Source organism: Dipodomys spectabilis, unplaced genomic scaffold, assembly GCF_019054845.1.
Source record: "Dipodomys spectabilis isolate Male_0828 unplaced genomic scaffold, ASM1905484v1 ptg000145l, whole genome shotgun sequence".
NCBI classification, from domain to species: Eukaryota; Metazoa; Chordata; class Mammalia; order Rodentia; family Heteromyidae; genus Dipodomys; species Dipodomys spectabilis.
Genome location: NW_024870822.1, coordinates 24,324,745 through 24,395,246, shown reverse-complemented (window position 1 = coordinate 24,395,246; position 70,502 = coordinate 24,324,745). Strand labels below are relative to the sequence as shown.

At 42.2% G+C, this 70,502-nt stretch overlaps 4 protein-coding genes across 7 annotated transcripts; 1 reads left to right on the top strand and 3 right to left on the bottom strand.

The window, feature by feature from the left end:
* Positions 1-17,131: 17,131 nt before the first annotated feature.
* Akip1 (A-kinase interacting protein 1) lies at positions 17,132-24,871 on the top strand. Of its 3 annotated transcripts, XR_006149243.1 has the most exons (6): positions 17,132-17,473; positions 17,849-17,929; positions 20,325-20,429; positions 22,595-22,675; positions 23,550-23,757; positions 24,469-24,556. XR_006149243.1 is itself a non-coding variant. In XM_042691726.1 (5 exons), exons 1-5 carry the CDS (start codon positions 17,261-17,263, stop codon positions 24,610-24,612), a joined length of 624 nt encoding a protein of 207 aa, XP_042547660.1. In that variant the 5' UTR covers positions 17,136-17,260; the 3' UTR covers positions 24,613-24,871. The 3 variants fall into 3 exon arrangements, 2 of the variants coding, with proteins under 2 accessions (XP_042547660.1, XP_042547661.1); XM_042691726.1 differs by lacking the exon at positions 23,550-23,757 and having other exon boundaries at positions 17,136-17,473; positions 24,469-24,871; XM_042691727.1 differs by lacking the exons at positions 22,595-22,675; positions 23,550-23,757 and having other exon boundaries at positions 17,136-17,473; positions 24,469-24,871.
* Positions 24,872-27,216: 2,345 nt separating this feature from the next.
* CUNH11orf16 (chromosome unknown C11orf16 homolog) lies at positions 27,217-37,657 on the bottom strand. The gene is given in 7 exon segments (XM_042691759.1): positions 27,217-27,338; positions 27,340-27,379; positions 31,513-31,795; positions 31,798-32,159; positions 32,986-33,223; positions 35,309-35,465; positions 37,491-37,657. Coding segments are annotated over 7 exon segments (1,311 nt in total). The 3' UTR covers positions 27,217-27,274.
* A 4,572-nt stretch (positions 37,658-42,229) lies between these two features.
* Positions 42,230-42,772, bottom strand: Ascl3 (achaete-scute family bHLH transcription factor 3). Its single transcript, XM_042691527.1, has one exon. The coding sequence runs from the start codon at positions 42,770-42,772 to the stop codon at positions 42,230-42,232; it is 543 nt and encodes a 180-aa protein (XP_042547461.1).
* Positions 42,773-50,832: 8,060 nt separating this feature from the next.
* Positions 50,833-67,678, bottom strand: Tmem9b (TMEM9 domain family member B). 2 transcript variants are annotated; one of them, XM_042691526.1, is made up of 5 exons: positions 67,599-67,678; positions 64,729-64,820; positions 59,337-59,445; positions 55,470-55,604; positions 50,833-51,022 (listed from the first exon to the last, which is right to left on the bottom strand). In XM_042691526.1, the coding sequence occupies exons 3-5, from the start codon at positions 59,418-59,420 to the stop codon at positions 50,867-50,869; spliced, it is 375 nt and encodes a 124-aa protein (XP_042547460.1). In that variant the 5' UTR covers positions 59,421-59,445; positions 64,729-64,820; positions 67,599-67,678; the 3' UTR covers positions 50,833-50,866. The 2 variants fall into 2 exon arrangements, with proteins under 2 accessions (XP_042547460.1, XP_042547459.1); XM_042691525.1 differs by lacking the exon at positions 67,599-67,678 and adding an exon at positions 66,917-67,194.
* Between the last annotated feature and the right edge of the window lie 2,824 nt (positions 67,679-70,502).

Sequence of the window (70,502 nt, the reverse complement as noted above, 5' to 3'; positions counted from 1 at the left end):
TAATCCTGGAACCTCTAAGAGAAGGAAAGGAGATTAAAAAGTGAGAGACCTCACTAAGGTTGTTGTTCAAAAGTACTAAGGAAGAAATGTACTCATTACCTGACTTATGAAACTGCAACTCCTCGTACATCACTTTTACAATAACAATTTTTAAAAAGTTAAAATTCTAAAAAAGTAACTAAAAGGACTTACATTTCTTTTTTTTTTTTTTGGGTCTGGTCGTGGGGCCTGAACTCTGGGCCTGGGCGCTGTCCCTCAGCTCTTCAGCTCAAGGCTAGCGCTCTACCACTTGAGCCACAGCGCCACTTCCGGCTTTTTTTCTTTTTGCTTATGTGGTGCTGAGGAACCGAACCCAGGGCCTCATGCATGCAAGGCAAGCGCTCTACCACTGAGCCACCTTCCCAGCAGGACTTACATTTCTTGCAGAATCAGTTAGATCATTAAATGAATTAATTAATGATTAGTTTACCTAACAATATAATGCAGAGAGGATACAAAGCTGCTTACAACCAACTATAGTATATACATCAAGTTTCTGTACTTTTATGTCAGTTTTCTTGTCTTTAAATTAATAGATCTGCTTCCACATTCTCTCAAAGATATATTTATACCTAATTAAAATAACATGCCTGTGGGATAACAATGAAGCTATAACACACTTCTACATTCCTAACTTACAAAGAACACATAGAAACAAATTGATTCCATAAAAGGATTATACATTTTCAATAATTCAGTTTTCAAATTTAGTATCTATACCACTTCACAACATATTCCAGAAATGGTATATCAGAAGAAAAATACTGTAAATAAATTAAGTAAAGAATACTCTTCTGAAGAAACTCAATGATAGTTTCTTTTCTTTCATAGCAAAGGATATTAGAAAAGTGGATGATATTCTGTGTTAGTTTTATACATTCAGATACAATTGTATTGAGTTTTTAAAAGAGATTTATCTGAACCACTTTACAAAAAAGGAATATTCTTCTCAGTAAATTTTCTTAAATTAATCCACTTTAAGGCTATGATTTTTTTTGTCTAGCAAATTATTAAAACAGATGTATTAGCTTTTTTTTTTTTTTTTTATTTTTATTGTAAAGCTACTATACAGAGGGTCACAGTTACATGAGTGAGGTTATGAGTACACTTCCTCTTGAACATTGTTACCCCCTCCATTGTTTTCCCCCTACCATCCCCTCCCTCCCTCCCTTCCCCGAGGTTCTTTTTTTTTTTTTTTTTTTTTTTTGATTGTGATTAAATGATTACATAATTTCAAAGTCACAAGTTCATTCTAACTTCCCTGGAGCAAATTGTCTACCACAGTCTGTAATATGTAACAGTGTTCACATGTTATATACCATATTTGTGATCAGCAGCATGAGGATATTTAGTAGTGGTTCAACCAGATGAGCGGGAGTTCTTTGTTTCTTAAGTCCTGTTAGTTTTGTCGTATCACTAACCTTTTGGATTTAGCATCCACTTATGAGGGAGACCATGTACCGTTTGTCTCTTCGTTCTTGGCTTACCTCGCTCAACATGATTCCTTCTAGCTCCATCCATTTCCCTGCAAATGCCATTATTTTGTCATTTCTAATGGCTGCATAATATTCCATTGTGTATAGATACCACAATTTTTGGATCCATTCATCTGTGGTGGGGCACCTAGGTTGTTTCCATATCCTAGCTATTGCGAACAGTGCTGCAATAAACATGGAGGTGCACGTGTCCTTGTATATTGGTTCCTGTTGTTCAGGGTAGATGCCTAGAAGTGGTATGACTGGGTCGTAAGGGAGGTCAATCTTTAGCTTTCTAAGGACCCTCCAGACTGCTTTCCAAAGTGGTTGTATAAGTGTACATTCCCACCAGCAGTGTAATAGGGTTCCTCTTTCTCCACATCCCCTCCAGCATTTGTCGTTGGCTGATTTGTGGATGTGGGACATTCTGACTGGGGTAAGGTGGTATCTCAGGGTTGTCTTTATTTGCATTTCCTTCACCACCAGGGATGATGAACATTTCCTCATGTGTTTCTTTGCCATTTTTATTTCTTCATTTGAGAAGTCCCTCTTTAGTTCCCTTGCCCATTTAGTAATTGGTTTGTTAGGTTTGGGAGGGATTAGTTTCTTGAGTTCCCTGTATATACAGGATGTTAACCCCTTGTCTGATATATTGCTGGTAAATATTTTCTCCCAATTAGTTGGTTGTCTTTCTAGCTTAGTTGCGATAGATTTAGCTGTGCAGAAGCTTTTTATTTTAAGGTAGTCCCATTTGTCGAGTCTCTCTCCAACTTGTTGTGACCCTGGGACTCTGTTCAGGAAGTTCCTTCCTGTGCCTATTAGTTCAAGTGTCTCTCCTACTCTGTCCTGCAGTAGTTTCAGAGATTCAGGTTTAATGTTAAGGTCTTTAATCCATTTTGAGTTGATGTTGGTGCATGGTGATAGGCTGGGGTCCACTTTTAGTTTTCTGCATGTGGCTGCCCAGTTTTCCCAGCACCAGCGGTTGAAGAGGCTGTGTTTCTTCCATTGTATGTCTTTGGCTCCTTTGTCGAATATCAGCTGGCTGTAGGCCTGTGGATTTATATCTGGATCTTCTATTCTGTTCCATTGGTCTTCGGGTCTGTTTTTGTGCCAGTACCATGCTGTCTTTGTGATTATAGCTCTGTAGTAGAGTTTGAAGTTCGGCATGGATAGCCCTCCCATATTGTCTTTATCCCCTAGAATTGTTTTGGCTATTCTAGGTCTTTTGTTGTTCCATATAAATTTTTGGACTGTTTTCTGTATTTCAGTGATGTACGTCATTGGGATTTTAATAGGAATTGCATTGAATTTGTATATTAATTTTGGAAGTATCACCATCTTTACTATATTAAGTCGGCCTATCCAGGAGCATGGGAGGTCTTTCCATTTCCTAGTGTCTTCTGCAATTTCTTTCTTTAACTTTTTATAGTTCTCATTAAATAGTTCTTTTACATCTTTGGTTAGGTTAATTCCTAAATATTTTATTTTTTGGGAGGTTATTGTGAATGGGGTTGCTCCCTTTATTTCCCTCTCTTCCTGTGCGTTATCAGTGTATAGGAAGGCAACTGATTTTTGTGGGTTTATTTTGTATCCTGCTATTTTGCCGAAGTGACTTATGATTTCTAAAAGTTTGGGGATGGAGTTTTTGGGATCGTGGAGGTATAGTATCATGTCGTCTGCAAAAAGGGATAGTTTCACTTCTTCTTTCCCTATGCGGATCCCTTTAATGTCTTTTTCTTGCCTTATTGCCCTGGCTAAGGGTTCTAGGACTATGTTGAAGAGGAGTGGAGACAGTGGACATCCTTGCCTTGTTCCTGTTTTTAGGAGGATTGGTTGTAGCTTTTCCCCATTAAGTATAATATTGGCTATTGGTCTGTCATAAATGGCTTTTATTGTTTTTAGAAATGTTCCTTCTATTCCTATTTTCTCCAGAGCTTTTAGCATGAATGAATGTTGAATTTTATCAAAGGCCTTTTCTGCATCTGTGGCGATAATCATGTGATTCTTGACCTTGGCTCTGTTGATATGCTGGATTACATTTATTGACTTACGTATGTTAAACCATCCCTGTGTCTCTGGGATGAAGCCTACCTGATCATAGTGTATTATTTTTTTTATGTGTTTCTGGATTCTGTTAGCTAGAATCTTGTTAAGGATCTTTGCATCTGTGTTCATCAAGGAGATTGGCCTGTAATTCTCCTTTTTGGTTGGGTCTTTGCCTGGTTTGGGGATGAGTGTGATATTGGCTTCGTAGAATGAGTTTGGGATAGCTCCCTCCTTCTCTGTTTCTCTGAAGAGCTTGAGGAGTATGGGTATTAGTTCTTCTTTAAAGGTCTTATAGAATTCTGCTGTGAATCCATCTGGTCCTGGGCTTTTTTTTGTTGGAAGACTTTTGATAGCTTCCTGTATCTCATTATAGGATATTGGCTTATTTAATTGGTTAACTTCTTCTTTGCTCAGTTTGGGTAACTTGTATTTCTCTAAAAATGCATCCATTTCCGCCAGATTTTCTTCCTTTAGAGAGTATAGCTTTTGAAAGTAGTCTGTTAGAATTGTTTGGATATCTTGGGTACGTGTTGTGATGTTTCCCGTGGCATCCCTAATCCTATTAATATGGGTTTCCTCTCTTCTTTTTTTAATTAATCTTGCCAACGGGCCATCAATTTTGTTTATTTTTTCAAAGAACCAGCTTTTTGTTTGGTTTATTTTGGTTATGGTTTTCTGATTTTCTAATTGGTTAATCTCTGCTCTCAATTTGGTTATCTGGCTTCGTCTAGTAGCTTTAGGTCCCATTTTTTCTTGTTTTTCTAGCTGTTTTAGTTGCAACATGAGATTATTTACTTGGTCTGTCTCCATTCTCTTGATGTGGGCACTGAGGGCAATAAATTTGCCCCTCAGGACTGCTTTTGCTGTGTCCCACAAGTTTCTTTGTGAGGTGTTTTCATTTTCATTGAGTTCTAGGAAATGCTTTATTTCTTCTCTGATCTCTTCTGTTACCCAGGCCTTGTTAAGGAGTGTGCTGTTCAATTTCCATGTATTAGAGAAATTTCTGCGGTATGCTTTGTTATTGAGAGCTAGCTTGATTCCACTGTGGTCAGATAGGATACAGGGGATTATGTCGATCCCTTTGTATTTGCTTAAGTTCCTTGAATGAACTATGATATGGTCTATTTTGGAGAAAGTTCCATGAGCTGCTGAGAAGAATGTGTACTGTGTTGTTTTAGGGTGAAATACTCGGTAGATGTCAGTTAATTCCGCTTGAAGTATGGCCTCACTTAATTCGGTAGCTTCTTTGCCAATCCTCTGGTTGGTAGACCTGTCCTTTGGTGAGAGTGGCGTGTTAAAGTCTCCTAGTATTATCGTATTGGGATCTATTTTATTCTGTAAGTTTGAGAGCATTTGTTTAACATATCTGGGTGCACCGATATTTGGGGCATATAAGTTGATGATGGTTATATCCTCCTCTTGGATTGTTCCCTTTATTAATATGTAATGTCCGTCCTTGTCTTTCTGTACTGATTTTAATGAAAAGTTTATTTTGTCAGATATCAGGATAGCTACACCTGCTTTCTTATTGGGGGAATTTGATTGGTAGATCCTTTTCCACCCCTTCACTCTGAGTTTGTTTGTATGTTTGGCTGAGAGGTGGGTCTCCTGAAGGCAACAGATGGATGGGTCTTGTTTTCTGATCCAGTCCTCAGTTCGTTTTCTTTTAATTGGCGAATTCAGCCCATTTATATTAAGAGAAAGTATAGAGAGATGCATTGTTGTCCCTGCCATTCCGTTTTCCTAAGTTTTTCTTCTTTCCTTTCCTCCTGTGCTTGCTCAGTTAGACTTTGAGTAATGCCTGTTTGGGGCAGGTCCCAGTTCCTGGTTGCTTTCTTCAGGTTGTGTCCCCCCTCTTAGAATTCTTTGTAATGCTGGCTTAATGTTTATGTATTCATTTAGTTTTTCTTTGCTATTAAAAGTTTTCAGTTCTCCATCGAATGTGAATGCTAGCTTTGCCGGGTATATCAGTCTGGGTTGGCAGTTATTGGCTCTCAGGGCTCGTATGGTGCTTTCCCAGGCTTTTCTTGCATTCATTGTTTGTGTGGAGAGATCTGCAGTGATTCTAATTTTTTTCCCGTTGTAGTATAGCTCCTTCTTCATTTTTGCTGCATGCAGGATTGTTTCCTTATTATTCAGATCCATCATTGTTACTATTATGTGCCTAGAAGTGTTTCTCCTGGGATCTTGCTTGTTGGGTGTTCGATAAGCTTTTGTGATGTAGTTAAGATGGTCGTTTTTGAGGTGGGGAAAATTTTCATTGACTATCTTGTTAAATAGGTGTTGCATTCCCTTGCTCTGGAATTCCTCACCTTCGTCCACTCCGATTATGCGAAGGTTAAATTTTTTAGCATTATCTGCTTGCTCTTGAATTTCCCTTTGGTTTAATTTGAGTGATTTTTCCATATCTGTCACTTTTTGGTCCAGTTGGTGTATTCTGTCTTCTGTATCTGACACTCTACCTTCCATTTCATTCACTCTGTTGACCGTGGCTTCTATTGTGGTTTGCATGATGGAAATGGATCCCTTTATGGATTCAATGTTGGTTCTCAGAGTACTGATCTCACCTCTCAATGAGGTGAGATCAGTATGCATTACCTCTAATTTGGCGTTTATCTCACTTCTTACTGAGGTTTGTGCAGCTTCTATTTTTGCATCCAATTTTTGTTTGATATCCTGTATATCTTTTGATAGTTCATCCTTGTGCTCTTTCAATTTCTGATCCATTTCTCGCTTTATTTCTTGAGTCATTGCCTCCAGCAACCCTTGGATGTAGTTTTTGTCTTCCATTCCTGCTTTGCTCCCACTGGGGCTCTCCCCTGCGTGGCTGCTGGCTTTTGAGGTGAGCTTGCTGTCCTGGGTAGTGGTAAACCTTGTGATTTTTCTCTGTGATTTTCGCATGGGGGTTCAGGAGACTGCTCTTCAATCTTGTTTTGGTGTGTCTGTCTTTGCTTGGTTGCTGATTCTCTATTGGTAGAGAGAGTCTGTGTCTGATCTGGATTCTGTTGGGAGCCTATTTCCAGCTGCTATTCACTTAGGATTCTCAGCTCTCTGCTGTAGCAATTCCCGCCTTTGGAAGGGTTGAGCAGCCTAGACTGCTTGTGTTTGCTCCTGCGGGTGCTCTTGGGAAGATCAGATGCTCTGGATGCACTCTCCCAAATACTGGAGTCTGCTATGGGCTCCTGATGTGTTTTTGTTTGTTTTGGGCTGGTTGTGGGCTTGAACTCTAGGTTTGGGTGCTGTCCCTCAGCTCTTCAGCTCAGGGCTGGCACCCTACCATTTGAGCCACAGCCCCACTTCTGACCCTTTTTGCTTTGTTCAGGCGCCGGTCCCCTGGCCTGGTTCCGGCCCCAGCCTGGAGCGCGCTCGTTAGGCCTGTGCTAATGTGTATACCACCTTGGTTATGCAGCCTGGAGGACACAGTTCAAATTTCTTCTACTGTTGGTAGTCTTGACCCAGGGGCACTGTTCCTGGCTTGAGCATTTAAGCTCCCTTCCCGGGGCGCTCTTGCTCTGGCCTGGCCAGCAGAGTGTGCTCCACCGGCTGGTGGGGCTCTCGAACAGTTCCCAGTTTTAGTGGGTCCTGTGGTCCGGGTGTTGGGGTAGGGAATCTAGGTCAGGGTCTGGGGATTCCCTCCAGCTCTGGTCTCCCTTGATGGATTCCCTGTCCCCTGATGGGTACTCACCCTGTAGGTCGTCAGTTGTTGTTGCAGTCCGAGTTCAGTTGGGGTGGTTGCGGGCTGGGTTGGGCGGCCCCCCGCCGGGTCGTTGCGATCGCGACAGGTCCCTTTGTGGCGCTGCTGGTGCCGGGCGGCTTTGGCGGGATGGAGCCTCTCCGCTCCGGTGGAGAGTGATGGGTGGGGTGGGATCCTCCTGGAGACTCCCGGCTGGTAGGTTTCTCTGTTCCTGGCGATCCGCTGTTCTGCAATCCGGTACCTGGTGATCTGCAAGCAGCCCCCTGTGTCTCTGTGGCTCCGGCAGCCCCTGCCGGGCCGGCTGGCCGGCGGCTTGGCGCACTGCCGCGCGGCCAGTAAAGGTTGGGGGAGGGGTCTTCGCTCTTCTCTGTTCTGAAATTCTTCTTTTCCTCTCTTTCTTTTTTTGTTATTTTCCACCTCTGGTTTTTCTCTGAGTGTTCGTCTTTTTGTTGTTGTCGGTCTCTTGGGGAGATTAAAGGTTGGAACTCGAACTCTCTTTTTGGTTGGAGAGAGCTGTGGCGTTTCCCTACTGCCCCGTCGCCATCTTGGAATCAAAGCCCTGTATTAGCTTTTTAAAGACAAGCAGTTCTGTTACTCAAGTATGTCAGAGTGTCATATAAAGTCAACGTCTAAAATTTGAAAAAAGCTGAAGGAGAGCCCTCATTTCAGTTCCTAGGAGATGCTGTATCTGAAAAGGATAAACAGAAGCAAATAGTTTCCTGAAATTGTGCCAACGCTCCATGTCAACTGCCTGGCAGGAAATGCTTTTGGAGGACCTAGATAAACAGACTATCATCTTCTTTTTTGCAGGGAAAAACATTCTCTTTGGCTTCTTACAAAACAGATGTACTGAATTTAACCAGCATCATAAACCCAATAAGCAGAAAAGAGCTCTGAGAATGTTTAAATAAACGATAATACCTGAAGGGTCCATGACAATTAACTATCTGTATTTTACTTTTAACACCTAGGAACTTCACTGCTACACAAGCATGTAATAATGATTTCATGTTGAGATTTTGTGATAAAATAATCTTATTTTCACCTACTTTGAATCATGACTTTTATGAAGATTTATCTGCTGATAATTTTTCCTTCAGCAGCAACTCTTAATACTTTAGGATCAAAAAAATGTTTCTTACACATATTTAACAATAAAAATTACAAAATGTTACATTTTATCTTTGTTTTCCTATCTTCTTATAAGGATGAAATAGGATTGGCCCTTATGTGGCTGAATACTTTGATTGCAGTCTGAAATTAAGTTAGAGAATCAGGTATAGAACAAATTAATCTGAAACATTTATTTCTAATATACTTATACTTCCTCTTTCTCCGGTATGTATGAGAAAATTGATCTAAAAATGTTTACTAAATCAATCTACCTCACCTCACTCTTATTAACTGAAAAAAGATGATGATAATGTAGATGTTGACTGAGAAAGTACACTACCAACCAAAGAAATCTCTTGAGTCCTGCATAAAGTCTACTCAGCAGTTTTGTGCCTCATTTCTCTCTCCACAGGATCTGTTCAACTTTAACCCCAACCTCTCATCTTCTCTTCCTCTAATCTCCTATCAGAAAGCATCTTCTGCCTCAACTATCTCAGGTCTTATCTTGTCCAGTCACAATGGGGTACAAAATTTCCCTGAAACAAAAGATTATTAATAAAGAAAGATCTCTGTACCTGCTGTGTCTCAGATTATAGTTAAGCCTTTATTCTCTTCAAGGTTTTTTTTTTTTTTTTTTTTTTTTTTTTTTACCACAGTGCACAACCAACAGCCATTGCTTCAAATATCTACCCCAATAGGGCCCTAACTCCCAAATAGGATATCTTTGCTATAGTTGCTGTAGAAGTTTGAGAGGGAAAATAAAGACACTTTGTATGGAGACATTTATGTTTTCTCCACCAAACACGAGGAGAAAGGACTGTGGGAAGATGGGGGAGTGGGAAACACCAAGAATCTCTCTTCTACCTAGACAACAAACAATGATAAAAAGAGTCTGTCTGATGTAGCTATTTCAGAACTCTGGAGTCTACTGGAGGCTTGCAACTTTCAGGGTAAATCTTGGAAAGTAAATTCCAGTTATTTCAGTCAGTCTGAATTGTTAGCACAGAAGCTAGCCACCCTCACCCCCATGGCAGGCAGCTGTGCCTATGCTGTTGACTAGCTTAATACTGCTTCCCAAAAGTCAGTCTGGCAAAAAGATCTTGTCCCCTGAATATCAGGAACTGTGCTCTGACTACCGATGGTACTTCCAGATCGTGAAGATGCAGACAAAGACACGTTGGGGGCATAAAAACTTCCACAAGACAGTATGAATCTAGTCTCCAGTTTGGTGCTGTTGGACAATGGTAAAAACTAAGATGCAGGACCTAGTGGGATGTTTTCTGATCACTGAGAGTATGTCCTAAAAAAGAAATTGTGGAGCTAGGCACTGGTGGCTCACACCTATAATCCTAGCTTCTTAGGAGGCTGAGATCTGAGGGTCCTAGTGGAAATCCAGCATAGGCAGACAAATCCATGAGACTCTTATCTCCAATTAACCAGCAAAAAGTCAGAAATAAAGGTGTGGCTCAAGTGGTAGAGTGATATCCTTGAGCAAAAAAGCTCAGGCATAACAAGGCCTTGATTTTAAGCCCCAGAGTTCTCTCTCTCTCTCTCCCCAACCCCCACACACAGAGGAAAGTGGAATTTTGGTATCTTTTGTCCACAACTCAGCCATAAAGTGAAGAAATTTACTCCTCCATATATTCCTGGCCAAGATGTGCAAACTTGCCACAGGCCTAAAAACAATGGGTCCTAGCCATTACATAATGAAATTTTCCAACACTCTCAGTCAAAATAAGATTTTTCTTTTAATAGTTGATTGTCTCAGGTATTTTGTTACAATAATGCAAACTGACTAATACAGGACAGCTGATTAATGCAGGACAGCCACTGGTGTTCAAGAACGAAGTTGTTAGGAATGACATTGTTCAAAAAGAAATGTACCTCTTTACCTAAGTTAAGTAACAGTAATTCCTCTGTACATTGACCTTTATAATAACTATTAAAAAAGAATGAAGTTGTTGCAAGAATAAAGTTGCACCCTTGCCTAATACTATACACAAAAATTAATTCAAAATTCAGGCACTGGTGGCTCACACCTGTAATCCTACCTACTCAGGAGGCTGAGATCTGAGGGGTGCAGTTCAAAGCCAGCCTGGGCAGAAAAGTCCTTAAGACTCTTATCTTCAATTAAGAGCAGGGAAGTCTGTAAGACTCTTATCTCCAATTAACCACCAGAAAACCAAAAGTGGCCTTGTGGCTCAAGTGGTGGAGCGCTCAGGTACAGCCCCCTGGCCCAGGGTTAAAGCCCCACAATAGGCCAAAAAAAAAAAAATCAAAACTTAAATAGAAGAACAACAGCATTAAAACTCTTAGAAGAAACCATAAGGCAAAAGCTTCAAAACACCGAATTTGACAATAATTTCTTAGATGACACCAAAGGTATAGGCAACAAAAGAAAAAATAGAGTAACTGGACCTAATGCATCAAATGGTACTACCTGAAGTAAAATTTAAAGGTTTTGAAGATCCATTATATTTGTGTCACTATGTCTTTAGTTCTGATTTTATTTTCATATAAGCTCATAACTTAACAGAACAGCTTATAAAATAAATACATTGGGCTGGGAAGGTGGCTCAGTGGTAGCATGCTTGCCTTGCATGTATGCGGCCCTGGGCTCCATTCCTCAGTACCACATAAGCAGAAAAAGCCAGAAGTGGCACTGTGGCTCAAGTGGTAGAGCTCTAGCCTTGAGCTGAAGAGCTCAGGGACAGTGCCAGAGTTCAGGCCCCACCACCGAAAAAAATTTATTTTATTTAGTTTATTTCATAAAGCCATATTCTAAAATATTCTGGTTTTCCCCTAGTATTCACTCTTAACTCTAGTACATGCATTTGTAAAGGGTAATGTCATTGTGACTATTATTTAAATTGGATTTAACAATTTTAGTGTGTCCTAAATTTCAAAGCAGAGAAACTGGGCAATATGTTGTTCCTTGACTTGAGCATGTTATGCAATAAACATTCCTTGAATCTGCATAATAAAGCTTAGAAGCAAGGAAGACAAAATCTTTTCTTTTCCTTTTCTTTTGTACTTGTCAATAGGAACTGATTTGGTTTTTTGAGGTTAAATTTTTTGTTGTTGTTGTTCTTGTGCTGGTACTGAGACTTCTAACTCAGAGCCTTCAGTTCACACTTGGCATTTTCTCTAATGGGCTGGCATTCTATTACTTGAACCTAACCTCTACTTCTGTCTTTTTTGCTGGTTAATTGAAAAGTCTCTCATACTTTTCTGACTTCACTGGCTTTGAACTACAAATCTTCAGATTTCAGCCTCTTGAGTAGTTAGGATACTGGAGTGAGCCACCAGCATCTGCCCAGTATTTGAATATTATAACTCAATAATAATAATAAACACAAATGAAATTAAAAATAGGGCTGGGCACTGGTGGCTCATGCCTGTAATCCTAGGTATTCAGGAGGCCCAGATCTGAGAATCACGGTTCAAAAGCCAGCCCAGGCAGGAATGTCCATGAGACTCTTATCTTCAATAAACTACAGTACTCAGAAAAAAGCCAAAAAAGGTGCTGGGGTTCAACTGGTAACCTTGAGTAAAAGAAGCTCAGGGACAGTGCCCAGGCCGAGTTCAAGCCCCAGGATTGGTACATGTGCGCACATGCGCGCGCACGCACACACACACACACACACACACACACACACACAAAGATTTGACTAGAGGGCTGGGAAGATGGCTCAGTGATACAGTGCTTGCCTTGCATGCATGAGGCCCTGGGTTCGATTCCTCAGTACCACATAAGCAGAAAAAGCCAGAAGTCGTACTATGGCTCAAGTGGCAGAGCACTTGCCTTGAGCTGAAGAGTTGAGGAACAGCATGCAGGCCCAGAGTTCAAGCCCCAGGACTGGCAAAAAAAAAAAAAAGAATTGTGGGGCACCAGTGGCTCATGCCTGTAATCCTATCTACTCAGGAGACTGAGATCTGAAGATCAAGGTTCAAAGCCAGCCAAGGCAGGGAAGTCTGTGAAACTCTTATCTCTAATGTTCTAGTCAAAAAAAAAAAAGCCAGAAGTGGCACTGTAGCTCAAATGGTAGAGCACTAGCCTTGAGCGAAAAAATCTCAGGGACAACGCCCAGGCCCTGAGTTCAAGCCCCATAACTGACCCCCTCGACTCCCAAAGAACCCCAAAAAACAAATTAAACCACAATAAGACACTACTTCATACTCTCCAGAATGAGGATAATAATAATTTTTAGTAAGTGACAAGTATTGAGGAACATATGGAAAAAATGGAACTCTCATGTCCTTAGTGGGAATAAAAAAAATAGTACCGGGCTAGGAAGCTGGCCCAGTGGTAGAGTGCTTACCTTGCATGTATGAGGCCCTGGGTGCAATTCTTAAGCACCACATAAGCAGAAAAAGCCAGAAGTGACACTGTGGCTCAAGTGGTAGAACGCTAGCCTTGAGCTGAAGAGCTGAGGGATAGTGCCCAGGCCCATAGTTCAGGCCCCACAACCAACAACAACAACAACAACAAAATAGTACAGCCACAATGGAGAAGAATGTAACAGCAATTTCACTCTTAATTATTTACTCAAAGGAAATGAATCTAAGTATCTACATTAAGTCTTATATATTAAAATGGCCTCAAACAGGAACAAGTCAAATGGCTATCAATTGGTAAATGGATAAATAAAAGTTAGTATGAGGCCGGGCGCCAGTGGCTCATGCCTGTAATCCTAGCTTCTCAGGAGGCTGAGATCTGAGGATCACGGTTCAAAGCCAGCCGGAGCAAGGAAAGTCCATGAGACTCTTATCTCCAATAAACCACTAGAAAATCGGAAGTGGCGCTGTGGCTCAAGCGGTAGAGTGCTTGCCTTGAGCTGAAGAGCTGAGGGATAGCGCCCAAGCCCAGAGTTCAAGCCCCATGACCGACAAAAAAAAAAAAGTTGGTATAATGGAATATTATTCATCCATACAAAGGATTGAAATACTGATACTTGCTACAACATGGATAAGCCTCAAAAATGCTATATTAAGAAAAGAAGCCAGATCAAAAGGGTCACACATATCATTGGATCCCATTAATACAGATTATCCAGAAAAAGCATATTTATAGAGATGATAAACACAATAGTGGTTACTTGGCTCTAGAGATGGGAGCGGAGAACTGATCTCACGTTGTGGGCACTGGGCTCTTTTTCAGGTAATGAAAATAAACCACAGTGGGATTGTGGTGATATTGGCATGACTATTGCAAATGTACTAACAATTATTGCATTAGATACTTAAAACGGATGAATTTTATATTTACACTATACAAAAATAAGGTAGTTATTTATTTATTTATTTATTTTTAATTTAATTTTATTTGTGAACATACTGTACAGAGGGGTTACAATTACATGGGCAGGATAATGCGTACATTTCTTACCAAGCATTGCAGCCTCCTCCTTTGGTTTACCCTTCACATCCCTTCCCAGCCTCCCCCCTCCCTCCCAATCCCAATCCCTCTCCTTACCCCCCCCCCCCACCGACGTTGTAAAGCTCGTTTTGGACATGACAACTTGTACTTCTCATTGTTGCAACAGGTCCACCTGTATCCTTAAACAACTGGTTTTTCCCCATCTCCTCCACAAGTTATACTGACATCAAATATAGTGAAAGCAGGGGTTATACTGTGGGGGAGGGACATACAAAGCAACAAAGAGATAATCTTATAAATGCGTTAGAAACACATGCATGAAAGAAAAAAACATTAAAATACACATCTAAGGGTTCATTTTCCTGACATCACATTATCTGACCTTTTCCGCTTGACTCAGACATATACTAGATATTGCAAATAAGGGAAACCATGGGACCTATGCTTCTTTGGGCCTGGCTTGCTTCACTTAATATAATTTTTTCCAAGTTTTTCCATTTCCTAACAAATGGGGCAATGTCATTCTTTCTGATGGAGGCATAGAATTCCATTGTGTATATATACCACATTTTCTTGATCCATTCATCTACTGAGGGGCATCTGGGTTGGTTCCATATCTTAGCTATGGTAAATAATGCTGCAATAAACATTGTTGTGCTGGTAGCTTTAGTGTGGTCTTGTTTGTAAACATTTAAAAATAAGGTAGTTTTTAAAGGCTCTCCATTTCAGCTGCTTTTATCTATTACACTAATTTCTGATACTTTAAAAATGCAAAACTTTTTTCTAGTATTTCTGTGCTACACCAATTTTTAAGTTTGTGACCACTCATTCCCCTAAGTTTGATCCTTTTGGGAGCTTGAACACTGGGTCTGGGCTCTGTCCCTGAGCTTCTTTTGCTCAAAGGCAGTGCTCTAGCATTTGAACCATGGCGCCACTTGCAACTTTTTCTGAGTAGTTTATTGGAGATAAATGTTTCATGGACTTTCTTGCCCCAGCTAGCTTCAAATCATGATCCTCAGATATCAGCCTCCTGAGGAGCTAGGATTACAAGTGTGAGCCACTGGTGCCTGGCTCCATTTTCTTTAATCTATATGATCAAGATGACATTTTTGATAATGAGTTTCTTTCATTCCTCAATAACCCAGTGGGTTGATGCAATCAGGGAAAATAAATGACCTAATGACTCAGACTTTATACTACTTCACAAAGCTGTAATGAATCTAAATCCCCTAAGTCTGCAGAAGAAATAAAAATACCACCTGCCAAATAAAAAGATTTATACATTCTCTGGGTATGTACAGTATAAATCACTGTGTAATTCTGGCATAATACCCATTTCTGCATCCTGTGTTTTTTTTTTTAACCCTTTTTTTCACCCCACCTCCTCACACACAAAGGCTCTACACCACTCTTCCCTGGACTTGTTTTTTTTTCTTAAAAAGTCCCAAATACCAATAAATCTCTCTCCTCAGATGTCAAGAATACTTCTTCCAACTCATCTATTCCCATAAACATACCCTAAGCAAATAACTTTTCTCTGTTCTCATAGTGGAGTTATCCTTGTGATGCGAAATCATTAAAGACTCAGACAGTTCAGGTTGTTGTAGGTAGGATCACATTCCCTATTAGTTACCCTCCCTCCATTTCCAAGACTCATAGTTGTTTTCATAAGTATCTAGTCTGAGCCAAGCACTGGTGCCTCAGGCCTATAGCTACTCAGGAGGCTAAGATTTGAAGATTACCGTTCAATGCCAGCCTGGGCAGGGAAGTCCATGAGGGTCTTATCTCTAATTAATCACCAGAAAACTGAAAATGGATTGTGCTTCAAAGTGGTAGAGTGCTAGCCTCAAGTAAAAAAGCTCAGAGACAGCACCCAGGCCCTAAGTTCAAGGTCCTCTCACCCCACACCAACAATGACAACAACAACAAAAAAGAAGTATCCAGCCTAAGACTATATTTGCTCCTGATAGCAGGCCAAGTTCCATCATTATGTCCCACCAATGTTTGTTTTTTTTCTTGGTTGGACATGGGGCCTGAGTGCTGTCCCTCAACTCTTCAACTCAAGGCGAAAGTTCTACCACTAGAGCCACAGTACCACTTCCGGTTTTCTGGTGGTTTATTCGAAGATAAGAGTCTCACGAACTTTCCTGCCTGGACTGGCTTTGAACTGGGATCCTCAGATCTCAGCCTCCTAAGTAGCTAAGGATTCCAGGCCTGAGATAACAGCGGCCAGCGCCTGCTACCCAGTCAATTATTTTTTCCAATTTTTTAAAAAAGAAAAAGATTCTCAAGTTACAGGTTTAGAGGAGGAACCATGAACATTTAAACATATAAATATACTTACAAGGTTTTTGTTTTTTTTTTAAATGAATGTGAGCTGGGAATGTGGCTTACTGGTAGAGTGCTTGCTAAGTATGCATCTGAAACTCTGGGTTCAAGTCCTCAGTATCACAAGAAAAAGCTGGAAGTGGCGCTGTGGTTCAAGTGGTAGAGCGCTCGTCTTGAGCAAAAGAAGCTCAGGGACAGTGCCCAGGCCTAGAGTTTAAGCCCCAGGACTGGCAAATAAATAAAGGCAAAGATTTGATTTGGTATTAGTTTTTAGAAGTGGTTTTTATCAGAGATCCTACAACTTCCAGTACCCCTACCCTACTGGCCTGGAACACCTGCCTTCCAAATTAGGTCCATGCTTCCAGCGCCTCTCTGTCGTCTCCGTGACTCTGAGCAGCCAAACTGCTCAATGGACAGAAACCCTCGGCCTGTCCTTAATCACCCTCCATAAGCAAAATACGGACAGCAGAAAGAGGAATTGGAGGCTCCCAACTTTTTTGTGTGTGTGGGTCGTGGGGCCTGAACTCTGGGCCTGGGCACTGTCCCTCAGCTCTTCAGCTCAAGGCTAGCACTGTACCACTTGAGCCACAGTGCCACTTCTGGCTTTTTTCTTATGTGGTGCTGAGGAATCCAACCCAGAGCCTCATGCACGCAAGGCAAGCGCTCAACTACTGAGCCACCTTCCCAGCCCTCCCGACTTTTATTTATCCCAGCAGGAGACCAGCTCACTTGACTTCGAGCTCACCAAGCCAGACAAGAAAGACATCAAAGGACCAGGCCCAGCCCAGTTGGTCTTCACTGCCGCTTGCCCGGGGTCTACTCAAGCCTCAGCACACGTCAATTTGCCGCCAAAAACGCTGAGGGGCGGCGGTCGAACGCAGGAGGCGTGGCCAGGATCCTAAACCCCGCCCATCTCCGCCCTCCGCCAATGGCTTGCTCGGCGCGAGGGCACTCGCAGCGCCAGTCTCCTCTTCCTTCTCCGGGAGCACTGAGCGCATGCGCGAGTCGCCGAGTGAGGGGGTTCCCTGCCCCGGGTGGGGTGGGGGCGGAAGTGAAGGGCGGGGCGCGGGCTGGAATGCGCGTTGAGGTCAGAGGGCGCGCAGTGGGGGCCGGCGAGGTCCAGGGGAGGGCTCCCGGGCCGAGCTGAGGCTGGTCGCCGCGGCCCTGCTACGCCTCGGGTGTCTCATGTGTGTGACTGTCCTGGGAGACATGGAGAACTGTTTGGCGGCGGCGGTGCTGAACGGGGTGGACGGACGTTCCCTGCAGCGCTCCGCCAGGCTGGGTCTGGAAGTGCTGGAGAGGGCCAAGAGGAGGGCGGTGGACTGGCCTGCCCAGGAGCGCCCCGGACGCTTTTCCCGGGAGCCAGCCCCTGGTCCCCACTGCCTTCTCCCCGGGGAGGTGAGGACCCAGTCACCCGCCCCGCGGGGCCTGCTGGGAGCCCGAAGCCCTGGGAGGATGCTGCCCTGGGCGGGAAGTATCAGTAAACGGACACGGTACTGGTGACATTGTTGTTTGGGCAGCTGAAGAATAAAGATAGTTCTAGGTTCTGGTTTGCTTAAAGTCCAAAACAAGTTTGAGCACACCTGTGTTTTTAGACCCGGGATTAATTGTACATCTCTGTTCTCGTTGAAATCTTTTCCCAGTAAGATCTTTCGTACTAAAGGAAAAAAAAAAACCCAAAACTTTTCGAAAGTAAAAAGACTTTCTAAAATGCTGTCGTTCTCCAGTAGGGAATCCTATATCTCACCTGTGCTTTGCCATTTATTCAAATAGAGAGAAGAAAGGCAACCAACCCTTAGTTCTTCCTTCAGAACAATGGCTGAATTCATGGACTATGCCTCAAGTCAGTGTGGGGTAAGTTGCTGTGAACCAGAGTCCTGCCTCTGATGACCCGCATTTAGGGAAAATGGAAGTACTCCTGCATCCACTACCTGGCTGGCCTTCATGGGTGGATAGTAATAAGTAATTAAACCATATAGTGAATCCAAGTTAAAATTCATCCAACAAATATTTAGTGAATTACTAATCCTGCAGTCATTTTGTTGAGGACACAAGCAGTAAACAAGCCCAAAAAAGGTCTCTCTACTCATTTTTCAGTCTAGTGGAAAATAACTTATTTGATGAATTCCCTAGTTATTAGGCTTAAAAAAATACAAAAACTGAACTGTAAACAAATCTTTAGGACCGCTCTAAACCAGAAGTAAGCCTGTGTAGTCAAGCTATAGTGACACAAAAGTTGAAACAAAGATAGGAAACAAAAAGTTGAGATGAAGATCTAACATAGATCTTCTGATTTTTTTTTTTCCTTTGGCGGGTCATGGGGCTTGAATTCTGGGCCTAGGACCTGTCCCTGAGCTCTTCAGCTTAAGCCAAGTGCTCTACCACTTGAGCCACTGCACCACTTCCAGTTTTCTGGTGGTTAATTGGAGATAAGAGTCTCACAGACTTTCCTGCCTGTGCTGGCTTTGAACTGTTATCCTCAGATCTCAGCTTCCTGAGTAGCTAGGATTACAGGTGTGAGCCACCAGCACCCAGTAGATCTTCCAATGTATGTCTCAAGTTGTGATAACATAGTGTTTATATCCCAATGGGTCCATAAACTGTTGGTGTGACAGAAATGGTCATGTGAGACAGGTGCTGCTCACTGGTCAGAGATGTGTGGTTTACTTTTAGGAGCCACTTCCCAGCAATCCATCCTTGTTCTTTGCCACTTCCTGGCTGAAATATCTTTGGTACAGTTTATCTGTCTTACCTAAGGCAGAAAATCAATGAGAAGCAGAAAATGCACTTCAAGACATAATGCTTAATGATGCATTTTAGCTTTGTGTTGTAAAATCAAGATTTCTAAAGTCCCAGTATGTATAGCCTATTTCTTTGGTTTCCACTGAAAAATAAAGAGCAGCATAAAATTCTTTTTAGTACCATAAGGCATTGATAGGTGAAAAAGGGTTTTGAAGTTCCTCTTCTGAAATTTATACCCTTAAGTCATATTTAAGTACCTTGAGGGAAGGCTGATCAAGGCCAACCAACATTTGAAGGAAAACACTCCTTCAGTAGAAGGTAAGCTCCATTTGAAGTCACACCAGACTTAATATTTTGTGACACTTTTTTGGCTATAAGGATATATATATGGGAGGAGGGAAAGGGCTCTGTTTTTGTACTGCTTTTTCAGTTTCATATGCCAAGATCTCAAAAAATTCTAACCTTTTCTTTTATAAAAATCCCTATGATTCCAAGAAATGGCTTGGAGAATATTTTTTGTTTTTATTTGTTCCAAGGTGGTTGTAGAAAAATGTGTGACTTCAGCTCTACTGTAAAGTGATTAGCTTACCCACTTGTTTCATGGTTCAGTTAAAGGAATAATATTTGTCTTTGGTTTGAGGTTTAGCAAAATTGGTGTTCTTCAAGTTGGTTTTTGGTCATGCATCAATTCAAGTTGTTATGGGATGAGCCTCAGAACCCATTGGCTTTCTAAAGCGATAGAACAGAGTTCTGATAGAACTGAGTTTGCTTCCACAATTTTGAAGCAGTTTGTAAAATATATCATAAAATATGTGTCCTGAGTGTATTCTCTGGCTTCTCATTCTTCTAGTCACATGCCTTAGTCCTACAATACATTCAAAACAAACAGGCTTTGGATGCCTTCATCATTAGTCATACTCAGGGTAAATCCCAAGGTTAATTTGGGACAGGGGGGAAAGAGACAAGAAAAATATAACTGATCTTCTGATCCTTTATCCTTTAACTAGACCCCTCTTCTTCCATTCCCCTGCATGGGAACCCTGGGGAGAAGGCCAATATAGATAGCTTGTGGGTTTATATTTCCTGTCCTGCTGTATTTCTAGATCTTATGTACTTATCTGAGACCTGGACAGTAAACATAGAACTGTTCATCAGAATTTTTCAGGGGAGGAAATAAAAGGATATGTGTTCTGGACATTGGGGCAAAGGAGGACAGATTGTTTAATCTAGCAGAGAAAATGGGTCCTGCCAATCTTTAATTGGCCAGAGATCTTGCCCTACAGAGGCAGCAGGTGGCAGCAAATCCTTGCCAAATGCAGTTTTTTACAGCCTCTTCTCACAGGCTAAGGCTTGTTCTTTGATTTGAGAGGTCTGCTAAAAGGACAAGTAATTTGACTTTGTTTTCTGGCCTCCTTTCTTAACCACACTTTCTCAAGTATTAGAGGGTATTTTGAAAGTGTGACCTGAATATCTGGTTACTCCATTGTCTTTCTCATTACTTCTCTAGAAATATTATTCGTCTAAGCCAGAGGAAGGAGGGGCAACCCATGTCTTTCGTTATCATAGAGGAAAGTCGGAGTTGCACCTGTGTGCAGATGTAGATCATGGTCGGGTATGTATCTTCACTTGTCCTGTGTTGGGCCTGCAGCCTCTCAATCTTGAGATCTTGTATTTGGAACATACGTGTGTGTGTGTGCGCGCGCACGCGCGCGCGTGCGCATGCAAGTATAGGGCTTGAACTCAGGGCTTCAAGTTCTCATTTGACAGTTTCACTCACAGCTGGTGCTTTACCACTTTGGCCACACCTCTAGCTCCGAGATCCTGTATTTGGGAGCTACTGTGGGACTGTGATTAGATGCCTTATCAGTTCACCTTAGAGAACTTACAGCAATTAAGTCAAGAATAGGAATTTGTCCAAAACATGACTAACTTATTCACCTGCATCCTGAGTATGCTTAGAGAGCTTCTCATGTCTTCAACATTTTCTTGAGTTGTATGTGGTTTCGTTAGTTATTTTGTTTGGTGGTTCTGGGGTTTGAACTGAAGGCCTTGTACTAGCTAGGTAAGTGCTCTCAGTTTGAGTTATATCCCAGCCTTTCTTGTTTTTATTTTTTGGACAGAGTCTTGGTGCGTTTGCCAGGGCTAGCCTCAGACCACTATCTGTGCCACCCTGCAGCTGAGATTTCAGGTCCAAGCCACCATGCCTGACTTGTTGGTTGAAATAGACTGTTGCTAACTTTTTGGCCAGAATAGTCTTAAACCATGACACTCCCAATCTCAGCCTCTCAAGTAGCTAGAATTACAGATGTAAGACATTATACTCAATTTTTTTTTTAAATAATTTTTTAGATGTGATCTTGTATTCCTGGCCTCAAGTGATCCTCCTTCCTCAGCCTCAGGAGTAGTTGGGACTACATGTCTGACTTTAAATATTCTTTCTCTAATGGTAATGTTTCCAGATTCTTCTCACAGGCTTACCTGTTATTTACTATGTGTTATTACCAGGAAGCTAAATCTCCTGTTGAACAGGAGTCAGAGGTATTGTTTGAGGAGAATAGCTTTTGTTCTTATTTTTCTTAAACTCCCCTATTGGTACTCAAAAATAGAAAACTTCAGATTGTAAACCTTGATTTTTGGACCCTTGACTTTTCTGGCCTATTGGCCATGTTGGGATGTTAGAGCAAAGGAATTTAGGAGAAGTTAGAGAGCTGAGTGCAGGCTAGAGGCATACCCTGACCTCCTTTCTGGGATGTGAAGAGCTCCTAGAACCTGTGCCCTGGGGTCCTTTTCCAGGCCTGGCCTGAGCTCTCCATTAGGCCTGACCTCCAAGGGAACTTGTGGTGAAAGAGTCATTAGCTTTCCACAAAATGTAATTTGGTTCCCTTAAGAAAATTGGCCCTATCAGTCAGTATGTTCCTTTTTAGTTCCCCACTCCTAGAACAAGATAATTTTATTTTCTGAGAGGCTCTTAAGAGTCATTACTTTTTCACTTTAAATTGTTGCTAAGTAGCCCATGTTATAGTCTAGAAAACCAAGGCTCAAAGAAGTTAAACAATCTCTCTTCATAGGTAGCAGGAAATAGGATTTAAACTCAGGTTTGTTTAACTCCAAGGCCTATGTAAATCATGGGAGACATGACTTAAAATATGCCTCTAAATTTACTCAAAAGAGCTTTAAAAACTTAGATGATAACTTTTTTTTGGGGGGGGGGGTCCGGTCATGGGGCCTGAACTCTGGACCTGGGCGCTGTCCCTCAGCTCTTCAGCTCAAGGCTAGCGCTCTATCACTTGAGCCACAGCGCCACTTCCGGCTTTTTTTCTTTTTGCTTATGTGGTGCTGGGGAATCGAACCCAGGGCCTCATGCGTGCAAGGCAAGTGCTCTACTACTGAGCCACCTTCCCAGCCCTTAGATGATAACTTTAAAAAACAACAACAAACTTAAAGAGAGTGGGTGCCTGTAATACTGCTACTCAGGAGGCTGAGACCTGAAGGTCATGGTTCAAAGCCAGCTGTGGCAGGAAAGTCTGTAAGACTCCTATCTCTACTAAACTACAAAAAAAGCCAGAAGTGGAGCTATGACTCAAGTGATAGAGCACTAGCCTTGAGCACAAAAGCTCAGGGACAACTCCCAGGCCCGGAGTTCAGGCCCCAGGAAAAAACAAAACAAAACTTAGAGCAATTCTAACAAGTGGGAGAAAAATTCTTTGCACTCCAAAAGTCAAAGCTTGGGCCCTACCTCATCAGTGTTTCTACTTGTCTCTTGACCCTGTCTCTTAGATGAAGGACAGAGAAAAGCCATCCCTTCACGAAGAAGGCATCTATCAAACATCAGACCTTGCTTCAGAAGCATCCCATCTGGTGAGTACATTTTGTGAGTGTGCTTGGCTTTACCACCATTGTCATCCTTTGACCCAGTTGACCTGTTAATTACACAGCTCCCTGTTTCACTAGAGCTGTAGTGTTTTTATATTAAGATGTTGTTACCCTTGAGGAGAAGGGTACAAAATTTTGGTTCAGTGTAAAGTTATGTTTTCTTGGTATCCTTCCTTCACTTGAAGCTTAGGGATGCTCTTTGAGCCTGAACTCATAGTTGTGGTTGGAAAGAATGTGAAGTATTCACATTTCTGTTCCTACAGCTCAGCTGGGCTGGCACTTGGTCTTGTTAGAATTCCACCATCTGTTCAGGCAGCAGGAGGGCCTGACCCTTCTGCTTGTAAAATGCAACTATTGTGGAATTCTAAAACATATATATTTGGTGAGGTATCAGATTCCAAAACATTTGGAGGTTATTTGTTCCAATTTTCCACAAATGTTCTCTGTAAGAAAAAAAATAATAGCTATGAGTTTTTCATCTTTAGATTAAAATACTCATTAGTTCGTCAGTTCGGGGAATTTTTGGAACTTGGAAGGACTGAGGTTTTTGAGGAAAGGAACTTCAGCAATAAATTCCTTACTTTTGTTTACATACAAGGTAATAAAAAAGGTACCAGGCTTTGCTAGCTTCTAGAAAGCTTCTAGTAGCCTCTAAGTTTTGGTGATGCTAATCTTGGTGATAAACTATAGTGTTGGAATCATAGATGCGTATCCAACCCTGGTGCTGCCTTGTATGCAGACATCGTATTAATGGAGTGAGTATGCTTAGCTTTTCATTGTCTTATTCAACACAGTGACAATCAATAGTGTTATATTGTGATATATATTCATATCAGTTAAGTGTTTAATAATTTTGCAGAAGCTGGGCATGAAAGTATAAAACATAAAGCAGCTTTTGAAGAAAATGGCTTCAAATCTGGAAGACAAAGTAAAGAGGGAATTTCATCAAAGTTTCAGTGTTACCACTTACTCCTGCTCATGGAGTTTGCTGGCCAGCAGTCATTCATCCCATGTATAGTGTTAAAAGTGACAGCTTCTGCCTGTGGCCCCTTCTGAGCATTGAGCAAGTGAGTGTGTAGTGGCATTCAGCTGTCACTTTGGCTCTTACTGGCCTTTCCTGATTTATAACTTTGCCCTTTCACCATTTGAACTGAGACCCATCCTCTGCCTGTGTTCTTACTATGACCTTGGTTCCCGGCCATTATAACATGTAGCCTTAGAGAATGGTTTGTGCTCACTTCAGCTCTAAACACAAATCTTCCAGTTAGCTTCAACTTTCTCCCAAGAATTGCTTTTGTCAGCTATTACACTTTCCTCTTGTATGTTCTTAGCCTTAGGAGAAAAGTGCTTCATCTTCGTGATACTGAATTTAGCAAAACACTAATTGAGTAGTTCTTATCATTCTAAGGGACATTGCCATTATTACTATAATGTCTGCTCACAGGTTCTACTTTCTTACTTCTGATCCCCCAAACAAGGCCTTTCCCTCTCCCTATTCTTACTCCACTCCAATTAGTATTCTTTTTACAATCCCTCATATTGATAAAACACTTGAGCATTTACAAAGTGTTTTCACAGCTTTTGGTATAAGTCATCAAGCATAAAGGCTAAGATTTACTTAAATGGCAGCTGCTATTATGTAACCAACCAGAGCCTTGAAAACAGGACCCATGTCCCTCATTTGAACAGCATCTCATCACACCTCTGGCATGCATATGTCAATGCCATCATGGCATTGAGATACAAAGTATCTAAACTGTGGTGCCCTCTTTTTCCAGGCTGGGGACATCTCTAAGGACCTCTACATAGAAGTATATCCAGGAATCTATTCTGTCACTGTGGGCTCAAATGCCTTAACTAAGAAGACTCATGTGGTAGCGGTTGATTCAGGACAAAGTGTGGACTTGGTCTTCCCTGTGTGATGCTGCCATCACATCATTCTTTGTTACAAAGCAAGAAGAATAAATCCACCATACGATTCTCATTAGGACAACCTATTAGGCCCATTTTTAGTGTTGACTCTAGAGGATCAGCCTTCCTGGGACCTAGAGTCTTTCAGTGCCCATTTTAACCCCGTCCACATTTGCCTGTAAACAATAATGTGATAATGCTGTCTGAAGAGTTTTACTGCTGGCTAAGTAAAGATTAATTATGGTAATAAAAGGAGAAATTTGGAAACAATTCCTTTTTACTAGTATTAAAAAACTGTGATCCTCCTGTTTAGGCTCTATGAAAGATTGCAGAGAAGCTGTAGACACATGTGCCCAAAGCTGGCCACCACACCAGGCCACCAGCTCCTGGGCCCCTCCTGCTGCTCATCTGCTGGCTGGTCTTAATGGGGTGAAGGTGCTGTTGCCTATTGACTGTCACTTGTGACATTCCCCCACTGAAGGCCTTGTCAGCCTCTCTTTGTAATGCCTTGTCAAATACTTACCATTATTATTATTATCATCATTATTATTATTTTTGTGGCTCGTGAGGCCTGAACTGTGGGCCTGGGTGCTGTCCTTCAGCTCTTCAGCTCAAGGCTAGTGCTCTACCACTTGAGCCATAGCACCACTTCTGGCTTTTTCTGCTTATATGGTTTTGAGGAATTGAACCCAGGGCCTCATCATATAAGCCAAGCACTCTACCACTGATCCACCTTCCCAGACCCCATTATTACTATTTAATTTCTTGTAATAAAGATTATGCTGAGGGTCTCATTCTGACTGTAATCCTAAAGATCAAAAATCATTTATTTTAGCTGGGTACAGTGGCTGGCATAAACCTATAATCTCAGTTACTCTGGGACTCAGAAACAGGAGGATCATGGTTCAAGGGCTAAGCCAGGCAGTTAGTGAGATCCCAAGAAGAAAAGGGCCAGGTTGTGACTCAAGTGGTAAAACCTATCCAAAGACCTGTATTCAAGGGCTGGGAAGGTGGCTCAGTGGTAGAGTGCTTGCCTTGCATGCCTGAGGCCCTGGGTTCGATTCCTCAGCATCACATAAGCAAAAAGAAAAAAGCCGGAAGTAGTGCTGTGGCTTAAGTGGTAGAGCGCTAGCCTTGAGCTGAAGAGCTGAGGGACAGCGCCTAGGCCCAGAGTTCAGGCCCCACGACCAACCAGAAAAAAAAAAAAAAAAAGACCTGTGTTCAATTCTTGGTATTGGGGAGGGAGGTGGAAATCAAACATTTAAAAGAAGTCACTCATATGTTCTAAACTTCACTAAAGTTATTATACCAACAGTATTGTATCTCCCAGTAATTCATCTCATTTTGAATTGAGCAACTCTTTCCTCAAGAAAAACGCAGTATAGGAAGTGGCGCTGTAGCTCAAGTGGTAGAGCGCTCGCCTTGAGCTGAAGAGCTGAGGGACAGCGCCCAGGCCCAGAGTTCAGGCCCCACGGCCGACAAAAAAAAAAAAGAAAAAAATATGAAAAAAAAGAAAAACGCAGTATAATGGGCTGGGAAGGTGGCTCAGTGGTAGAGCGTATGCCTTGCATGCCTGAGGCCCTGGGTTCAATTCCTCAGCACCACATAAGCAAAAAGAAAAAAGCGGGAAGTGGCGCTGTGGCTCATGGTAGAGTGCTATCCTTGAGCTGAAGAGCTGAGGGACAGAGCCCAGGCCCAGAGTTCAGGCCCCACAACCGGACCCAAAAATAAAAAATAAAAAAAAGAAAAACGCAGTATAAGACAAAACAATGCCAGGTGCCAGTGGCTCACACCTGTAATCCTAGCTACTCAGGAGGCTGAGATCTGAGGATCATCGTTGAAAGCCAGCCCAGGCAGGAAAGTCCGTGAAACTCTTATCTCCAATAAACCACCAGAAAACCGGAAGTGGCAGAGTGCTAGCCTTGAGCTGAAGAGCTGAGGGACAGGGCTCAGGCCCAGAGTTCAAGCCCCATGACCAACCAAAAAAAAAAGACAAAACAATATTTTGTTATATATATTTTTCTATTTCTTTTTTTTTATTGTGAAAATACTGTATAGAGGGGTTACAATTACATGGGCAAGATATGTTTTGTTATATTTTAAGAGAGCATCCTGAGCAATTTTAACTGAATATTTTTACCTTCAGAACTGAATTATCACACATCCAAAACAGTGATCCAAAAGTCCAGAAGTAGTCCAATTATCAAAACCTCACCCTAAAGAAAACTCAAATTAGCTAGAATATAAACTTCACACTATTAAAGTCAATCAGATAATTAAATTTAATCCTTTAACAACTTTATACTTAAGATTTTTTAAATAATAGAGCTATATTTGCATTCTTACAAGGAACAGTCTCCCATGAACATAGGGTCTCATAAAATGGACCTGTGCTCACACCATAGGACAGAGGGTCCTTTAAATACAAATCTTTACACACATACACACAAAGTCTATGATGAACTTCATAGGCTCTGTAAGCCTTCTGAAATTGTATGCAAAAGTCTGGGTATATACAATTTTTTCTGGGAAAAAGGGTCTTACCATTCTCAAAGGGAGTGTGATCCTAGGAAGTCAAAATCCTGTTGTAGGGGTTTTAGTCCAAGGGGAATTCTTACCCTTTAATGCTTCAGCACCCTCACTCAGCTTTCTATGTTCAACTTCCTCATGGTTTTATACAGTTGCTTTCAGGACTAACTCTTGTGAAGCTCCCACTACCACAGTTTGTACTCTCCTTTTTGTGCTTCTCTTCTTTTCAGATATTATAACGTCTTGTTCCTAAACACAAAATCAGTTATGTGAGAATGCCACCAGAGTCTCAATAACAAATAACTAAATCAGTGAACACTCAATCTCTTAAGCCACCATAGTCTCAATAACAAATAACTAAATCAGTGATCACTCAATCTCTTAAGTATCTAAGAGTTCCTAGTGTTGTTCTGTGTGTGTGTGTGTGTGTGTGTGTGTGTGTGTGCGCGCGCGCACACGCTAATCCTGGGGCTTGAATTCAGGGCCTGGGATAGCTCAATGCTAGCATTTTACCACTTGAGCCACAACACCTCTGGCTTTTTTGGTGAATAATTACTGGAGATAAGAGCCTCATGGACTTTCCTCCGGCTAGCTTTCAACCATGAACCTCAGATCTCAGCCTCTTGAGTAGGTGGAATTACAGGTATGAGCCATGGGCACCCAGCTATTCTATTTTTAAAAGGAAACTTTGTATTAGTCAATTTCTCACCATTATGTTTTGTGAATAGTTATTTATCAGATACTCCAATTTGGAGTTGAGAACAAGTTTTCTCAGACATATTTCACAAATAGCCAGTCAGTAACGCAAAGGAGATCAGCTGCCATGTTTAAGGAGCTTCTCCTTCAAAAAAGGAAATAGTAGGCTAATGGGAAAATAAGTTTTAAGAAATTGTGGAAAAATCAAAATAACAGGAGATAGGACTTCTATAGAATAGGAGACCAATCTAAAAAGGAAGGACATAAACATATAGTGGTACAATGTAATCCCAACACTGAGAGGCTGAGGCAGGAGGATTATATGTTCATAGTCAGCTTGGATTACATTATGATAGTCTGTGAAAAGGAAGGAATACTTCAAATTTTGTTGTTGGTTCTAAAGTTTTGAACACGGCCGAATGCTTACTAGGAGAGATATTCTACTGCTAGTCCATACCTCCAGCGCTTGTTTTTGCTGGCTATTTTTTAAATAGAACCTTGCTTCCTACCCAGGCACATGCCTGGTCTATATATAGTCCAGCTGTCTGTCAGACTCTTATCTTCAATAAACTACTCAGAAAAAGCCAGAAATGGTGCTGTGGCTCAAGTGGTAGAGTGCTAGACTTCAGCAAAAGAAGCTCAGGGACCGCACTGAGGTCTGAGTTCAAGCCCCAGGACTGTCATAAAAAAAAAAATGAGCGGGGCCAGGTGCTGGTGGCTCACGCCTGTAATCCTAGTTACTCAGGAGGCTGAGATCTGAGGATCACGGTTCAGAGCAGGAACATCTGTGCAACTTTATCTCCAATTAACTGCCAGAAAACAGGAAATGGTGCTGGGCTAAAGTAGTAGAGTGCTAGCCTTGAGCTGAAGAGCTCAAGGTCAGGGCCCAGGCCCAGAATTCAAGCCCCACAACCAACCCCCAACCCGACACCCCCAAATGAGCTGTGCCTGCCTGAAGTGGTAGAGCACTAGCTATGAGCAAGCAAGCATGAAGTCTTGAGTTCAAGGTCCAGTACCAGCAGGGAGGGGAAAAAAAAAACAAAAAAACCTTACAAATTGAATCTGTTTTGGTCTAAGTAAGGGAGCATCGTAAGGGCTGGCAGCCCACAGTCTAGCCTTTCTGAGGTTACCAGCATCAGTGAACTTACTGAATAGAACTAGAAGTATGGAAGGCAGAGGACCCTACACAAGATTTTTGTTTCACAAAAGGCAGAACTCAAGATGGATGTGTCAAGCTTCAGTACTCGAGATAACTGAATCAAGTACTCTTTTATCAAGTACAGCTATCTAGTACTGATGAAATACCAATCATATTTAGGAGAAGCAAAACTGCACATTTCCTTAAAAGGACAAACCTGGATCAGAGAAAGGAAAAGCTCTGTTATTTACCATTGTTTCCAGCCTTGGCCCACACTTGGTTTTATCTTTGTTACTGCACCTGTGACCAGAGATGGGAATGGGCCTTTCTCCACATCCCATCTTCAGCATAATTCCCATCGTCTGGGGAACATGTCTGATAATGTCTCATGGGTCAGCCCTAGTAATTATCCTTACCCTGGAGTGTAACAAAAGATTCTTTACCTGAAGATCCTATATTATTCTTCTTTGAGGTAATTATTAAAACTTATTTTCAAAGAAGAAAACTTTGGAGTGAATTAATTTAAATATGAATTTAAATATGAGTTGTGTATGCTTAGGGCCAGGAAGAATTTGTTTGAATTTAATTGTTATTGAGCAGGTTGTAGCCATGGGAACACAGATATGGTATTGGAAGGGTGTCTAACCCTGGGTCCCCTCTGTTCCCTGATTGTGTGTCTGATGCTGTGTCAGTGGTGCCCACAGACTCCTCTCTGTTGGTCAGGTCCAGCTTCTCGTTCTCCACACTGCTATATCAAGAGGCACTGGAAGCTAGGGAGGAGGTAGCATATATCATCACCTATTAGAAGAGCAGATCTCAGGAACAGCTGCTTCCAAGGATCACCCTTGTGAGATTCAAGGGACTGATTTCACAGAAGCTCAGCACTTTCCCCTCTACCCTATATTTTCAGTTTCCTTTTTAAGAGGGGAAGAAGTCATTTGAACAGAGATGGATTTTTGTCCCTCTAAATATTTCCTTATCAGCAGTGGGGGAAAGATTCCCTCATCTCAGAATCTGGAGAAACACTGTCATTCCCATATAAAATACCAATGCATACTAAAGCTCAGCAGTCCAGAGGAACCACCCAAGAAAGTTTCCCACTTTTAAAACGAGTCTTCTGGGATGGGTTTTGTGGCTTAATGGTAGAGTGCTTGCCTAGCATGCATGAAGCTCTGGGTTCAATTCCTCAGTACCACATAAACAGAAAAGGCCGGAAGTGGCATTATGGCTCATGTCCTTGAGCAAAAGAAGCTCAGGGACAGTGCCAAGGCCCTGAGTTCAAGCCCCAGGACTGGTAAAAATAAATAAGTAGAATAAAACAAGTACTCCATTTTATGGAACTGAAAACTAGTAAGTCTTTACCCGCAGGAAAAAAGTGAAGTCATCATGGGCTGAGCAGACTCCTGCCTGAGTAGCTGTCTAATAGCTTCAAGCAAGAACTTGCAGTGGAGTGGGTGCCTTTCACCTGTAATCTTAGCTACTTAGGAGACTGAGAACTGAGAATCATAGTTAAGACCAGACTGAGGAAAATAGTCTGTGAGACTCTTACCTCTGATTAACCAGGAAAGAGCCAGAAGTAAAGTTGTGGCTCAAATGGTAGAGCACCAACCTTGAATGAAAAAGCCAAGGGAGAGGAGGCAGCCCTGAGTTTAAGCCCAAATAATGGCACAAGCATGATCATATGCTCCCCCACCCCCCACAAAACAAAAACAAAAACTACAACTTGTAATAGGTTTGTGTGACTGATTCAGAGTGGATCCCAGAGTTGACACTCTTATACACTTAGCCATGGTGTTCTTAGCACTCACACCATGCCATCCCCAGATGCCCTTTCCTTGAATATAAATCAGTGCCTGGGGCCCTGAGGGCTGGGCTTTATTCAGACCACCTTCTTCATTCTTCTTTGCCATCTGACCTAGACTTCTGCTCTTTCTGGGCCCCATTGGTAAGCCTTGGCAGCAGTTACTTGGAAGGGCTGTTTTCTGAGAGCTGGGATGGCTGTAAAGCACACATAGGCTACTCACAGAACCTACTAAGCCGTGTTAGTTCCGTGGTCATCTACTCAATGTAAAGAAACATGAGGATGGCTGCAGACTGCCAACAGCAAAGCAGTTCAGTTCCCCTGTGACTCATAAAGTAGCTTCAGGCAGGGCTTGATCTTCCCACTCCAGCCTACTAAGAGATCCCTCTGGATAGTGGAGCCTTCTGGCCATTGTTTAAGCAGCAGTTCTGTGCTTTGCAAGACACTGAATTGACTAGCTCCTTGCGTCCTTTACAGAAAAAAATCGAAGCCTTCAAGATGGGGAGGAGAGAGCATAAGCAGAGAGGGCAGTGCCCTGTCTGAGCACAAAGGCCAGATTATCCTTCCCTTTTTGTCAGAGCTTAAATGGAAGTCCATTACTTTTCCCAGCCACCCCTTTCATATGGCCAGCTCTCAGTTATTACATCTGAGCCCGAATAGAGCACAGGTGCATCAGATTCCTAAGGGCCACATAGAAGGAGACAGCAGCCTTGGCCTCGGAAGATAGCCCATGCCCTTCTTATTTACCTGGTTTCCCCAAACATGGCTCAGGCCCATTTCTTCTCCAGTACCTCCATGGGGGCTGGCAGGGGCCACTTTGCTTCACAGACTTGGCAGGAAGGATGGAGTCAGTGTTGACTGCTTTGTTTACCATGAGTCTCTGGGAAAGGCCTGTCTCTAGATTATTCTCAGAATCCTCTTCTTTGATGGAAGACGAAGACAAGGACAGAAGAGCCATGGGAGCATACTCTGCTTCTGCCTCATCTTTGGGACTCTCTAGGGAGAAGAGCTGTGCTGTGGCTTCAGCTCTGACTCTGAGACTTCTCTACCTGTGATCTCTGATGTCCTAGTTAGAGGCCACCAGGTAGGGCCTGCCAAGGGGCACTGGCAAAGGCAACCCTGGTACAGCTGCTGGCAGCAGGCACGGGGGTGGCATGAAGGGCACAGAAACAGAGTGTCTGCAGGAGGCCCATTGGTGAGGCATCCAGGGACCGGCCTCAGCAGGGAACAGCAAGGGGCCCAGCAGGTTTCAGGGTATTCCCTCATACAAGGCTTATACAGCCTCTCCACGGCCTTCTTCCAGACTGCGAGGGGTACTTGCTTGACCCCATCTACAGGCACTTTAGCTGTCATGCCATTCCAGAAGTAAACAATGATTTCTTCTTCCTGTGATGCTATACAATAGAAAAGGGAAACATTTTGTTATAGTAGCTCTTCTCAGGATGAGGGATCTCCTGTCCCCAGAGCCAGAGCTTCAGCCCCATCCCTCTACTCTACCTGCCTTGCTCCTCACAGGCCCCCCTCCTCCTGGAAGAGCCTATGGGAAGGTCCCTGTCACCTGGGTCACACTGACCACCACTTCTGCATGGACTTGCTAGAGCTTCCCTGTCTTCTGGGCTATAAGATGGCCTAGAGGAGGCCCATTTTTCATGTGAAGCCAAAATGCTTCCTCAATAGAAAGCTCCTGTCCTTCTGTGAATTACATTTGTGCTGCCTGGCATCCTAGAAATGTCTAGGAGGGCTTGGTGAGGGATGGGTTCTTGTATGAGCCCAGAATAACCTCACCATACTGCAGTTCTGCTAACCAATATAGATGCAGTAGTTTTAGGTCATTTTCTGTGATTTAAAAACAGGGCTAGGGATGTGGCCCAGTGGTAGGGCACCTGCCGAGCAAGCATCAAGGCCCTGAGTTCAAACATCACCACAAAAGAGAGGAAAACAATGTTAATGTTATAACTTGGAAGATACAAACCCTATATCTGTTGTCACCCCAGAGTTAAGATGCAAGTATGTGTGTACAATTTTTTTTTTAATTTCCCCCTTTTTCTGACAGTGTTAGAGATCAAACCTAGGGCTTCATGCATACTAAACAAGTGCTCTGCCACTGTGTCACAACCCCAGACCAATAATTCTTTCTTCAATTGCTCTAAGATCTCTCAGCTATGTCCTGATCACTCGGCTGGCTCCTGGGGACGGATTGGTTAGAGCAGCTTCCTTTACCTCTCTGTGAGCCTCCTCTCATCTCCAAGCCTGAGAGAACAGTGCCAGGGCCATACCGCTGTCGGTCTGGCCCCCAGCAAGCCAGCACCTTGTCCCCAGGTTGCACTGAGTATCCCACAGATGGTGAGAGTCGAATGACATCTTCTTCTAATACTATACTCTGCCACTGGGCTTGCAGCTTTGGGCCTGTGGCAAGGGGAGCCTCAAATTTCACAACCAGGGCCCCTCGCCTCTCCACCTGTGTGTGGGAAAGAAAGCAGCATACAATTTGGTATTAGCCAGAACCAATGCTCCAGAATTAGGCTCTGAGTCTCCATTATGCAGAGGACCCTGAAAAGAAGGAATGAGGGTGGGAGGGGAAAAATACTCCCAAAGCCAGTCGAAGTGGAGATAAACAGCCAATGAGACTATTGCCATTCTATCTCTTCTTGCTACCACCATCTCTGGTTTATCACTCTCTATCTTTCTTTGCCATTCTTTTTCTTTTTCTATTTTTCTTTCCTTCTACTACATTTTAAGCTGAAAAAAATGCTTCTCTCTTTTCTTTTCTTTTTGGTATTGGAGATTGAACTCAGGGCCTCAAGCTCTATCATTTGAGCCACACCCCAATTCTTTTTTTTTAACTCTATTTTTTTTTGTCTTTTCTTTTTTGGTACTGGGGATCGAACCCAGGACATTGCACTTGCTAGGCGAGCGCTTTGCCACTGAGCTACATCCCAGCCCACCCCAATTCTTTTGATTTTAGTGTGTTTCAGAATTCATGCTTTTGTCTAGATTGGCATAGAACTGTGATCCTCCTATCTCTGCTTTCTAAGTAGCTATGTTTACAAATATGCACCATCATACCTCGCTGTAATTCTTATTTTTTGAGAATTAGTCTTCCTTCTGCTGATCTATATGCATATAATCTGACTCTGAAAAGTCCAAAGAAATTATGTAGTCACAGAATGAAAGCCCCAGCCCGAATCCTAGCCTGCAAGAACGAATGAATGCTGAGTTATTCTTGAAGCATACACACCTGTGGGAAGCACATTCTACTACTCTTTCTCAGTGGTAACTCAACAAACTGAATTTTCTTAACAAAATACTTTGTTTTCTTTTTTAGTGCTGGTACTGGTACTTGAAACCAGGGTCTCACACTCTTGCTTGGCTTTTTTATTCAAGCCCACTCTACTGCTTGAGCCATGACTTCATTTCCAGATTTTTGCTGGTTTATTGGAGATAAGATTCTTACAACTTTTCTGCCCTGGTTGGCATTGAACCATGATCCTCAGGATTCAGTCGCCTGAGTAGCTTAGATTACAGATGTGAGCCATCAGTGCCCAGCCAAAGTACTTTTTGTGTATGTGTATACCAGTACTAGGACTTGTATTCTAGGCCTGGGTACTGTACATTAGCTTTTTCACTCAAGGTTAGTGCTCTATCACCTGAGCCACAGTTCCACTTCTAGCTTTTGTTTTGTTTTTCCACTTCTACTTTTTTGGCGCTTAATGGGAACTAAGAGTCTCATAGACTTCCCTGCCTAGGCTGACTCTGAACCACATCCTCAGACCTCAGCCTCCTGAGTAACTAGGATTACAGAGAGGCATGAGCCATAGGTGCCCAGCCAAAGTACTTTTAATATACATTTTCTTCACTGTTATGGGTTAAATTGTGCTTCCTCCCCACTTGTTGCCAAATGTATATGCATAGCCTTCATAATGTCGCCTTGAGAATAGAATCATTCCAGGCCAAACTAGGGTAAGGTCATAATGAGCATGGCAGGCCCATAACCCCATATAGTGGCATACCAAAGATTACCAGCAAACACTGAAGCTAGAAGAGGGGCATGGAACAGATTCTTCCTTATAGCCAATAGATGGACCCAGAGCCTCAAGAATGTGATACACACCTTTGAAGTCTATCTGCTCAGGAAGCTGAGATCTGAGGATCAAAGTTTAAAGCCAGTCTGGGCAGGAAAGTCTCTTATGTCCAATTAACTACCAAAAGAAACGAAAGCAAAGCCTGAAATGGTACAGCACTATCTTTGAGCATAAAAGCTCAGGGATAGTGCCTAGCCCCTGAGTTCAAGCCCTAGGACCAGCACCAGGGAGTGGGGGGAACAACAGATTTCTGTTGTTTAAACTATTCCATTTGTGATGCTTTGCTATCCATCCCTAGCAAAGTAATAATCTCACTGATATTACATTCTCACTTCTACAACCTGGCTGTGGAAGATCTGGTTTTACTCAAGCAACCAAACCTTTGGACACCTACAATAAATCAGATAATACAGAGCCATCCAGAGGGTATACCAGGGAGATGCTAGGAGTCAGGGACTTACCTCTGGAGTGCTTTTTATCTGAGCCAGGTAATAAAAGCCATCAGGGTACCTTCTTGCCAGGACCCAGGTGCCAGCAGCGTCTCCAACTTCTCCAGGCTGGCTGAGCCTCTGTTGTGCTGAGTCAGCAAGGTGGAGACCAGGGTGGTAAGAATCTTTCCTGGAAAAAAATTAAAACATGAAATTAGCCAGGCCCTGATGGCTCATGCCTGTAATCCTAGCTTCTCAGGAGGCTGAGATCTGAGGATTACAGTTCAAAGCCAGCCCAGGCAGAAAAGTCCCCATGAGACTCATCTCTAAATAGCCACTCAAAAACTGGAAGTGGTGCTGTGGCTCAAGTGGTAAAGAGCTAGCCTTGAGCACAAAGAGGCTCAAGGACAGTACTTAGGCCCTGAGTTCAAGCCCTACAACTGACAAAAAAACAAAACAAAAACCATGAAATTAAGTGGAGGAAACACAAGCCCTAAAGACATCAAGCAAATTGTTCCACTCATATCTGAGTAGCACCATGATCATGCAAGGGACATACAAGAGTGTGTATGAACAACAGAAACCCATGTGGCAATCTGTTACATTCCATAAGAGGAGTAAACTTGTGGGAGCAGTTGAAGGTGAGGACAGGAAAGTAGACTGGTTGTTTTTTTTTTTTTGTTTTGGATTGGGGGTTTTGTTTCAAGGTATCCAAAATGTAATTAATTCTGAAATATTTAAGTTCATTAGAGCTTGCTTTGAGACCCGACAAGAAACTAGGAAAAGGTGCCTGGCTATGACTCCCCAGGCAGCATGTGAGGTTCCAGGGTGCAGCATAGAAGTGTGGATGAAAGTACTAAAGGAGAAAAAACTGGAAAGCCCTTGACTGTGGAGACAGAGGAGGAAGTGCTGGAGCAGAGCCAGCAGCACAGAGCAGCTGACTGAGGGTCTACAGAGCAAGCCAAGGACAGACTAGCTCTGGGGAATTATGTGGACAAGGCTTGCTGGCCTCTCCCACTAGAAGAGCTAAGAGGGAGGGCTTGGGATCTTGAAGAAAGTATTTTGTGAGCAAATATGAATACAAAGATGCTTAACTTTGCCTTCAACAGGATGGATTAAGGGAGCAAAGTGGGTGCTGGTGGCTTATACCTGCCACCCCCGCTACAAGGGAGGGAGTGATCAAGAGGATCACAGTTTGGGGCTAACTCAGACTAAAAGTTCATAAGTCCCTACCCCAACCAGTAGGTAGACACTGAAGTATATGTCCCTAATCCCAACTACACCAGGAAATATAAATAGAAGGATCATGGTCTAGTCTGGCTCAGGCCTGAAAAAAAAAAGAGCCTCTATCTGAAAAACAACCAGAGAAAAGGGGCTGGAAGTATGGCTTCAGTGGTAGACTACCTGCCTATTTAGCACAAAAACCCTGAGTTCAAACCTCAGTGCCACATGCACGAACACATATACAAAAGGAGTAATTAAGAGCCATCATTTCAGGTGATGTTTCCCTTCCTTGAGAAAACGGAATTAAATGAGTAGCTTGGACCTGCTCCCTGAAACGCACGTGATTTCTGTGTGTTGCAGGCTGACATTCCTTCTCCTCTTATACTTTAGGCAGCTGACTGAGAATACTATTCAGGAAAATTGTGGACAGCTGAAAATCCTCAACTGCCAGTTAGGCTTCAGATTAGGGAGTCTGATGGTTGTGAGCTCACTTAGCCTCTGCTGTTTGAAAAGCACCTGGCATACAAGCAGCTCAGGACATGGGGGTGTTTGCCTTCTCCTGCCCCCTCCAGTGCCAGCGACCCCTGAGGGTAAGCAATTCTTCACAAACTCCGAGCCTGATGACCATTGGAATTCATATGGAATAAATGCCCCCACCTTAGCTGTGAGTTGGAGAAACCCTGACTTCTCCTATGTACCACAGCATGCGTCGGAGTTGACAACAAAACCAGCTAGAAACTTCATGGTTGGTCATCCCTGATTGCTTTCCCCCACAGCCATGACAGCCACAAATCTGCTACAAGTGGGACAAAAGCCAGATCCCCTGGGGGTATGGTGTTGTCGGTGCTAACAGGCTTAAACACCCACATAAATTATAAGCCTAACAGTAGAGACCCGTCAGCCCTCCCAGGAAGCAAGGTAGCTCTCTCACAGAACATATTTAAAAGCAAGAACACAGGCAAAAGGGCAAGGTGGGGGCAGAGGCTGGTACCTTGTGGGAGTGTAGTGCCTGGGGAGCTGGGGCACCCGCAGGGCCAGGGGGCAGGTGAAGCAGAGGTCCCAGGGAAGAGCAGCGCAGTTGAAGTCAGTGGCCTTCAGCATCCGGGCCACACTGCAGTATTTGGGCAAAGGCAGCCCAGGATCAGTGGAGGATTGCATGGCCTTAGGAGAAACCACCTGGAAAAGCATCACCATTATCTGAGCTGCAGCCTACAGTCCAGCAGAGGGCGCCTAGGTGGGTGGGCTCAGCTCTGGGTTAACTGCATCCGGGCAAGGCCTCTCACCCCCACCAACACCCAGAGTTCCCTCTTTGGATCATCTGCCTCAGAGACCTCAGGTCAGGAAGCGAGGGGGGGGGGGGGGGGAGGGATTAAAAGAGCAGACGCTGTGAATTTTAGAGAAATCCTGCTTTAAGTCCTTCTCAGGCTGTGTGCTCACTTGGCTTCTAAAGCAGCTGAAGTTACTGCTTAGGAGATGTCATAGAAAACACCTGGTGCATAAGTAACACAATATTCATTAGGCTTTTCCTCCTTCTCCCCAGCGAGCGGCAAAGTCTCCTGGGGGCAAGTCCATTCTTCTCCTCACAAACCCTAACCCAAGCCACAGACCTCACTCCTAACCCAGTCCACCTACAGGACTAAACTCTGGCCCCAGACTCTGCTGAGATCTCATGGACTTGTTCACAGGCAATTGCTGCCACCCACAACACAACTGTGCTAGCCCACCAGAGCCCTGTTTGTTACTGCCTCGCCACTCGAGTCTACAGATTGATTCCATAGGACTTACCCACACCTGTAAACTTGACCTCCACCTCAGCCTTGTCCCAGCCTCTGACCTTTCCTACAGAGTTTAGGGCCTCAACCCAACAGATTCCTGGTTGCCAAGCAGGGTGCCAAGCAGGTTACCATAGATGCAAACCAGCAGGGGACACTGGGATTATGCAGGCACTGAGCCTGTGCAACAGGAGACTTGACATAGTCTCTCCCTTTCTTTTTGAAGAGAGGAAGAAGGAGAGAAAGGCTTCAATTCCTGAAGCTCAGTCCTCCCAACTGCCAGAAGAGGTATTAAAATATGGTAGGAGGACCTCATGGACATGGGTGGGGGTGGCAGGACCTGTGAGCCAGGAGCTGACACCACAGAGACTCAGGGCTGTTAGCTGCCTCCACCAGGCACTAGGCTGGGGAGGAGGGAGCCACTGTCGAGCCCAGGGACTCTTAATAATTTATCATACTTTAAAATAGATAACCAAAGGCACTGGGCATTTTCACAACAGAGAGAGGACTCTACTGAGGAACAGAGATGTAGTGACCACCACAAGTGTAGGGAGTGGACACTGATGACCAAGGGAACAGAAGTCGAGATTGTCTGAGTATTGGAACATTCATGGAAGAGGCTGGTATTTGGAGGCATCTGATGTTTATGCTCCCCCAATTATGTGCCTAGCCCTGTGCTCAATGGAGAATACCAGAAATGTATGTAGGGATATTTGTACTGTCTCATTCACATCCATTCCCTTCTTCCACTAGTTCTGTCTTGGGATCCATGTGCCAACTAGAGTATCAGCTCCAAAGATAGGATGTATGTCAATCAGCACATCCCATCCTCCTGAAGATAGAGGCTCAAGGATATTCCTGAGCCTCTCCAGTCAAAATGAGTCTGAATATCTTTATGTATATGCCTGTCCTGGGCTTGAACTCAGGGCCTGAGCACTACTGTATTCCTGAGCTTGTGTGCTCAAGGCTAGCACTCCACCACTTGGGTGAAAGCTTCACTTCTGGCTTTGGTGGTTAGCTGGAGATAAGAGTCTCACAGACCTTCTTGTTTGGGCTGGCTTCAAACTGTGGTCCTCAGATCTCAGCCTCCCGAGAAGCTAGGATTACAGGTGTGAGCCACCAGCACCCAGCAAGTCTCAAGACTTTAGCTGGGAATTTTGGGTTATAGACTTTCTCTTTGTTTCAATGCACAAAGAAGCATGTAAGTCTAAGAGATTCTAATAGCCTTTTGGGAATACTGAAGCTATTTCCAGAGAAAAGTCTTAGTGGATAGACCTAAAGAAAACTGGTTGTTGGTAATAGTGTTAAATCCTCAGTTGTATGAGCTAACACTTTTCTTTCATTGTTTGTACCAATTTGGATTGGGTTCCTTTACTTGCAGTGAAACGCATCTTCAAGTGATGTTGCTTTCATAGAACATTATTTTGTTGCTAGAAGAATGATTGTGGCCTAGGCCTATACACTTTCAAGACTGAATTATTAGAGTTAGAGCTTAGAAAGACTAATAAAGGCTGATGGCAGGAGAAGGATTGCTGAATAAGACAGTGGGATTTCAATGGTAGTGTGGGGTGGGGAGAAAGGAGAGCACTTCAGTTTAGGTAGGAGTTTAGCAAGAGCAAAGAAAGAAGTATGCATTTGCAAGACTATGATTACTATTTTTTTTGCGGGGAGGTGGGGGAGAATGGGTGTCTTGGGAAAATCAAAGTGCAAATACTTGAGATAGGATACAGAGCTTAGAAAATTTAAGTACGAACATGTAAACAACATGGCAGTCCAAAGGAAATAATAGGCATTTGGCAACACAGTGATATGAAATGACTTAAGAAAAAGCATCAAGGCTCAAGTCATAGAGCACCTATCAGCAAGCACAAGCCTTAAGTTCAAACCTCAGTAGTGCCCAAAGTATATGTTAGGAAAGAAGGAAAGATATAGAGAGGGGAGAGACAGGAGAGGAGGGAGAGAGAGAGGGAAGGAGGGAGAGAGAGAGAGAGTGACAGAAGTGACGCTGTGGTTCAAGTGGTAGAGTGCTGGCCTTGAGCCTAAGGGACAGTGCCCAGGCCCTGAGTTCAAGCCCCAGGACTGGCAAAAAGTAAAAATAAAAAATTAAGAGAGAGAGAGAGAGAGAGAGAACACATCAGAGAATAGTGCCAGAGGGAGATGGTTAATAATAATCTAGACACACATTGTAAAAAATGGAATAGAAAAATAGGCTGAGATCTGAGGATCATGGTTTGAAGCCAGCCCAAGCCGAACAGTCCCTGTGAGACATTTATTTCCAATTAATCACTCAAACACTGGAAGTGGAGCTGTAGCTCAAAGCGGTAGAATGCTAGCCTTGAGAAAAAGAGCTCAGGGACAGTGCCCAGGCCCTGGGTTCAACCCCATGACCGACAAAAAGAAAAAGAAAAAAAGAAAAAAGAAAAATAGCAACAAAAAAATTACTGACACCTACCTGAGTTGGGGCTTTTGCAGGCATGGGGAATCTAGAATGAGTAAGGTTGGTATCCATCTACTAGATGACAGATAGGTATGTAATGAGTATAAAGATAAGAAGATAGGAATCATAAAAGATCATATATATGTATATATATATCATATGCAAGTAATGGCTGCGGATGGCTGGGGAGGAAGTTGGCAAAGACACTTCACAGAAACATGATAGTTGCCCACAGGACAAAGGAAGTTCTGACTGGTCCTGGTAAGAGATGGGCCTTGGGAGTTACCGGAGAAGCAAGAGCTGAAGCTAGCTATGGAACAGAAACAACATTTTGAAGGCTGACTCCCAAGATGTGAGGCAGGGACTCTGCTTTCTGGGACAAAGGAAAGGCCTGAAAGCTGGAAGTTGCCCCTGGCCTAGAGAAAATAGAGCATGGCAAAGCTACGCACACATAAGATAAAGACAACAGCTGGGCACCGGTGGCTCACGCCTGTAATCCTAGCTACTCAGAGAGCTGAGATCTGAGAGAGCGGTTCAAACCCAGCCCAGGCAGGAAAGCCTGTGAGACTCTTATCTCCAATAAAACCACCAGAAAACCAGAAGTGGTGCTGTGGCACAAGTGGTAGAGTGCTCGCCTTGAGCTGAAGAGCTGAGGGACAGCGCCCAGGCCCAGAGTTCAAGCCCCACCACCACCACCAATAACAAAAAAATATAAAGACAACAATGATATGAAAAATGAATGGTTATGACTACTCATGCAGTGTCAGGCACAGTTAATCCTCAAAACAAACACACGGGTCGTTGTTTTTATTATCAGTTTTGTGAGTGAAGAGCAAGACAGAGAGGAGTAGGAGGGTGATTCCGCCACCCGACGCGGTTGGATCCCAGGGTTCCCATAGTCAGCTATCTTAGGAAGTCAGCATGCAGGAAAAGGACGATTTCCAATGACAAGGTTTATCCACTTTTGCTTTCACTGAGATGCTTTCTCACTATGACTTCTTGTTAACCCCAAACAAATAAAATCCACCAAATATTGATAAATCAAGCAAGGTTCCTTTTGATTGCTTAGCGCTGCCATGCCAAGTGCACCTCAGACTCTGCTCACCACACTTCCCATGCTTTCAAGAGAGCTTGTTGCAGCTCAGACTCGGACCCAGGGTTTAAGGGGAGGATGAGGTACAGAGATCCCTGAAACTCCCACTCCCTTAGAATTGTGGAAAGAAAGGAGCAGTAGGATCACAGTATATTAGATACATGCGTGGAACTATGGCAATGAAACCCTTCACATTGTACAATTAATATGTGCTACAATAATACATTGTAAAGAAATGAGAAAAGCATTTCCCCAAGCATATGTAACATACTTAGGACATCTGAAACCCAGGTATGTAGTAACAAGCCAAGCTTAGCCCTGGAGTTGCTCTCTGCCTATACAGAAATTCCATTTCCAAGAAGCTACTGTATCATGCTGAAAGAGACCCCATTTTGTGAAATCACTTGTTTGGGCTTGGAAAAGCTGACTCAAATGATTCTAAAAAGAGGGTCAGTGTGGCAGCTGGAGGTGGCCATTCGAGAAGAGCCAGCCCCAGGGTGATTCTTTGTCTCAGCTTCATCAGCGTAGAGGAGAGACTGCAGGTAGTTAATGTACTTGATTGCAGCCCGGAGGGTTTCCACTTTGCTGAGTCGTTTCTCCAAATACTCGTCTGGCAGGTGATGTCGGAGCTGGGCATAGCCTTCATTGACACACTTGACCCGCTGTCTTTCCCGCTCATTCCTTTTCCGGATAAAGGCAGGCCCGTAGGAGTACTCACACCTTCTGTAATTTGGATAAGGTATTGGGAAAGGGAAAGGGCAGGGGTCACAATAATTTTCCATGATCAGGGAGTCACTGGAGAAAGGCAGTAATGGCAACTCTTCAGAGTAAGGTGATGGCCCCTGGGCCTCAGGATAGAGATGGAGCGTGACCATGGGGTCCAGATAGAAGGATCTGGACAGTGGCAAATGGGCAGATTCGGAGAAGACAGAAAGTTTGTCTGGCGGATTCAAGTAGCTTCTATTGTCCATTGTTTCCTCTTTAACCTAGAAATGTAACCAAATGTATTAACTTTGCCAAATCAAAAGAGAGAAGGTATCTACTTTCTGGAGATCAGTATTTTAAAACTTCTGCTTTAGTAATTAGTTTGTGAGCTTCTTTGAAAAAGCAATAGGTCAGATAGATAGATAGATAGATAGATAGATAGACAGACAGACAGACAGACAGACAGATATAGAGGCAATATATATACATATATATGTATATATGTATACACACATTTATATGTATATATATATATATATATATATATATATTTATTTGTTTCTAAGACAAGGTTTTACTCTGTGGCCCATGATGTTCAGGCTGACCCTGAACTCATGATTCTCCTCCTGCCTCAGGCTCCTGAGTGCTTGGATTACAGGTGGGAATCACAATACCTGAGGTACACATAATCAGCACTAAATGGTATCAAATCACCTGTGAGAAAGTTCTTCCCCTTCCAGGTGTCTTTCATTCCTCATAACTACAAAGTATAGCCTTAGTCTGGTACATCTTCCACATCAATGGAATGCTTTATAATCCTCCTTGGACAAGATGCAATGTTATGTAACTAGTATTTAATATTAACTTCTATTTATTGTGAAGTTACAATAGTGCTGTCAGGTTCTATTTCAAACTAAATCTATTTGAGTGAAGAATGTGAATTGCTTAAAGAAAAATAAGTAAATAATAGTACAGACACTACACAGATATACAGATGATAATGAAGGTATATGCAAATAACTAAAGTTGGGAAATACTAAAACTCTACAATACTCAAATTATGGGGCAAACGATGAGCTAGTTAATGTGACTTCAGAAGCATAGCTTTCTTAAGTAATATCTGACATGCCGGGGTAATAAAAATAAGAAAGGAATTGTATTTATTTGTATTATTTAGTCAGGGTGTCATTATGGCCTTGAACTTTTGATCCTCCTACCTCCTCCTCCTCTTGACTGCTGGGATTACAGGAATGTACCACTATGTCCAGTAGGACTCAGTTGCTAAATGTTCACTATAAAATTCCTTTAGGTGAGAAGACATTGAAGTTATCTTGCCCATGTAATTGTAACCCCTCTGTATGCTATTTTCACAATAAAAAAATTTAAAAAAAGAAAACAGTGAACTTTTTACTTCCATAGAATTTTAAATATATTGGGTAACATGGTGAGCTACATTTAGGGTTTAGTGTATTTCCTCTCATCCTGCTCCCGGGAATATAAGGCTAAAGTATTGTACCCAAGAGGTTCCACAACCAACATATTCCCTCTTTCTGAATAGGTCTACACCCCTCCCCCTTCTGTCTTTTTCTCTTTCTGGATTGGAGAACTTTGTGCATAGTAAGTAGGCAGGTGCTTTACCATGGAACTACAGCCCCCACCCCATTGCATTTTTCAACCCCTAACCCTTAACCCTTTTTTACCTTTTAACAGTAATAAAGTGGCCACAATAAATTTTTTAGGGCATCAGAGTTTAGTTAAGTAGAAGGTAAAGTGCTATCATACAGAAACAGTATTTTTTTCTCCTTTCAAATACCTTTGGATATATACCTTAGTTTTACTTTTTCTTTGCTTTGTGTTCCTAAGCAAACTTGTTAACCTCTCTGAGACTCAGCTGTTTCCTATGCCCACTTAAGATAATAACTATTCAGTAGAATGACTGTGAAAATGAAATGAAAACAACAGTAGAAAAACCAACCATCTTGGACTAGAGTGTCAAGCAGTAGAGTACTTGCTTGTCTAGTAAGCATGAGGCCTTGCGTTCAATCCCCACTACCTCCAGAAATACACATGCACACACGCACATACACGGTTGATGCACCAGGCACATTTTCCTCTTTATTCATAGATGAGTACTTGTGCAGTCTCCCTTTCTCTGTGCTTATAGAAAATGGCTTTGCCGGGCGCTGGTGGCTCACGCCTGTAATCCTAGCTACTCAGGAGGCTGAGATCTGAGAATCGCGGTTCAAAGCCAGCCCGGGCAGGAGAGACAGTGAGACTCCTATCTCCAATAAACCACCAGAAAACCGGAAGTGGCGCTGTAGCTCAAGTGGTAGAGCGCTCGCCTTGAGCTGAAGAGCTGAGGGACAGCGCCCAGGCCCAGAGTTCAAGCCCCACGACCGACAAAAAAAAAAAAAAAAAAAAGAAAATGGCTTTATATATTTCCTAACTGTGGAGAATCAATACATTGATCTATGTAAAGCACATTTGTTGAGATCTGAAGAACACAGCTAAAATAGAAAAGCAAAAGCAACTTGAAATTTATGGACCTCCATAAAACAAGGATATATAGCTTTCTGTTCATTCCTGGGGGGAGAAGTAGTTCCCAGTGACAGACATATTCAAAGAAAAAGGCAAAATAAAGGCCTCCAAAGCAGTGCTACCACTTACAAATAGATCCAGATTAGATAACCAGAGCACAGGAGCAACTCCGAGGGCTGCACTACATAATGGGAGGAGAAGCTTCCAGAACTCAAGTGTTTTCTAATTTTGATGAAAAAGTCTGGATATGGCTTCTGAAAAGATAAGAAACTGTGGAAACAGAGAGGACTGCAGTGGGTGGAGGATCCAAGTTTGGAGTAGGAAGGGTTTTAATAAGTCACAGTAAAATCCACTGGAAAAGGAGTCAATGCCAGGAAAGGCTTTTGAAAAGATGATGGGGGAGGATAAGTAGAATAGACTCAATTAAAAATAAAACCAGAGCAACAGGAAATGAAGAATTCCAATTCCTGACCCAACTACCCAAAATAATATGTCAAAAATCTCCAGAAGTGATTCTATCAAAAAGAAAAAAAGAGTTGTGAGAGAAACTAGTTAGGAGAAATTCACTAAGCCAAGAAATCTAGCAGAGAAGATTTTGCAGCAACTGCAAAATGAGGACAAGTGTATGTAGCCTGCATCAGTGTACTGCTTCCAATGGCCTTGTATTTGCCTACAGCTGACAAGTCAGAATTGAGGAAGTACAACAATTTCCCAAAAAGTAAAGCAGATGTCATGAAAGTCAGTTATGTGAATGAACTATTTTAGGTATTAGCTTTACCCAGAAAAATACTTTAAATAGTATCTCACATCTTGATCTAGATGAACCTCGAACAATTTTTATATGCCACAGTGATTTTTGTTTCTAGGTTTTAACAAGATATTTACATAACTCAGTATCTTGTCCCTGGAAACACATTAATAAGAAGCTTTTTCTAATGGACATTTCCAATAAGTCCAACCAACCAATATTAATAGCATTTAAATACGATCACCTTTTGCTCAAACAACAGAGTAAAAGAATGAAAAAAAAGCTGGGCACCAGTGGCTCACACCTATAAGCCTAGCTACTCTGGAGGATTGAGATATGAGGATCAAGGTTCAAAGCCTGTCCGAGCAGGAGACTCTTATCTCCAGTAAATCAACAGAAAAAAACGGAAGTGGTGCTGTGGCTCCAGTGGTAAAGGGCTCACCTTGAGCTGAAAAGCGCAGGGACAGCCCCTAAGCCCAGAGTTCAAGCCCCACGACTGACCAAAAAAGAAAAAAAAAATGAAAAAAAAATACAGTGATAAAGAGAATCAAGATAGGAAGTAAGTATTATGGAACTTGGAAGTGTTTGTGTAGGAATTGAGTACACATTTATTTTAGAATGAAGCAACACAGATAGCCAGTACTGCACTTTGTGGTTCCAGATGCACGGAATGCTAACAAACATGCTGTCTTGGGAAAAATCTCAGGTTTCTGTCTTTGAGCTCTTCTGGGAAATAATGAGGTCTTAATGATAAAATCCTAAGAAATTCTTGATGCTCTACTGAGCATAAAAACTTTAACTTTCATAAAAAACTTTCATTAAAAACTATATCTGGCATGTAAAACAAAACAAAACAAAATGCTACTGCTGCACATATAATTTAATTATGGAATGTTAAGAGCTGGGAAGTTTAAAAAAAACCTCTTTCCCCACCCCCATAAGTTTATGATAAGTTGCTAAGGTTTAACTAAAACATTTCCCACTTCTCTAAACCATTTAATCATTAGTAAATCTGTACTTTCTATGGGAAGTAACTGATATCTACATAGTAATCAGATAAATTTATCCTTTGTCAATTATGCCTATGGATTTTCTTTAAAAATCATGTTCCCTTCTCTCCCCTCTGGGCTCCTCTGAAGTGTCTCTTACCTGTGTTTTGTCGTTCAAGGTGCTCTATTGGGAGCTGAGTCAGATTTAACCTGATTTATAAGTGGTCATTTAATAACAATATGCAAAGTAGCTTACAGTTAAACAGAACTGCTTGGTTCTGGCTTAGCTTTTTTTCTTCTAATACATAGATATGACAACCCATAACAATACTAGAGAGAAAGGTTTGCTTACAAAACTAGGTACTTGTAACACATTCTTTTGTTTAAAGAATGCTCAATTCATTTGGGTTATAGTTTTATGTAAAAATAAAACAAGGTATTTTAATAATATCAATATGTAAAAATTGTCGATAGTCTTTTAGATAGATAAGAGATTAAGGCCAGAACTTTAAAAAAGTCAGTATGAACTTGTATCTTCATTCTTTCTTTTTGTTTGGGTCTGGTCGTGGGGCCTGAACTCTAGGCCTGGGCGCTGTCCCTCAGCTCTTCAGCTCAAGGCTAGCGATCTACCACTTGAGCCACAGAGCCACTTCCAGCTTTTTTCTTTTTTCTTATGTGGTGCTGAGGAATCAAACCCAAGGCCTCCTGCATGCAAGGCAAGCGCTCTACCAAAGAGCCACCTTCCCAGCCTTCATTCTTTCTTTTTTTTTTTTTTTGGGGTCCAGTCGTGGGGCCTGAACTCTGGGCCTGGGCGCTGTCCCTCAGCTCTTCAGCTCAAGGCTAGCACTCTACCACCTGAGCCACAGCGCCATTTCCGTCTTTTTTTCTTTTTGCTTATGTGATGCTGAGCAATCGAACCCAGGGCCTCAGGCATGCAAGGCAAGTGCTCTACCACTGAGCCACTTTCCCAGCCCCAGCCTTCATTCTTTCTTTTTTTTTAAATTTATTTTATTTTTGTGAACATACTGTACAGAGGGGTTACAATTACATGGGCAGGATAATGCGTACATTTCTTATCAAGCATTGCAGCCTCCTCCTTTGTTTACCCTTCACATCCCTTCCCAGCCTCCCCCCTAGTCTTCATTATTTCCTGTGTGTGTGTGCTGATACTGATGCTTGAATTCAGACCCTGGGTGCTGTCCCTTACCTTTTTGACTTGAGCTAACACTACCACTTGAGCTCACAGGTACACTTCCAGCTTTTTACTGGTTAATTGATGTCTCATGTCTTTCCTGCCTGAGCTGCCTTCAAATCCTGATCCTCAGATCTCAGCCTCTTGAGTAGCTAGGATTACAGCATGGGCCGCTAGTGCTTTGACTTACATCTTATTTAAAATTCCCACTGATGGTATTATTTTCAAATGTTCAACTAGTTTTTCATGTCTGGGATATATTTACTTGATCATGGTTGACTTTTTCCTTTGAGACAGTGATACTATGCAGGCTGGCCTTGAGCTTGTTACATAGCCCAGACAGGCCTTGAACTTGTGGTCCTATCTCTTCCTCCTGAATGGTATGATTATATGTGTGCATAACTATGTGCAGCCTAAATTTTGTTTTTTGGTTTTTTTTTTTGTGGGTTGTGGGGTTTGGACACTGGGCTTAGGCACTGTCCCTCAACAATTCAGCTCAAGGTTCTACCACTTGAGCCACAGCGCCACTTCCAGTTTTCTGGTGGTTTATTGGAGATAAGAGTCTCACAGACTTTCCTGCCTGCACTGGCTTTGAACCTTGATCCTCAGATCTCAGCTTCCTGAGAAGCTGAGCCAGGCATAAGCCTACATTTTAATACTAACAATGTAACCAATTTTAGTATGTTTGTGGATGTTGAAAAACTCCATTTTTTGTTTTAAATGAAGCAACAAAACCATTAGCAGTTCCTAAACATTATCCTTATGAATTTAATTGCAATTGTGTGTGTGTGTGTGTGTGTGTGAGAGAGAGAGAGAGAGAGAGCAAGCACATGTGTGTACGCTGGTCCTGAGACTCAAATTCTGGGACTGGGCAGTCTATGAGCTTTCTTGCTCCAGGATAGCACTCTACCATTTGAGCCACACCTCCACTTCTGGCTTTTTGCTGGTTAACTGGTTATGAGTCTCATGGATTTTTCTGTCCAAGCTAGCTTTGAATGCCATCTTCAGATCTCAGCCTCCTAAACATCTAGGATTATAGGCATGAGCCATAAGTGCTAGGCTGCAATACCATTTTTGTCAAGAACTTTGTAGGACAAGTGCTCCTTTAGTTTTTTTTTTTGTTGTTGGTCATGGGGCTTGAACTCTGGGCCTGGGTGCTGTCCCTGAGCTCTTCAGCTCAAGGTGAGCGTTCTACCACTTGAGCCATCACTTCTGGTTTTCTGGTGGTTAATTGGAGATAAGAGTCTCACACTTTCCTGCCTGGGCTGGCTTTGAACCACCATCCTCAGATCTCAACCTCCTGGGTAGCTCAGGATTACAGGCGTGAGCCACCTGCGCACGGCTCCTTTAGGAATTTAAAATCTCTCAGTTTACCAGAACATCTGTATAATTTACTTTTTAAATTTTATATTTGTGCTGGTCATAAAGCCTGAACTCCGGGCATGGGCATTGTCCCTGAGCTTCCAGCCTGAATTCAGGGTGTGGGCATTGTCCCTGAGCTTCTTTTCATCAGGGCTAGCATTCTACCACTTGAGCCACAGCGCCACTTCTGGCTTTTTTGGTAGTTTATTGGAGATAAAGAGTTACACAGACATTCCTGCTTGGAGTGGCTTCAAACTGTGATCCTTAGTCTCAGCCTCCTGAATAACTGGGATTGCAGGCATGTGCCACAGGCACCTGGCTTGTATACTTTTTAGAGAGCGGTTGGTCTGAACCCATACATTCTTTTCTTTCCTCTCTAAACATGCTTACACAGGTAATTCAGTATAAATGAATCTCACAACAGAGTACAAAATGTCTTTGTATCTTCAATCTCATCATATTGCAAAAGGAAAAGAAAAAGCTTGAGTACATGGACACATTAATATGTGCTTCAAAAATTATTTTTATTGTTACATTCCAAAAAGGACATATAGGAAGAAAAAAAACAAGTTATCCAATAATTGTTATGCTTTTCAGAGAGGCAACCAAACCCCAGTCCTAGTTCAAAGCTGCACGCGAGAGTTCAAACAGCTGCCTTTCAACACGACTGGAAATGCTGACCAATATGAGTATGTCATCAACCCAGGGAGGCTTGGATTTAAGAGGAAATTTCTTTATTGCAAGCGTCCAAGTCCTTAAGATACTAGAAGATGAGGAAGACCACACACACCAAGACTATGTTTAGTCATTAAAGTAAACTAGCAAATGGCCAGTTTGTCCTGGGATGCATTACATCAGACATCGCAGTACATGAAGAAAATCTGCATTTTGTGAAGAGCCACCAGGCATTTCAGATCCAGTTTACCACGAAATGCAGCCATAGGCCAACCAGATACCTAGATAATATAGTCAGTGCAAAAGTCAAATGAGCAAGTCAGTGCTTTGATGAGGTTGGCTACATTGGAACATTACCAATGACTTTGAAAACAGAAGGTACGAACTATTTACAAAAGTTTAGTAAAGTGACTTAAGAAAGTTTCATCAAGCACTTTCCACGCATCTCTCCTTCTGCCACAAAAAAAAAAAGAACAATAACACACACCAAAAAAAAAAAAAAAAGCAAACCCAACCCTGAAAAATATCTTGAATATCAAGTTAAAACTATGTGGTGAAAAAGAGAGTGCTTGTTTCAGATAATGGACTTGAAGATCATTTACAGGCAGATTTAGTTTTATTAGTAAAAGTCACAAGTAGGAAAAGATTTATAGACTGACTTTGAACTGTGCTTTTAAAAATGTCTTCATTAATACATTAATGAGAAAAAAATACTAAGCATATTTTTGCTTTCAATTTTGAGTCTTCCAGCAAGAGTTGGTGAAATCAACAGGTCATTATAACAAAACCCAGGAAACTCAATTCTTTCCAATTGTCAGCCCATTTTTTTTCTGGTCACTTTGACTTTTATTCCCAATTAGCTGAGGACAACATGTCGGTCAAAGACAGATTTTCGCTGTTCTTGAACTTGAAGCTTCCAACGCTGCTGGGCATATTCTACCTTGTTCAGAACATTGGCTCGACTGCGGGAGCGGGCAAGCACATCATGGGCATTTGCAAAAGGCTGATGATCCTGAAAATCCGGATAGAAAGCATCAGAGACAGTGATATACAGACATACAAAACAGCTGCTAGCTAAGCACAGGAACAGGCAAACTTTTCAAACAAAGCATCCATGTGTCTAAGCACTCCTAGCTACTCAACTATTCAAATAGGTTGATTCAAGAAACAAGCAACAAGGGAGTTTTGGGTAAAAAATGTCCATGGGTCCCTCTTAAGAAGCAGAGACCCGCCTGCCAAGCGCTGGTGGCTCACACCTGTAATCCTAGCTACTCAAGAGGCTGAGATCATGGTTCAAAGCCAGCCTGGGCAGGAAAGTCTGTGAAAAAACTGGAAGGGGCGCTGTGGCTCAAGTGGTAGAGCACTAGCCTTGAGCTGAAGAGCTGAGGGACAGCGCTCAGGCCCAGAGTTCAAGCCCCATGACTGACAAAAGAAAAAAAAGAAGCAGAGACCAAGACAAGAGCAGTGGTCAGTGGTCATTTGTGCTAAAGAAAGATCTTCCTTTTTTTGGAGACAGGGTCTTGCTACATACATCCTCAAACATGTAATCTTCCTGCCTTATAGGCATGCACCACCACACCAGTCCAATGTGGTGATGAATGCCTGTGTCCAAGCACTGGGAAGGCACAGAAAAGAGAGTGCTGAGATACTGTCTCAAAAAAAGTTGAAGTGGCGCTGTGGCTGAAGGGGTAGAGTGCTCGCCTTGAGCTGAAGAGCTCAGGGAACTCGCCCAAGTCCAGAGTTCAAGCCTCATGACCGACCAAAAAAACCAAACCAAACCAAAACATATATTTGCATATTAATGTCTTCATGCTACAAGAAGTAAGGTTTTTCCTATTAATCAACACTATAATCTGTGGCAGCAGAAAGATCTGTCTTTTAATTTTCTGACATACTAGAATTGTTTACTTTTCAGCCTGGGGCCACATTTAGCATAGCAGATGAATTGGAGGGTTTATCTTGGTTGGTTTTAATCTCTCCCCATACCAACCCCACAAATATTAAACTAACTAGTTTCCAAGGGTTGTCTTGTTTTCTCCCTTCTCCAATCTTCAATGAAATGAGACAGAGCTCAAATGCTACAATTACCCTTTTACTAAGGAAAGTAACGAATGACTCACGTCAGCATCTCTGTTCAACAAAGACTAGAATCTTTATTACTGAATAATGATGGCTTCACTGTAAAGTACGATCTTAGGAAAGAGGTTACTGAAAGGTTATTCTGAGATCCAGATAAACTAATCTCTCCTAGTCAAAGTAAACTAGCATACCTGGATGTTTGTGGTCATTACATAGGAAACCACCATACTAATCCATCTACGAATAAGATATAAACACAGCTGCCTAAATGACAAAAAGCATTCAATAGTAATTGATTGTTTTTTGTTTTGTCTTTTCCTTGATCTCTTTTTCCTGTACTCCGCATTAGCAAAGTTCCCACATGTTCCAACACTAAAACTAAGCTTTATCTCCAGGAAAGAAACATTGTTCTGCTACGCATGTGCAAAAAAGCTCTTATCATACATGACAGGAGGCAGCATATGGTATACATGACCATATAACTCTATATACAACCCCAACTTGTTTTCAAAGGGCTTTCTATAAAGAATCTTTTCTTCCTTCTTAATAAAATGTTCTCAACTTTATACTTCTTAGGTAATGGCTTGTGAAAATCCCATTACTTTTTATGTTCAACTTTACAAATGAAACAATACATAATACCCCATGAAGTCCAAAATGTTCAAAGAAAGAAGGTAGAGAGGCAGAAGGCTAAAGCTGTAGGATGACTTGATTTTCCAGAAGGTAGTAAACTAACCCAAAGTCATTTAACAAAATGAGCACAAACACTAAAACTCAGCTTGCCTAACCTTGACGTGCCTGGCATCTTCTGAGCACACAGATTTTATTCAGGTAGATTAAAATAGCACTATAGGAATATAGTGCTCCCATAAACTTGTATATAAAATATTAATACCATTGATTTATTTTGATATAAACAATAATGAGAAAAAGGATGTACTTTATCTGCAGAGCACCCCTCAGTTTCATAGTCCTGTCATCTACTCTTAAAGGAAAAATATCTTAAGGAACAAGTTCCAAAGACTAAACAAACCAGTTAATCCTCTTGGTCTGTTCTCCACCTACTGGAACAAGATTGAACTAGCTGCGCATGGCCTTGGCTGCTGGGAGAATGCAAATAGACATTTACCCTTTTTAGATGTTTGTTCTTTTTACACCTGATAACATTTCAATGAATACAAAACATGTTTAAAGTAATGCTTTTGATAACAGTGATGATGTATCATGGTTATATGATACAGTAAATACTATGACTATTAGCAATGAGCTTAATTTTTAACTATTTGTGCTTTTATTTGCCTTAAGATGCTCTACACTAAAAAGACAGCAAAAATGAAGTATAAAAAACAAAAAATGGTTTAAAAGAGCCTTATAAAAAGGACATAAGTAATGATGAACTCATATTTTAAATAAGCAACAACTGTAGGAATTTAAATTTCGCTTCTTTTTGTATAGAATTGCACCACAAAAACCTTTCTCTGCCTACAATCAGTTTAACAAATATCCAGGCCACAGTGTTCCCAAATGGTCAATGTGCAGGAAGAATTAACCGCTAATGGGCAAAATAGCTACTGAGTACTTGACCCTATCAATCAAATGCCTGTCCTACATGTGTTCCCTGTATACATCTGTATATCTCTTTCTTGTGTGCTGTGTGTGCTATGTTAACATTGCCTATTTCTGAAATCAGCAATATATATGTAATGTTATAAAGGATGTAGGTAAAGTCAGACTCTCAATCTATATGACAATAATGAAAATGGTTTATGAAGCTTTTGATGCACAATGTTTTCATGTCAATAGTTCTCAACTGGGAGTGTCTTTGTCCCCTGCATAGTAACATTTGACAGTGATGGTAACATGACTCAGATGGCAATCTAGTGGCATAAATCATCTGATATTACTGGATACAGGTCAGGGATGCTGCTGAATATCTTACAATTAGGAAGACAACTAAAAGTTATCCATTCCTAAATTATATGTGGTGTTAAGCTTGAGAACCCTGACTTATGAAAATTAGCACATAAGCAAATAGTATTTAAGGCTCTAATACTTCTGATATATAATCTCTTGTCTTAGCTTTCTCCACGTATAAAAGTTCTTTACAAAACTTTAAAAAGTTAAATCTTGCTCAAATAAGTTAAATATGCATAATTGATATTCAGGAGACAATACAGCATTGATCAGTGATTTGTAGTTACAACTAAAGCTATCTTTGGAAAGGATCTCTCTCCTTTCCCATTTTTCCTAATAGTTTACAAAGGCATTCTAGAGTAAAAGGACTTTTGATTAGTTGGCAAGCTTGCTCTGGGTTTGGCTTTTACAATGGATTTTTTTAAAGCTATAGTGAATTCATTCACTATAGTGAATTTATTCAGGAATAAAGTCTAAGAAAAAAATTCAAAAGAAAAATATAGACAATAATTATATATAATAAAATGGAAAATTGAGAGATAATTCCAAAAGGAATAATGACAAAACTAACAATATAAATCTTTTTTTTTTTTTTTTTTTGTCGGTCATGGGGTTTGAACTCTGGGCCTGGGCGCTGTCCCTCAGCTCTTCAGCTCAAGGCGAGCGCTCTACCACTTGAGCTACAGCGCCACTTCCTTTAGTGGTTTATTGGAGATAGGAGTCTCACGGTCTTTTCTGCCCGGGCTGGCTTTGAACCGCGATTCTCAGATCTCAGCCTCCTGAGTAGCTAGGATTACAGGCGTGAGCCACCGGCGCCCGGCAACAATATAAATCTTAATGTATATTAAATGACAAGCTTGTGGAGTATGTCCATTTCCAGACATTTTAAAATGAAGTAATGTTAAAACAACAACAAAAAAAGACAACAGCAATTTACGTAACTATATGTACAAAGATAAATGTGTTTTAAAGAGGAGAGGGGCTGGAAGGTGGCTCAATGGTAGAGCTCTTGCCTTGCATACATGAGGCCCTGGGTTCGATTCCTCAGCATCACATAAGCAAAAAGAAAAGAGCTGGAAGTGGCGCTGTGGCTCAAGTGGTAGAGTGCTAGTCTTGAGCTGAAGAGCTGAGGGACAGCGCCCAGGCCCAGAGTTCAGGCCCCACGACCGGACCAAAAAAAAAAAAAAAAAAAGGTAAGAGGAAGATCTAGAGGAAAATAGGAACACATAATAAGGAAAGAAAGCCATGGTCTTCACACTCTCCTTCAGTAAACCCTCTTTGCCTTCCACAGCATTAGGTACTATTATAGGAAAGATGTTCAGGACAAGAGATTGGGGGAAAAACTACCTTAGATGCTTTTCTCAATATAAACAGGGCAAAGTTTGGCACAGCACCATCACCAAGGAGCATCATTCCAAATTCCACATTAATGACTTTTCAGCAGCAAGGGCAGGCTGGGAACTTACCCCAACATCGTCATCACTCTGTATCAATTGTGAGTGTCCAAAGAGGCGTCTCTTCAGTATGGGCTCAATCAGGGTAAGATACACCATATACAGAAGTAGGAGTCCCAAAATGGAAAGGTAAATTATAATGGTAACCTAAAAGAAATTAAAAGTAAAGTTGCAGCTCTGTTCAAGCCAAGAAATCAGAATCTTGTATAAGAGTAAAACCACAGTGGAGAATGATTTATCTATTAAACATATAGGATATTTCTGTATCAACCAGATTCTAATATAAGAAATTCAACTTTTCACCAAAGTATTAGTGAAAGCTTTGGTATCTTCTTATGAGTCTTCAAGGCTCCATCTCTACTTATTGCTAATCATCTGTTACCAGTGCCAGGACAGCACTTCCTATTTCTGTTGAACAGTATTCTAGATTCAGTAGCACTCTGGATACTAATCAAAATGCAATTCAAGTGAACTGCAACAGTCTACTCCTGTAGATCAACTTGAGGCTGCAAAAAACAGTTTTTAGGCCAGCTCTTGTGATATTTTAGCTCATACATTAACTAAAAGTACTACATTAGGATAATAGACAATATCAAACCAGACAATAAATTGCTGGCATGTAAATGAAGAAACAGAGCCCTCACACACTGCTGGTAAAATGGTACAACCACTTTGGAAAATACTCTGGCTGACTGTTGAACAATTAAACATAAACTTACCATTCTAAGAGAAAGGGAAACCTATCTACACAAAAATATGCATGCAGATAATCAGGCCAGTATTAATCAAAATAAATCTGGAAACAATCCAAGTAGTCATCAACTGATAGATATTCATATAATGGAATACTATTTATTAATAAAATGAAGTAGTGATACATGCTATAACATAGATAAAAATTTAAAAAAATATTATGCCAAGTAAAAGAAGCCAGTCACTGATTACATCAATCTTCCATTTATATGAAATGTTCAGATGTATACAAACAAAATGAAATAGGGATTGTTTGAAACTAGGGACTATTTGGACAACTTGAAACTCAATTTTAATCCCATTTCTTTTAAAATTGAATTTTAACCTGTAATCCCAGCTCTATTCAGGAGGCAGAGATGGGGAGTACTGCAGCTCAAGGCCAGCCAGACAAAAAGCAAGACCTCTGAACAAACAAACGAGGCACGGTAGTTCAAGCCTATAATCCCAGTTAAAAAAGGTTAGGAGGATCTTGTACCAAGACAGCCTAGGACAAAGAGCACTAGACCCTATCTAAAAACAAAACATGGAAAAGCCACGTATTGCTGGCTCTCAGCTGTAATTCTAGCTGCTTAGGAAGCTGAAAATGTGAGGATCACAGTTCAAGGCCAGCCCAGGCAGAAAAGATGGAGAGATCCCCTTCCTAAGCCATAGCTAGCTGTGATGGCATGTACTTGTTATCCAAGCTATGACAAAAAGCCTAAAATAGGCACATGCCTGGGCAGGAATTAAAATCTTAACTCATTAAAAGTGCTGGAGGCTGGGAAGGTGGCCTAGTGGTAGAGTGCTTGTCCAGTATGCATGAAGCCCTGGCTTGGATTCCTCAGCACCACATAAAGAGAAAAAGCCCAAAGTGGCGCTGTGGCTCAAGTGGTAGAGTGTTAGCCTTGAGCAAATAAAGCTCAAGGATAGTGCTCAGAGCCCTCATAAAATTAAAAATAAATAAATAAATAAATGGGTTGGAGGTATGTCCAGAAGTCTAGTACCTGCCTACCAAGCACAAGGCTCTAAGTTCAAACCAAGCACCACCACTACCACCAACAAAAACAAACAGATTTAGAAAAATTGCCTTGTTGAAGCACAGGCTAGTCTCAAACTCACAATCATCCTGCTTCAGCCTCGCAAGTGCAAGGGTGACAGGTGTGTATAATTATGTCTGGCTAAAGTTCTTTTAAATTTATTTGTAGAACTATAGACCTAAACTGAGTGAATTTTGGTGAATATAAATTTTAGGGTATATCATTACACATCCAAAAATCTCTTAAGCCAGCTGCTGATGGATCACACTTGTAATCTTAGCTACTCAGAAGGATGAGATCTGAGGATCATGATTTGAAGCCACCCAGTGAAGAAAAATCTGAGAAACATTATCTCCAATTAACTAGCAAAAAAGTTGGACTGGAGGTGTGGCTCAACTGGTAGAGTGGCTCAGCCTTGAGCAAAGAAGCTGAGCGAGAGCACAGTCTTGAGTTCAAGTCCTAGTACTCACACACACAGACACACACACATATACATTCAAAATTTGTTTAAAAATGAAATATAAGGGCTGGGTTTGTAACTCAGTGGTAGAATATTGTCTAGAACATATAGTCCCTGGGTTCTATCTCCTACACTAAAAATAACTACAAAAACAAACAAAATAACTCAAATACAGTGAAGATTTCTCTTCAGTACCACACCCTATTGAAACAGGAGCTTTCCTGCAAGGTCAATCAGAAAAGAAATCTTTTGTGACTCCTAAGACCCAAGATCTACCACCAAGCCCTTTTTTGAGAAAAGGAATGGGAAGTAGCATATGAAATATTTATGGAGAAAAGTTAGGTGCTAGTAGCTCATGTCTATAACTCTAGCTACTCAGGCTTAGATCTTAGACTAGCAGTTCAAAGCCATCCTGGGCAGAAAAGTCTGAGAGACTCTTATCTTCAGTTGACCAGCATACAAACATACTAACTGACATATAGTAGATTCAAGGGAGAACTTAAGTAGAATAATTCTTTAGAAAGGCAAAATCAAAGTTCAACAAAATAAACACATGGGGTACTTGAAAGGGGTGGGGTATGGTCAAGGGGAAAGGAGAAGGTGAAGAGGAGGTGAGGAGAAGACAGTCAAGAATTAAGTTTATATCCTACAACATTAAAAAAAAGTGAGGGAGGGCTGGGAAGTTGGCTCAGTGGTAGAGAGCTTGCCTTGCATTCCTGAGGCCCTGGGTTCCATCCCTCAGCACCACATAAGCAAAAAGAAAAAACCCGGAGTGGCACTGTGACTCAAGTGGTAGAGCACTAGCCTTAAGCTGAAGAGCTGAGGGACAGCGCCCAGGCCCAGAGTTCAGGCCCCACAACCGGACCCCCCCCCCCAAAAAAAAAAAAAAAAAAAGTGAGGAAGTGAGGGAAAGGGTAGATTAGGAGAGAGGGGTGAAAATGTTCAAAGACATGACATTGATCAAGATGTTGTACTCATAAAAAAAAAGAATGTGAAATAGTGTGGTAAGCATGTCTGCTATGTATTTAATTGTTTCTTATCAATGGTTCATTTTGTTTCAAACAAAATTATTTGCAGTATTTTTTTAAAAAGCTGAAATAGAGGCATGGTTCAAGTGGTAGAGAGCCAGTGTTGGGTGAAAAATCCCAGCAAAAGCATGAAGCATCAAGTTCATACATTTTGTACTTCAATACTGGCACAAAAAATAAATTAATTAAAATATGTGTGGAGAAAACAACCATTTGACACCATAACAAAGTAAATGAATTCATCAGAGATCCAAATGTTGATGAGCTATCTACATTCCATTTCCTATACTATTAAAGAAGGAAAATCATAAAATCCCAAAGTAATGCTTCTAGAATAGGTACTATAAATATAATTTATTCAAACAGTTGGAGGGTGGGGAAAAGAATGCTTACTCATTCTGCTGTCTCACTATTAGTTTATAAGGAGAGAAATAAGAATTTCTTTCTGGAATGTTCTAGCTAAATATAGCACATTTTATGCAAATTCATTCTATCCAACATATCCTAAGTAATCTGGAAAGCATCTCAACTAGGCCCATTACTCCTTCTGGGGAAAAGTCTAGAATATTTTCTTATATGAAGACTCTCTGTGTGTGTGTGTGTGTATGTGTGTTTATTTTACCTTGATTGTGACAGAGCTTCTCTCCTCATATTTGCATTCACAGCGCAGACAATATGCTTCTACGTCAGGTCCCCGCACAGGCATGGGCTCCACAACATGAAGACAGTCACTGGAGAAACAGGAAAAAAAACTGCTTAAGCCTTGCCTGATGTTCTACTTTCACTCATCAGACGTTTCCTGAAGTCCAGAATAATCACTGGTTTTATCCAATAAAAAGAATGTAAGGGATAAGTAATAAACCAAAGTAAAGTTTCCTGTCTCAACTGTAGCATTTTGCTAAAACCAACAGTCTAACAATCAATAAAGATATATATATGCAGTAGCTATCTATTATCTATTCCTTTTTTTTTTTTTTTTGGTGCTAGTCCTGGGCCTTGAACTCAGGTCTTGAGTGCTATCCCTGAGCTTTTGTGCTCAAGGCTAGCAGTCTACTACTTGAGCCACAGCTCCACTTCTGGCTTTTTTTGTTGGTTAATGGAGATAGGTGTTTCATGGACTTTCTGGTTGAGGCTAGCTTTGAATTTCAATCTTCAGAGATCTCAGACTCCTGAGTAGCTAGGATTACAAGCATAAACCACCAATGCCCAGCAATTTTCAAATTGCTATTGTTATCATTTTCAAATATAATTGGAAAAATCCCAAAATGGAATAAAAAACTACTCAACAAATCAAGTCATATTTAGACTTTCTCAACTACCAAGTAAAAGTACTTTAAAGGATTTACAGTGACATGGAACATTGTTTAAATATGAGATTATCTTTTATGAACTAACATCATTCTTAACTGTCACAATACACTTAACAGAGGGCAAATTATGAAACTCTGGAATTAAATACTTGAAGCCAGAGTAGGAAATAATTGTTTTCTCAATGAACAAAAGACTATAGAAGTAAAAACAGGACATAAAAGTATTTTGACTTTCTACCTTGAAGGATATAAAAAAAATAAGGATGTATGTATGTATGTATGTATATATATATATATGTATATATGTGTATATATATATGTATATATATGCGTGTGTGTATGTATAAAAGGCAGGGCTATCAAAAATATCCTTTCTCAGAAAAATTACAAGTCTAAGAACTGTATGAATTTTCTCCTTAGCTATTACTCTGACCACCTTTTTCTATAACTCTAGTACTCTGAACACCTTCAAACAAAGTAGTGAAGCTTCCCTGTCCTGCCAGCTGCTGGGCAATTTTCTTCCCCTTTGGCATGTCTTTGTTGGGCATTTCTAGCTGCTTCAAAACTTTACTACCGCATCCTATCCTATTCCATCCATTCCTTTTGGGAGCACTCAGCACTCTAGATTGATTCCTTCTCCTATCAAAATGCCCTTTAAACTGACATTAAAAAGTTAAAATGTTCACTGATTCATAACCAGTAGCTTAATTGTAACAGATAGTAATGAAAAATTGAACCTCAGCTTGGTGTGGTAATCCCCAGCATTTGGAAAGCTGGGGGCAGAAGAATGGAAAGTTTGAGTTCAGCCTGGACTATATAGCAAGATCCTGTCTCCAAGAACATCATTCCTTATTTATTAAAAGAAAAGGAAAGAAAAAACTAAATCTCCACCAGCAGAATTTTAGATAAAGTCTCACAACTCACACCATAGAAGTGTGGTTATTTATCCCTGTCATGCAAGCCCAAGCATGTATTTAATTAACTCAAGCATAAATTGTGCAGAGGAAGGAAAAGTCCCTAAAAGGCCCTCCATTTCAAAATCAGAGGAGGTCATCAAGATCAACACCTGTACACAGGTAGAGAGTAAATCAGTAGCTGAAAAAGGACAAAGATCCAGTTCTCCTGCTGTACAGGTAAGTCCTTCTTATCTCTCCAAACCTCAGGAAAATGACACTTATTTCCTATTAGCTCCCTATCCCAGGTTCACAAGTCTGAACAGCAATACCTATGGATTACTTAGGAATCTATGTTGAGTAAATTTCCTTTCAAGGACAAATACATTCTAATATAAAAGGTGTACAGGAGGCTGAGGAAGGAAGATTGAGAACTGGTTCTGGCTTATAAAATAAGACCCTGTTTCAAAATAAAACAAACAAGACACACACACACACACACACAGGAAAAGGAAAAAAAATATGTAGGGTTGAAGAAGCAACAGAAGGTTTGTTCAGACAAGGCCAGTCACACACACTGTGCAAACATTTTTAGAAACTAGGCAATACCTCCCCCTAGTGCCAAAAGACATTTTTAACTTTGAATAATACCCCAAACCAACTAGAAAATTAACTGTTCCTGTATTAAATTATCCAAAATAGGGCAGTGAAGAAGGCAGTGAAAGCTAACAACTGGAAAAATGGAGGGTCTTAGAAAACAGAAGGTGAGACCTGACTGACAGATGGGGCACAGGCCCTCATGAAGCCATAATATGCTGACTGATCGTAAGTGGTATGCCTTTCTAAAGCCAGTTAAAAATCTCCAGTGTCAATTGGAAACTTACTCTAATAAAAGGCTAAGCTGTAAGAAGGCAAGGGAAAGTGACAAGGAGGAGAAAAAGATAGCAAACAAACACTGCTTAAGTATTTCTTTTCAAAACTCCTTGTTTTGACTAATAACCTGATGTAGACAACATATGGAAAATATTAGCATTAAACACTTGAAAAGTGAGTTCATTTGCCACTCAAATAGTAGCCATCAAATTTTATTACTGATAATAAAATAAACTGATGGGCAATATTCAATATCCTTGGAAAATTTATAGAAGTAATTTAAAGATTTGAGAGCTAGGGATGTAACTTAGTGGTGGAGCGCTTGACTAGAATTTGCAAGGCCCTAGACTCTATACAAGAGGAAAAAAAGAAAGAGCATTTGAGCTTTATTTTTCATTATATACAGTAACTTGTTGATATAAAACCTATATAGCCAAATCACTTTGCAATGTGAAACCTTTTAAACTGGAAAACAGAAGTCCACAAAGAGTTCTCAAGAACTAACAGACAAACTGTATAGACCATGATAATGACAATTTGCGCTGTGAAAGTTAAAATGTGTTTGTGACTCTAACTCCACAAAACTGTGAAATATGTGAAATTTATGTAATCACCTAATCTCAACTAAAGAAAAAAGTGAGAGAAGGGATGGGTTAAGAGAGATGGGTGACAATATTGTCAGACACTTTGTACTCATATACTGGTTTGTAGAATGGGAACTTCTTTGTACAACTACTTAAAGATAATTTAAAAAAAGGAAAAAAAACTAATAGACTAAACCCAAAATCTTATCATAGGAAGAATAAACAACGGCAGGGCTGGGAGTATGGCTTAGTGGTAGAGTGCTTGCCTAGCATGCATGAAGCCTTGGGCTGCATGCCTCAGTACTACATAAACAGAAAAAGCCAGAAGTGGTGCTGTGGGTCAAGTGGTAGAGTGTTAGCCTTGAGCAAAAAGAAGCTCAAGGACAGTGCCCAGACCCTGAGTTCAAGTCCCAGGCCAAAAAAACACAAAAAAACAAAAAACAAAAACCCCCCACACACAAAAGAAAAGAAAAAAAATGGCATCAGAGAAATCAAACATGCTCAAAGAATACCTCTTCTTTAAAGTTAGTGTGGAGGGCTGGGAAGGTGGCTCAGTGGTAGAGTGTTTACCTTGCATGCCTGAGGCTCTGGGTTCGATTCCTCAGCACCACATAAGCAAAAAGAAAAAAGCCGGAAGTGGCGCTATGGCTCAAGTGGTAGAGTGCTAGCCTTGAGCTGAAGAGCTGAGGGACAGCACCCAGGCCCAGAGTTCAGGCCCCATGACTGGACCCCCCCCCCCAAATAAATAAATAAATAAATAAATAAAGTTAGTGTGGAATATTGTGACTGAAATCTTGCTTTGAGACTCTTTGCTAACTACTAAATTGTGAAATCAGGCATACATAAAAGTACCTGTGAGTATCTGGAGCTATTTTCCTTGGATTTTTCCTAATCTTTCATTGTGGTTACAAATTATATACTACCACAGTTCCACAGGATGGAGCACATCCATCCAGCCTTAATATAACTGTTTCCCAATTGTTTAAGCGTACATGTAGGAAAAGTGTAGAAAAAGCTACCCTTCGTAAGGGCCATTAGAATAAACAAAGGCTACTGTGGCTGGATAGCCAGTCAGGATTCTAGTTGTTAGCAGTCTGTCTGACTGCTTAAGGGCTGAAGAGATCATTATCTTGGCATACTATAGCTCATTTACACACATCAAATGACACACTCTGACAAATATAGTTAATTCCCTGAACCTCCCATATTGGGTAATATGTAACTAAAACTTTATACTGTGGCTGTATATGGTGGTCTATACTTATAATCCTGGTACTATGGAGGTAGATGCAGGAGGACTGAGAATTTGAGGCCAGTTTGTACTATGTAGTGAACATCAAGCCAATCTGAGCTATGTATCAAGACCCTATCTCAAAAAACCAAGTTAACAGCTAGGTACTGGTGGCACACCCTTGTAATCCTAGCTACTCAGGAGGCTGAGATCTGAGGATGATGGTTTGAAGTCAGACTGGGCAGCAAAGTTCATGAGACTCTTATCATGGAGCAGTAGCTCAGGTGATAGAATGCTAATCATGAGCAAAAAAACATTCACAGGCAGTGCCCAGGCCAAGTTAAAGCCCTAGAAATTAGCAAGAAAGAGAAAAGAAAAGGAAAGAAGAGAAAAGAAAGAAAGAGGAAGAGAGGAAGAAAGGAAGGAAGGAAGGAAGGAAAAGAGAGAGGGAGGGAGGGAGGAAAGTAACAACAAAAAATCCCAACAAAAAATACAACAACAAACAACTCCAGAAAAGTTACACACTGTAAAAACTATAATAGATTGAGGCTCATTTACCAATCACTGAAAAGTAACAAAGGGCACAGTAAGGCAGCTATGGATAGGTTAGGTATCGTAAACTCAGGCCCATCTTCATAAGAGATCTTTCCTACCTAGGGCTTACTGTTTGGGCTAGCATACTACTTTAGGTTTACATCATGCCTTACACCAGGCCTTACACTCACTTTTCCAAATGGAAATAGAACTTGACACTTTTGATTAGAAATATTTTACAAGAATTATATATTGGATGAATATTCTGAATTAACAGCGACAAACACAGAAAGAAATTTGGCAGGTAAAGCCAGGTACCAGTGGCTCACACCTGTAATCCTAGCTATTCAGGAGGCTGAGATCTGAGGATCATGGTTCAAAGCCAGCCCAGGTAGGAAAGTCAGTGAGATTCTTATCTCCAATTAACCACCAGAAAACAGGAAGTGGACCTGTTGCTCAAGTGGTAGAGTGCTAGTCTTGAGCTGAAGAGCTGAGGGACAGAACCCAGGCCCAGAGTTCAAGCCCCACGACCAACCAAACAAAACAAAAAAAGAAAATTAAAAAAAGAGAAATGATCCAGAATACTTACCAATCTTTTTGTGATATGTTCTTATTATAAATTTGCCCAGAATTCTCTTTATAGGGCGGGCAGATACATTTACACCGGACATCCTCAAAATTCTGTAACCAAAACAGAAACAGTTTAACTCGTTTGTGGTTTATCACCATCACTTATCAGGTATTCTAAAACCAGTGACTTATTAATCATATTTATGGGTCATATGGCAATCAAATGGTATTAACAGTACCATCCACCTGCCAATAAAAAGACATATAGTTGACAAACAGTTATGCCTATAAATACAGTTGATTACAAAAGGATGAGGGAGAATCAAACTACAAATGACTCACAAATCACAATTTCTGGACTAGGGATGTAGATCAATGGTAGAACATGTGCTTAGCATGTGTGCACACATGTATACACACACAGTTCCTCTACCATCCTTTTTTTTTTGTCTGTCAGTCATGGGGGCTGAACTCTGGGGCCTGGACACTGTCCCTGAGCTCTTCAGCTCAAGGCTAGTGCTCTACCACTTGAGCCACAGTACTTTCCTGCCCGGGCTGGCTTTGAACAGTGATCCTCGGATCTCAGTCTCCTGAGTAGCTAGGATTACAGGTGTGAGCCACCGGTGCCCAGCTCACTTCCAACTTTTTTCTGCTTATGTGGTGCTGAGAAATTGAACCAGGGCCTCATGCATGCCAGGCAAGCGCTCTACCCCTGAGCCAACTTCCCAGCCCCTACCATCCTTTCATAAAGAGGTACTGATAGGAATTAAAAAAGGTTGGAGTTAGAATATCATGGAACGAATGAAGTTTTAGAGCCACTTAATTATAAATTTCTAGTTTTTGTAGTAAATAGGAGAAGTAGAAGTTGCTTGATTCTAGCAGAGATCAGTTTGGTCTATTCCTAGGAAACTCTGCTTCCATTCCTTGGTTCGTAGAGAGGATGACTACCAGCAAAACCAGTTTCAGGAGGCACAGGAGGAGGTGATTACATATCTGGATTGAGAGAGCGAGAGAAGCTTCCTTGGCAGTGGGAATTTGAGAAGGCATTGGCTCAGACAATACAGAACCATGCCCACTGCTCCTATACACAGTGATTCCTCCACAGAGCTGTTGTTCATAAGCTTATTCATCAACCACTTAGTATTCACTTGCTCTGGGCCAGATCTTAGGCTCGGTGAGGCCGACTCAAGATAAGCATAAGGCATAGCTCCTGCCCATTAGGATACGCCCTAATAAGGGGAGACTGATAAATATATGATGATGATATACTACCTAAAATGATGGGCAGAAGGAGATGGTGCCGCAATATTTTTGAAAGTCAGGAGAGTCAAGAATCTCAACTGTCCCTATTTATGGTGGGAGGTCAGGAAAATTTCTAAAGAACTCCCATCAAACACCATCTACCTGTCTGTAACCTGTCTTTCTCAGCACTTGCATTTAAATATATTATAGATAAAAGCTCCTAATTTAAAAACTGCAATAGCATGTTTTCCCGTGATACTAATGTAAATCCCTCCATGTTGCCCAATAATGAATTAGCGCATCAGAGGAGAAGCACATTAGTACATAAGCATCAGGCACCAGAGAAGGTCAAGAAATGGACACGGGCAAACACTACAACCTCACTTCTCCTGTAGTTTGGTTCTTCCCTTACTCCTTAAGTTAGCAATCGAGAAGCAGGCGGCCGGGGGAGGCGGGGTGGGGACCGCAAGGTCCGGAAGGTCCAGAAGGTTAGGTGAGAAGACCAAGCTGGGGAGACACTGTAGCGCCTCTAGGGAAGGGGGGGCTGCCAGGAGAAGCGAGTCCCCGCAGGGGGAAGAGAATGGGTGCAGGAATGCGTTGAGGGGGTTAGTTTTCCCCGGGCCACGGGGGCGGGGGCGGGCGGAGAGGCCGAGGGGCTGAGCAAGGGGGTGCTGGGTTAAGGTTGCAGCCCGCAGAGCGGGAACGCTGTAGCGTGCGGTGGGTCAGTCGGGGCCGGGAAGGGGACTGGCTGTCCAGTGGGCACTGACAGGACCGGGGGAGGCCGTGGGGGCTGAGCCGGCCCTAGGAGGGCATGGGGGGGGGGGGTCCGGGCCTGGAAAGCCAGGGGTCTGGCGGTGAGGACTGGGCGAGAACTGGACCGGGGAGCAGGTGGACAGACTCAGCTTCCGCCGGACCAGAGGCCAGGGAGGAGCTCCTGTCAGGAGCCACAGCTGGGCGGGACTCACCTTGGCCGCGTCTGTCAGCTGCACCAGCAGCAGCAAGGAGAGCGCCAGGCAGGACAGGCTGAGCACCGAGCCGAGCCGCAGGAGGCCTCCCCACCACAGGGTCGCCATGGCGGCACCCCAACCAACCCCAGCTTGGAGCCCACAGACCCGGCTCCTGGCCCGGGATCCGACTCCGGATCCGCCGCCCGCACTTCCGCCTGGGCCTTCGCGTCACCCGCCGTGCCGGGTCAGCTGCAAAAAAGTCTCCGCCCCGGAAACGGTTCCCGGTACGAAAGGCCCGGAGGCCGCGCGGTCCCGGCGCCCGGCCCGGCCCGGCCCGGAGGAATCTGCCTTGGGGCGGCTACCGAGGCCTCGCAGAACGCTCCGGCGCCCGGGTATCCTCCCCCGCGCCGAGGCAGCGGGGGCCGGAGGCGGTGTCAATTCGCTGGAAAGTTCTCGAACTGAGGGGGTCCTCAGTACGCTCGGGACGGCTGACCCGAGGCTCTAACATTCCGTGCGGGGCCGGAGCCGCTCACGCCCCGCCCCTGGACGCGGGGTTAGACGTCGGCCCCCTCAGGAATGGCTGAAAGGACCACTGAGGCCGGGCAAGCCAGCCTCGGGGACGCGGCGGGGCCGGGCCAGGCATCCCTTCCCGGGAAGCCCACCCTCGTGGAGGGTGGTCTCCTGCGCTTGGGGTACAAACCTGGGGCCCCCGGGCCTCCGGACGCAGCTCCCCGCGAGTCCCCCGCCGTCTGCTGGAGCTGCGCGTGTGGGCGTGGCCTCCGCTCCGGTGGAGCGCGGTGGTTCAGCCCGCAGCCTGGACGCAGCCTGCCGCGGAGGAGCTGGGCCGGCCCCGGCCGGGCTCCCGACCGTGGGGAGCGCGCCAAGGAACCGCCCAGCGGGATCCTCCGCCCAGGATTCCTGGAGGGGGGCCGCTACGCCCCGGGAAGGCCGCGCTTACTTAGAGCGGCCGACCCCCAAATCAGCTGGGAGAGCACTGACCTCCTCTGGGTGCGACCTCGTCTGAGTTCTCTCGGGTAGTTGAGGAGCACCCTAGAGAGGACACGGTATCTTCTGTCAGATGTTTTTCAGTTAGTGGGGACTTTGGAGGTAGTGGAAGGGATACGTGGTGCCTCACAACCTCTAGGGATTTTCAAATGACTTTGGTCAGATCACTACCCTTTTCTGGGTCTTTGGTTTCTGGCTCAAAAGGGGGGAATTGAATTCTATGAATTTCAAAATGTCCAATGAAACCCATATTTCTTTCTCTTTTTACAAACAGGTATTAAAATCGATTTTTTTTTCTGGTCCGGCATGGTGACTCGAACCTGTAATCCTAGTTATTTGGAGATGGAGATGGGGAATCCATAGTGCCTGTTATCCCAGCTACTGAGGAAACAATGGCTGGATGCAGCAGTAGGTGCCTGTCATCTCCAAGGAAGCACAAGTAGAGCATTTGCCTAACAAGTGCAAGGCCCTCTGTTTATCCCCTGTATATGTCCTTCCTTCAAAAAAAAAAAAAAAAAAGTGTTCCTTTTCTAGCTTGTGGCAATGTTTTAATTAACAGGTAGAACTTTCTCAGCATTTTTTTTTCTCTCTCATGTGATTCTTGTTGATGGTTAGGTCAGAATCTAACACAAGGTGCTATTGCACTAAATATATTTAGCTCATTTCATCCCCCAAAGACAATGGCAAGCCCCAACCAGAGCCAGATCAGCAGTATTCAATGCCTTCTTACCCTTCTCCCATGAAGATGTTGTGACATCTTGTGGTATTCTGCTGGCTTGAGGTCTACCTAGAGAGACCCTGGTCAAATGTATTGGTGTAGTACCCTATCATTGTGAATCTGATTGCTAAAATTAGATTTGGTAACAAATCTAAGGCCAGTTTGGGATTGTCTAGAATCTCATAGGCCTTCTCTTCCACCAAAATTGTTCCAGAGCTAGATTCTAGTGGGTCATGCCTGTCATTCTAGCTACCCAGGAGGCTCAGATTTGATGATTGCAGTTTGAAGCCAGCCCAGGCAGAAAAGTCTAAGAGATTCTTATCTCCAGTTAACCAATGAAAAGCCAAAAGTGGAGGTAGCTCAAGTGGTAGAGCACCAGCCTTTAGCAAAAAAAAAAGCTGAGGGAAGGGCCCTCATTCTTAAGTTTAAGCCCCAGTATTGGCATACATACGATGTTTTTTCCAAAGTGTTGTTGTGGGTACAGAGGTTCATAGAAAATTATATAGAGTAATGTCTCTGTTAAATGGGCACATTCAGTCATTCAGAGAGGAGGTCTGTGTTACCCAGGCTAGTCTCAAACTTGTGGGCTGAAGGGATCCTCCTTCTTTGCTTTCTTGAATAGCTGGGACTATAGGCATGAGCCACTATGAAAGGTTGACCTCATTAGTTTAGTGGAGAAACACCAAATAAGAGCTGCCCTGTCCAATTACTACCCACTAAGTGTGTATAGTTTAAGTACAAATATGCTGTAAATGCAAAATACCCATGGCTTTTAAAGACTTTACGTGTAAAACATTTTAATTTTAAGATGCTGATTAAAGCTTATTTTGGAGGTGTTGGGTTAAATTATTAAATTTTAGTTTTTTGACTTTTGAGATTTGGTTCTTAGACCATTTTATATTAGGTAGAATATACCATGTAGCTTCCATTAATGAAGTGTGACTATAAGATTACTATGTGACTGCAGACTAAATGAAGATGCTAAACAAGGTGAAAAAAATCAGTGACAGAGAGTAACTGGCATAGGTAGAACAGTAGGTTTGAGGGATCTACATCTGACAAAAAAAGTGTCATTCTAGGTGACTGGATAGGGTTGGGTTCTGCTTATACCTTTTAGTGCTTTTCTTTAGGCCAGGGATCTCTTATATCAGAAAACCTTCCTAACAAGCATACTCTTCTATATTAATACACATTTTTTTCCTAACTCCATTATGATAAAATTAGGTTTTCGTGTATACCTTTATATTCTCAACTTGCACCAAATATTGCTAGCAATTTGAACATTGACATCAAAACAATAGAAGTAGAGACCTGGGAAAGGGAAAAGGAGTAGGATACTCCTCTAATCAGTTAAAAAAAAAGTATCAAGCACTTACATGATTCATTTCTCTTATTTGATTTCTAACTATGGGAGATGACACTAAGGTGTCCAAATGGAACCTGAAACAGGGCAGATAGTAGGCAGGGAAAGATTAATGACCTAGGATCACTATGGAGTTTTATTTATATGCTGAATTGGCTTTGGTATCTATTCTCCCTGTTTTTCTTGCTTACTTGTAACTAAGTTTTCCTACTCTATTTCTCTCTTATTTTAAATGTTTTTCTCTCGTAGTGCTAAAGATCAACCCCAAGGTCTCATGCGGTTTAACTTTAGCAGTGAGTTACATCTCCAGCCCTAATCTACTTAAGTTACAATGGTCCAGTTGTACCCTCTCACCTGGATTCTCTCACTTTATGGCGATAAAAAGACGACTTTATTTAAATTTAAATAAAGTGAGAAGGTTAGGAAGCCAAGGTTATTATACACATAAACACACACAAAATCTGAGACAAATGTATCTGGGACCAAGGCTGTCTGCAGCTACATTCCCCTCCAGTGAT

Coding starts and splice junctions, on each gene's coding strand:
- Ascl3 (XM_042691527.1), bottom strand. CDS start 42,772: ATGGACAATAGAAGCTACTTGAATCCGCCAGACAAACTTTCTGTCTTC.
- Tmem9b (XM_042691525.1), bottom strand. CDS start 67,024: ATGGCGACCCTGTGGTGGGGAGGCCTCCTGCGGCTCGGCTCGGTGCTC. Junction 55,605..59,336: donor GAAGCTCTGTCACAATCAAG/GTAAAATAAACA, acceptor AATTTCTTTTAG/GTTACCATTATAATTTACCT. Junction 51,023..55,469: donor AGAGTGATGACGATGTTGGG/GTAAGTTCCCAG, acceptor CCGGATTTTCAG/GATCATCAGCCTTTTGCAAA.
- Akip1 (XM_042691726.1), top strand. CDS start 17,261: ATGTGTGTGACTGTCCTGGGAGACATGGAGAACTGTTTGGCGGCGGCG. Junction 17,474..17,848: donor ACTGCCTTCTCCCCGGGGAG/GTGAGGACCCAG, acceptor TTATTCAAATAG/AGAGAAGAAAGGCAACCAAC. Junction 20,430..22,594: donor CAGATGTAGATCATGGTCGG/GTATGTATCTTC, acceptor CCTGTCTCTTAG/ATGAAGGACAGAGAAAAGCC.